The sequence below is a fragment of the Micromys minutus genome, assembly GCF_963924665.1.
Source record: "Micromys minutus genome assembly, chromosome: 18".
In the NCBI taxonomy this organism is placed as follows: domain Eukaryota; kingdom Metazoa; phylum Chordata; class Mammalia; order Rodentia; family Muridae; genus Micromys; species Micromys minutus.
In genome coordinates this window covers 51831401-51903489 of record NC_137953.1, presented here as the reverse complement: position 1 = coordinate 51903489, position 72089 = coordinate 51831401, and positions in this window count along the sequence as shown.

Below are 72089 nucleotides of genomic sequence, written 5' to 3'. Positions count from 1 at the left end.
TTCCTCAGTTTCAGTTATTTCTCCACTTTTCTTTCTGGTTTTTCTAATTTATATACTCTCTTTTTGTCCTCTAGTTAGTCTAGCTTAGGGTTTATCAATCTTGTTAATTTTTTCAAAGAACCAGCTCTTTGTTTGGTTGATTCTTTCAATGGTTCTTTTTGTTTATATTTGGTGTATTTCTGCCCTAATTTTGATTGTTTCTTGCTGTCTACTCCTCTTGGGTGTATATGCTTCCTTTTGTTCTAGATCTTTCAACTGTCCTGTCATGTTGCTGATGTATGCTTTCTCCAGTTTCTTTTTGGAAGCACTCAGAGCTATGAGTTTTCCTCTTAGTACTGCTTTCATTGCATCCCATCGGTTTGGGTATGTTGTGTTTTTGTTTTCATTGAATTGTAGAATATCCTTAATTTCTTTCTTTATTTCTTCTGTGAACCTGCTATTGTTTAATAGAGTGTTTTTTAGTTTCCACAAGTATATGGGCTTTTTGTTGTCTTTGTTGTTATTAAAGACCAGCCTTAGACCATGGTGATCTGAAAGGATGCATAGGCGTATTTCAATCTTTTTTTTTAAAGTTGTATGTTTTAATTATTTAATTATTGTTTTATGTATTTTTAATGCAATCATTATTTATATTGGATATTTTTCTTACTTACATTTCTTTTTTTAATTGAACAACTTTATTTCATTTTATTTTTTTAAAAACTTTATTTTAAAAAACAAAGATAAAAGAAAAAAATTTTAAACATTTTTGCATAAATGTATACAAATATGATTGTGTCTGTGCTTGTCTTTTTTTTTTTTTTTTCTTTTTTCAAGGTTTGATACTCTGCATTAAGGTCTTATTATTTACAATGAGCAAAAAGTTCATGTAAAACAGGGTGTAATCTGGAATTAGTCAACGTGTTCTTGGTGTGTAACGACTGAGCATGACTTTTTTTTTTTGTTTTTTTTTTCTTTTCTTTTTTTCTTCAACTTCACACAGTCTCTGAGTTGTTTCTGGGGCAGTCCGAGCCTCTGGGGTTAGCATCCCACTATCAGTGACTGCATATTATGTCTATTCTTTTGTGATTCAATCTTCTTATACCTATTGAGGCTCGTTTTGTGACCGATTATGTGGTCAATTTTGGAGAAGGTGCTGTGAAGTACTGAGAAGAAAGTGTATTCTTTTGTTTTAGGATGAAATGTTCTGTAGATATCTATTATTTCCAGTTGTTTCGTAACCTTTGATAGTTTTACAGTGTCCTTGTTTAGTTTTCGTTTCCATGATCTGTTCATTGGTGAGAGTGGGATGTTGAGGTCTCCCACAGTTATTGTGTGGGGCACAATATATTTTTTGAGCTTTAGTAGGGTTTCTTTTATGAATATGGGTGTTTTTGCATTTGGAGCATATATATTAAGGATTTAGAATTTCTCCTAACAAATTTCCCCTGTAATGAGTAAAAAGTGTCCTTCCTTATCTTTTTTTGATAACTCTTGGTTGAAAATCTTCTTTATTCTGTATTAGAATGGCCACTCCAGCTTGCTTCTAAGGGTCATTTGCTTGGAAGGTTTTTTCTCAACCTTTTACTCTGAGATAGTGTCTGTCTTTGTCTCTGAGGTGAGTTTTCTGTATGCAGCAAAATGCTGGGTTTTGTTTATATTTCCAGTCGGATAACCTATATTTTTTTATTGGGAAATTGAGTCCATTTATGTTAACAGATATCAAGGAATAGTGGTTGCTGTTTCCTGCTACTTTTGCTTTTGGAGGTTGAATTGTGCCTGTATGTCTTTCTTCTTTTGGTTTTCTTGCTTAGGAGTTTTCTTGTTTTTACTAGGATGTAGTTCCCCTCGTTGTATTGGGTTTTCCAACTATAATTCCTTGTAGTGCTGTGTTTGTTGTCAGATATTGTGTAAATTTGGTTTTGTCTTTTCTTGCTCAAAATCCAGGGAACATAACACAGCTTCTACTTTATGTCAGGAACAATTTCCCTCTCCTCAGTGGTGATAATGCTGTAGCCCCATTCAGTCAGGGTCTCCATGACGTAGTCCGTCAGATCCTGGCCAGCCAGGTCCAGACACAAGACCACATGGGGGAGGGCGTAGCCTTCGTAGATGGGCACTGTGTGTGTGACCCTGTCACCAGAATTCTTGATAATAACAGTGGTGTGCCCAGATGTGTACAAAGATAGCACCACCCTAATGGTCATGTACATGGCTAGGGTATTGAAGGTTTCAAACACTATTTGTGTCATCTTCTCTCTGTAAGGTTTGGGATTCAGAGGGCTTCGGTCAGAAGCACCGAGTGCTCATCAGGGGTCACATGCTGCTCTTTGAAGAAGGTCCACACCTTCTACAGCTCATCTCCATGTCATTCTAGTTGGTGACAATGCAGTGCTCGATAGGATACTGCAGGGTCAGGATACCCCTCTTTTTCTGGGTCTCATTCTGACCCATGAACAGCAAGTCTTCCTGTTGTCGGGGGCACCCAATGATGAAAGGAAACATGGTCCTGGGGGTTCCATCACCAGCAAAGCCAGCTTTGTTTTGACTATCATGTCTCAAAGGGACTTCCTCTTACAGATAAGCCATTGTCAATGATAAGTTCAGGGATTTCTTCTTCTATTTCGATCAGGGAAGGATGGGGTGACCAAGCAGCAGAAAGAAGAGCAGTGTAAACCGGCAGTGGAATGTCAAATTTAAAAAAATTAATTAATGTTACCTACATCCTGGTCTTCTCTTGAGCAATTCCTCCCCCATCCCCTACCCCTTAGCCTCTGAGGGCAGCCCCCCATAGCTCCCCAGTCTGGTGTATTAAGTCTCTGCAGGATTACATACATCCGGTCCCACTGAGGCTTTAAATCAGCCTGAGTATTATTTATTTCTTCAGTTTTCTTGGTAAGCTCCTTAACGTTGAAATTTTCTATCTAGCATTTTTGGTGGGATTTAAGTTTTGTTTTATCATTGAATATTTTTCTCTACTTATTGTGATTAAAAATTTGAAGGGCATAATAATCTGAGCTGGCATCTGTGGTTTCTTAGAATTTATAGAACATGTGTTCAGGCCCTTGTGGTTTTCAAAGTATCCACTGAGTACTCACTTGTTAATCTCATGGGTCCACCTTTATACGCAACTTATTTCATTTCAGCTTTTAGTAATGTTTCTTTCTTCTATACATTTAATATTTTGACTATCATGTCTCAAGGGGACTTCCTCTTACAGATAAGTCTATTTGGTATTCTACATGTTTATTGTACCTTGAAAGGTATCTCCTTCTTTAGGTTAAGGAAATTTTCTATTATTTTGTTGATGATATTTTCTGGGCCTTTGAGTCAGGTTTCTTCTCATTCCTTGATTTCTATTATTCGTAGATTTGGACTTTTCATAGTGTCCCAGATTCTTGGCTGTTTTGTGTCTACAGTTTTTTGTCTTTAACATGTTCTTTGATGGAATATCTATTTCTTTTACCTTTTTCTTCAATGTCTTAGGTTCTCTCTTCCATCTCTTGGTTAAACTTCCTTTGAGGTTTGTTTGAGTTCCTAAGCTTTTTATGTCCATATTTTTCTGGTTTTCTTTATTGTTTGTGTTTCTAGTCTCATGCCTTATATTGTTTTATTCAGTTTCTTACATCTGTTGTGTTTTTATAAGTTTCTTTAAGGCATTTGTTTCCTCTTTAACGACCTCTGTCAATAAAGACTACTATGAACTTGAGCTGATATGTCTTCTCTGCCCCATGCTCCAAGAAATAAGACTAAAACTCAAAACATATTTAGATATGCCTTGGCCATATAGATAGGTTTTTCTCTGACTAGAATCAGAACTTAAGACAACCCATTTATTTTAATTTACATTCTGCTACTAAAATAAAGTTGCTATGATCTCATGAGAAATATTGTGCTAACTATTAATGATTTAGTTTGTGTGTACTGTTCAGGCATCTGGGTTTTAGATTATTATAATTCTAGGCTCTGATATCTGATTGTGTTTTTTTTTTTTGGATGGATGTTCTGTTCCTTGGTTTCTATTGACTTCCATGATTCTTTCATAAGAAGATATGGTGGCTCTTGTTGTCTGGTAGGGAATTCTGCTGATATCCTGTCAGATAAGGCCACTGGGGATTCCAGGTAAAAAGTGTTTCTATTAGAATCTGACATTTACAAATGGGGATGGGTTAGAATTAAGTTTGATGAGGTTCATCAAAAGGAGAAAAACAGGGTATCTCACCAGAATCTGCTTCCTACCCTGAGAATGGGGACAGAGAGTGAGTATAGGTTACAAGAAGTAGTCTGATACAGACCTGTGAAGGAGACTTTAGGGTTGAATGTGGAGGAGAGGAGGGAGAGTGAAGATCTGAGGCTCACCTACATGCTTCTCTGCTACCCCATTGCTTCTTTAGTCTGCTTGAGTGGTATGTTCCCTGTGAATGCCCAATGAAATTTTGATTAAGACAATGAGATGAGTGAAGAAAGTTTGGAATGAAATATCTGCTTGATCGACTGAAGTGGTGGTGGGGAAGCCAGTGGGCACTACCGGGATGAGTGTGAAACAGAGGGATTAGGTTTGAAGGAGCAGAATGGGAGGTAGAGGCCTTTGGTTCGCCTATCTCATTGTCTGTTTGGCATGGCCTGCAGTTTACATGGAAATACAGGCAGAACTGGGGACTGGAACAAAGGAATGAGGTAGGGGAGGGAAGTGTGGAGGTCTATGTGATCCACTAGAGACTGGCGCAGGGGTAGAAGAGAGGCCCCCATAGGTGATCTTCTACAGATCAGGGGGTGAGATTAGGAATTAGATTGTGAGGAAAGGAAGGAGGGGTAAAGATTCTCAGTAAGCGTACCTGCTTTTATGATTAGAATACATTTTTAAAATAAAAATATATGTATTATTCATATAGTATACGTTAAAATTGTCACTGATTAACATTCATTCATCATATAAATATTTACCAAATTATCAGGTTTAGAAGTAGGATACTGTCTAAATTTCTTTTTTTTCTTGTTGTTGTTCTATATAATACAAATGGAACAAGCATTTCCTTAAACTTGAATAGTTTTTTTTGTAGGAATCTTGAGACATTAGGAGTAAGAGAACATCCTCAGTATGGTTTTCTTTATTAAAACCATGTTTCATAAAAATATTTATGATATAATCTAGAGGCTGCTACCAGCTCTAATCTCATCTCTATCGTTGTCATCCTTTGCTTTAAAAATTCCTTCATATTGGATTGTGTCCACACATATTCTCTATAGTCATATTTTACCTGGGATGGCTTGTATCATCAGACTTGTATGTTTGTGATGAAGAAAACAAACTATTTTTAAATCTAAATAATAGCTTAAAAGGTTGCCTCATGCAAAACTATGGGGAAAATATAGATGGCAGAATCAATTTTTAAAAACTTTCGGAGAAAGGCTTATTAACATTTTCTTATGAAGACAGAATAATGGAAACAGTGTAAGGTTAAAGTAAACATTGTGCTAAGAAATGTGTCATATAATTTGTCTTTACAAAATTGTGTGTTGTATCATATCAATTTTTTATTTTGAAGACAGGATTTATATGATTACCTCAAGCTGGACTTGATTATATTATCTTTCTTCCTATGCCGCCCCAGGACTGAGATTATAGGCTTGTGCTACTAACATCAAAAACATTTTCTTTATATTTCAATGTAAAATCCATAGCAACTCATCATTTACCAACTGATCCTGAATATATTATTCAATGATCCCTTTAAGAAATTTTATATCCTCATATACTTCATGTTTAATGAAAATTGCTGTAGCAAAGAGAAAAACACATACTTTCAATAACCATTAAACAACCAGAGGATACGGACTTCAAAAAAAATGAAACAATCTGGAGTCAAACAGCAATTTAAATATATATATTTTAATTTTATAGCATGAAAAGTTAAAGACACTTTTTATTAGGATAGATGTTAATATACTACTATTTATATTACTATAAAAAGTAATATTTGGGGATATAGTTTTATATGCATGTATATACTGTTTCTTATATTTAATAAGTACAGAATATTCCTCTATTACACAGGCAGTAAAAAGCTAGGCATACTGAGAAAATTTGAGATTACTTCAAGGAATAGTCTCATCAGAAAGAAAAACGATGCAAATAGAAGGCCTAGTTATCAACACATAACTCGTGCTCTAAGGTCAAGATCAAGAAATGGGACTTAATGAGATTGCAAAGTTTCTGTAAGACTAAGGACACTGTTAAGAATACAAAACAGCAGCAAACAGATTGGATAAAGATCTTTACCAAGTCCACATCTGATAGAAGTCTAATATCTAATGTATACAAAGAACTCAAGAAGTTAGATACTGAGAATCAAACAATCCTATTAAAAAATGGGGTACAGAGCTAAACAAAAAAAATTCTCAGTTGAGATATATTGAGTGGCTGAAAAGCATCTAAGCAACTGCTCGACATCTCTAGTCATCAGTCAGAATGGCTAAGATCAAAAATTCAGTTGACATCAGGTGCTGGCGAGAATTCAGAGAAAGGGGAACACTCCTCCACTGTCAGTGGGATTGTAAAGTGGTACAACCACTCTGGAAATCAGTCTGGTGGTTCTTCCGAAAATTGAATATAGTTCTACCTTAAAACCCAGTTATTCAACTTCTGAGTATGTACCCCAGAAATGCTCCAACATACAATAAGGCACATGCACCACAATGCTCATAGCAGCCCTATTTACAATAGCCAGAAGCTGGAAAGAACCCAGATGTCCTTCCGTAGATGAATGGATACAAAAATTGTGGTATATTTACACAATGGAGTACTACTCAGATATCAGAAACAATGACTTTATAAAATTCCTAGGAAAATGGATGCATCTAGAGAAATTCATTTTGAGTAAGGTAACCCAGTCAGAAAAGAACAGACATAATATGCAGTCACTGATAACTGGATACTAACTCCAGAAAGCTCTGAGTTAGGAAAACGTAAAATTATAGCACCCTCTCAGAGTGTGGTACACCTGGACCTTAAATCATTAATAATCCAAGAGTTAAAAATATAGCCTTCTGTCAATTTTTGGTATTCAAAGATCATTATGCTTAATCTATACTCACCAAAAAATCTGTCCAACTTGTACTTTATGCTTATGGTAACTAGTGGGATTTCAATGCATGCTATCAAACCTCTAAAAGAATTAAGTATTGACAAAAATATTCATATGGTGTTATGCCAAAATGCCTTTAAATATCTGTATATGTCCCCTATTTTTTTTAAAAAAAATAAAGTTGTAAAAGAGAGAAATAAATTAAAAAAATTTCTATCAAATCTGCTGTATATAAATATTGGAGATGCTCAGATTAAATCGTTTTTTCTTTGTTCTAAAGCTCAGTTTACCCTATCTTTTCAAACACTATTTTAAGTCTTAAGAAAGTAAATCATGAAGCTTCCCTTTTTAGTATTACCAGGAAAGTAGGAGGTGTGGTCCATCCTCATATCCTTTAAGCCTGCTCATACTAAGAACATTCTCCTATCAAGGGTTGAAATCCTAAAATCACATAAATATGTGGACATCCCGTGACTGTGTTTACTCCTGGGTGGGAGGAAGATAACTAGAGCTCAGAGGAGGGTCTAGACCCAACTTCTAACATTTCCAGTATCCAGCTAGGACAAAACCAAAGCCATTCAACTTCAGATTAATTAAAAATATGCTAATTATATTTAGATCACACTATTGATTTGTCTATTTTTGTAAATGACAAATGATAGTTTAGTTAGTATATAATCTACAAATTGTGTACAATTTCTGTGTTGATTAATTTACAGTTACTGTGTGCATTAGTATGAATTGATATAAACAAGAAAAATTAAGATTACAGAATATATGTCCTGCTGCATGAGATGGAGCCCATGTCTGACACTGCTTCAGCAGCTCAAAGACTAGCGAGACCATGGACCAAATACTATTGCTTTACTAAAGGAATATAGCAATAGAAGCTCTGAATGATGTTTTGAAATACCAAAAGATCAGTTTCTTGTTTATCATCAAAGAGTTTGCTTCTGCAGGAGAAGGAATGAATACAGAGTTCCACAACTCTACAATGTGCAAAGAGTGATGTCTTTATCAAATCCTTCATCTAAGATCTCCAGAAAGTCTGCAAAAGAGGAGATAAAATAACTGTAAGAGCCAGAGGGGATAAAAAGACACAAAGGAAACAGTTTTCCCAATTCATCAGGACTGACCTATATATGAAGTCACATACTGTAGTGTCACTCACGGGCCTGTGCAGGTCCATGATAGACAGGGTCCCAGTGCTGAGAGGAAGAAATGGACAACACCTATCCATAACCACGAAGGTATCTCAGATTAATAAACAAACACTTGCAAAAGAAAAGGTATTTTTGCCAATGAAGTCTCACTGGTGTACCAACCACATTTAAGGTCAGGCCCCATGCACAGCAGTAGATGTCAACACAAAGGAAAATATGGTATGTGTGTTTTTGTTTTATTTTGTGTGTGTGTGTGTCTTTCCATGTGTCTATGTATTTCCCATGATTTTTCTTTTTTTTTGTTTATTTATTTATTTTCTAAAGAGAGAGAAAGAAGGCACGAGGCTGGATGGATAGGTACATGGAAAGAATCTGGGTGAAGATGAGTGAGGAGATTAGAATATACTATATGAAAAAAGTAATTTTATAAAAGCATAGAAATTTAAGCTGAAAAAGGATGGCATGCCCATCCAAAATAAAATCTCAGCGGATGTTGCTCTTAGGAAATTAACTTGGCTTTTCTGGCATTTAATCATAGCGTCTTTTATGGCTCTCTAAGCACTTTTATAAGGAGAAATTGGTTCCTTGAAGCTTAATTTTAAAGGTTTATCACAGTTAACTTAGCTCTTCCTATGAGTGGTGAGGTCTTTGTTTATCAACACAGTCTGTCTTAGTCAGGGTTTCTATTGTTGGGATGAAACACGTTGACCAAGCATCAAGTTGGGGAGGAAAGTGTTTACATGGTTTACACTTCCATATCATTGTTCATCAACAGAAGAAGTCAAGACAGAACCTCAAAGAGGCCAGGGACCTGGAGGCAGGAGCTAGTACAGTGGTCATGCATGGGTGCTGCTTACTGGCATGTTCCCTATGGCTTGCTCAACCTGCTTCCTTATAAAACCCAAGACTAACAGTCCAAGTCTGACCTTACCCACAAAGGATTGGGCCTTCTCAAGGCAATCACTAATAAAATGCCCTACAAGCCTGTTTACAATGAAGTCTTGTTGAGTCACTTTCTCAGGTGAGGCTCCCTCCTCTTCAGTGACCATAGTTTGTGTCACTTAATTTTATATTATTTACATGTTGTTGAGTGTATTCATGTTATAATTACTCATTGTTTACTCAGAAATAGATATACTATGATATCATTTACTCATTGGTCACCTGAGTTCAAGTGGGTGTTTTTATCTGGCAGTCCCTGGTGTGTCTTAAGTGCTAATATTATGAACAAGGCTGCTCATTCTTTACTGTCTCACCATCAAGAATGCTGTGCATTTTTGGGGACCCATGGCAGTGATCTTTGACTTACTTCAAGTCTTTGATGTTACTGGCCACGCTCTCGTGAAGTTGTTGTCTTTTTTATCACAGAACATTGTTTTTATTCCTTTCCAGTCTGTAAACCGAGTAAACTCCTTGTGTCTCCTTTTATTTCTATCTCAGTCAAATGTTCCCTGTCAGCTCTGCCTAAGTCTCTTTTTGTTCCCGAGTCTTTCCTTTCATTCTTTTTCTTTGAAGAGCCCATCCTTTCTTGCTGTTAAGAGCTTTCGCTTTCATGCTCCTGTTCTCTCATCCTGAGCTCCAAGGCTGACCTCTTCTTCCTGCCCTGGGCCAAGATGTCTAGCTCAAGACTAAAAACCACAAACCATACTTCCCAGTCACATCCCTTCTGAGATATTTTTCTTTAACTTTGATAGCTAAACCATCTCACAATGTCTACTGTTCCCCCAAGCAGTAGGTTTCTGATGTCCTGAGGGATTAATCCAAACTTTTCTAAATATGTAAAGATCAAGTGGCTTCAGCTACCCTTTGGGTGTGCTCATTTAGTAGGACCTTAGAATGTGCCTTTCCACCAGCACCATCCTCATCAGTTTAGATCCAGGGTACCAACCTGCCTTTTGATTGTTCTTCAGCCTTTTACGCCTACCAGTATATTTTATCAACTTGAACTACCTTGTGAACTCCAGGAAAGTTAGTTGTGTGATTCCACATTGGAACTGTCACTTTTGCTTATGATAATGTAGGAAGATTAGCTTTTCGAGATTTAGAATTTGGTGGCTTGAGCTGGTGGTAAAGATGAGGAATCCCAACACTTTGGATGGAGGCAAGAGATTGGGGATTCTAGCTCTAGTCTGGGCTACAGGCAATCTTGTCTCAAACAAACAAACAAAGAAAAAGCAGAAAGCAAAACAAAACAAAAAGGATTAAGAACTTCCATCAGTGAGGTAAGAACACAGAACTCAAAAGCTATACATTTACTTTTCATGACCAGCAGATGGAGCCAGTGGGGAAGGAGTTTGCCAGTTTCCAAATATTGGAATCTCTTCCAGTCATTTTCAGATATTTCCTACTACCCTATTAACTAGGAATGGTGGTTTCTGCTTTACAGATTGGAAAAATTAGAGGAATAAATAGTTTTATTAGGATGTGAGTTAAAAAGTGACAGAGCTGAGATTAAATCAGGAAGAAATCTGTCAGGTTCTGTATCCCATATGCTCTCTTACTCGAAGAAAAGAAAAAAACTGATTTCAGCTATTCTTTCCAGATAGAAAGAAAGTATTGGGATTAAAAAAATATTTCAGGCGAACTGATAATTAAGCAAATTAGGCGGGAAATTGAGTGACTGGGTAAGAATTTTAGCAGAACTGTGTGACCATATCAGCATAACACAAAGTGGCAAAAGTGAGGTAATCTTTATACTCGTGTTTCAATTTACAGAGAATGAAGAATGGTGCGAATTAGGGCAAAAATCAAACCTACCCAAAGCAAGAAGTGTCACAAGACATGCTTTGTGACCTCTAAGAAGAAAGCTTTACGTTTTCTTGTACGGGTTCCCACTTGTGCAGTAGATTTCTTCTGTCATTGCTTTCTAATGACATTTGGAGGCTCCCCACAGAAATGTTTACTAGTGTCCTTCATAATCCAGGAAGTACAGGTCGGCTCCTTCTGTGGAGCCACCTGGTGTCTGGGATGCGGCGTAGGGAGAGGATCTGACGAGTCTTTAGTGGAGATTTCAGGCACTTAGGTCTGGATTTTGGAACATTTTTGACGTTATATGGTGATGTAGAGGGAAAGAGTCAATCTTTTTCAGAGTCATACAATGCTATCAGTAATAAGTACAATAAAGAACAGACTGACTTGAGGCTATGTGGACATTGTTCATACTGAATGAATTTGAAAGTCTTAATAAAATCAATATATATATTAAAATGTTAAGACCCACCCTTTTGTGTATGTGTTTCTGTGTGTGTGCACATGTGTGTATGTGTGTATGTGTATGTGTGCTTCTGTGTGTGTGTGTGTAAAACAGATGCTCTATTTCCTGTTACCTTCTTCACATCTCTTTTACAAATACCATCCTCATCAACTACAGTAACAGGGCAGCAATAATGCTTCCTAACTGTTCTCCAGTCTCTTTCTCTCTCTCTTTTTAAATGTACAGATTTGTTTGTTTGGGACTCTTTCCTTTCATGGAAGTTAGCTCTATAATTCCATGTTGGGTCTGTTGGTTTTCTTTATGATAACATAGGATGTGATAATGCTTGCTTCTCACAGTGAACTTCTAAGCTAGATATGGAGATATATGCCTGCAATCTCTTAATCCTAGCAACGGGGATTAATCTTGTTATCCAGGGTTATTTTATTTTATTTTAGGGATTTTAAGACCAGGTTTCTCTGTGCAGCTCTCTTTATCCCCGAACTCTTTTTGTAGATCACACTGGCCCTGAACTCAGAGCTCCCCCTGCCTTTGTCTTCCGAGTGCAGTGCTGGGATTAAAGACATGCACCACCACTGCTCAGATCTTTGCTATTCAGCTTTATCTATAAATATTTTCAGCATTGTAATCCATTTAAACTCTCTGTTTATGTGTTTACTCTTTGTAAACTTACACTTATGTATTTATTTATATATCATTTAACTTACATATACCTAATCTATTTATTATGGTACATGTATTTACATAAAGTAAGATTATAACCTTAGCGTGAGTTTTTTTTTTTTTTTTTTTTCCCATGCCCACTCATTCTATTGTGGATATTTTTATGTTAGTATTTTCAGCTTGACCTCATGATAGGAAAATTTGAAGAAGCAAATTTAGAAATAGTGATAAGGTGAATATAGATTAGTCGTTTGCAAGGGTTGAGAAAATGAGGAAGGAAAAGAAAATGAGTTTCTGAAATGGCAATTAGTAGAGAAAGCAGTTGAATTGCTTGTTTATCCCTCTGCTCACATTTTATATGGTGAGATAGTTCTTTTTATTTACAACTTAAAGTGCTTGAAGAACAGCTTTTGTTCTTTTCCTTCTAAGGTTTTTCTTTTTTCAGACATAGCTTTTTTATGGCTAAAAAGAAATCTTTATGCAAATGTGTCTAAAATAAAAATCAAAGGCTGGACAGCGAAAGCTAGCAGTTTCTTTTGGTGTGCTGCCCCTTGGTAGAAAGGGCCAATTGTTCTGTGCAGGTATTACCTTAAAATGGAATTTTTATATTTATTATTTTGCTCACAGTTGAAAGAAAAATGTGCTGTGAATGTTGTCTAATAAAAGCAAACAATGCTGCAGGGAAATCTTTGACACACAGTGTTTTCTAAGACAAACAGGTAAAAGAATTTTCTGAGAGGGAGGATTCACATTCCCGGGATTGTCCTTGATGGCATTAAGTTTAGACTCTTTAGAAGGTCTAAAAGCAAAAATACTTTAAAAACAGTTTTTAAAGGAGGTTTCTGTCTTGAAGAGCTGAAGCAGTAAATTCATGTATCTTCTCCCTTTGTGCTCTAGGAAATAAGTGTGAAGAAAAGATGAACAAGCTGTTAAAATAACAGTGTGGTATTATTGGTCTTTCTAAATATAGCTTCCTTGATTTAAGTCCAGAACCAACTTCCACTTACCTACCCTCCATAATTCACCCCTCTCCAAGGCACGTTCTTAATACTTAACACATCTCTCAAATAAGGAAATGGGTGACGAAGGAAATCCTTTACTCTCATTCTTTACCTTCACGCCTCTTCAATCTTTGGGCTCTCCCAGTCATCTCTTCTCTTGCTACCCAGTTTAGCTGCCAGCTCTTTGTTTTCCAAAAAGCCACATTCCAGTCTGAAGCAGTCAAAGCAGGACAATCCTTCCGCGGATGAGAGCTATGACAGGGCCTCCTTCACAGCAGTTTACATTTGAATATAATGTCAGAGAAGCTCTTTTTTGGGGGGAGGAGGAGCAGGTAAAGAAGGACAATGATTTACATAGAGCAAGTAGAAAATGGCCTATTGAAAGGACAATACCAAATATTCTGCCAGCATTTAACTCTCTGCTGGCATAACAATAGTTGAAAATACAGAGACACAAATACAAACCTTTTGGTATAATGACATTGGGAAAGGTAATCCCAACATTCTCTCCCCACTGCCTTCCTTATTCTGGCAGACAGCTGTTGCTCATCCAAAAGCCACACCCACTAGATGACTAGCCAGTTTACCATCTCCACTTTCTCTGCTTCTCACCCAATTCACAGGGTGAGTGCTCCAACAGACTATTGCCCCCTGAGCTTCCCTTCCCTCCAGCCTTCAACACAAGTAAGCATCCCCCACCCTCCCCCATACCCCCCTCTCCCCTGCTCCCAGACAAATCAGCCAAACAGTCCCCTAAAACAGGCAACACACAGCCAATTTACTCTCTGAACATCCAGAGAGTAAACAAACACTAAGAAAAAAAACCACTTACTCAAACAAGACAAAGGCAGAAATCAACCCAGTGCTAATCCTAAAAATTGCGAAAGAAAAACCAGTTCCATAGTTTTGAGCCAAATTTAAAGTGAGCGTTAATGAAAGACTGGCCAGGTTGATAGACCATAGCCAGATCTGCTCCCGGAGTCTCCTGAAAGAACAATCAATCCTGTTTTGCAGAGGCTTTTAAAAAAACTATTAATGATTTTATTTGTTTACATTTCAAATAATATCCTCCTTCCAGGTTACTCCTCCACCCCCCATCCCATCCGCCATCTTCCCCCTCCCTTTCGCCTCTATGAAGGTGCTTCTCCACCCACTTACCCAGGCCTGCCTCACCCATCTAGAATCCCCCTACACTGGGGTATCAAGCCTCCCTCCCCTCCCATTAATGTCAAATGAGGCCATCCTCTGATGCATATGTATCTGGATCCCTGACTCCCTCCATGTATACTCTTTGGTTGTTGGTTTAGTCGCTGGCAGCTCAGGGTTGTTCGGTTAGTTGATATTGTTCTTTGTATGGGATTGCAATCCCTTCCAGCCCCTTCAGTCCTTCCCCTAACTCTTCCATTGGGGTCTCTGGGCTCAGTCTGGTGGGTGAGTATTTGCATTTGTATTGGTCAGGTGGTGATAGAAACTCTCAGGGAACAGCCATACCAGGCTCTGGTCAACAAGTGCTTCTTGGCATCAACGACAGAGTGGGAGTTTGGTATCTGTAAATGGGATGAATCCCAGGTAAGGGCAGTCTCTGGATAGCCTTTCCTTTAGTCTCTGTTCCATTTTTTTTTTTTTTTTTTTTTTTGTTCCTGTCTTTCCTTTGGACAGGAACATTTGTCAGTTAGAAAGCTTGAGATGTGTGGGTGGCCCCAAAAAGAAGTAAGCAAGTAAGCACAGATGGAGATAAATAATCAAACTGAGCGCTAAAAGAAAGAAAAAAGAAACAAAGAGAGCAATACAAAGCACTGTTTTGTTTGTTTGTTTGTTTGTTTTTTGAGAAAATCAGTGAGAGACAAACTTTATCTAAACTAATGAAAATAAATTAGTCTAACAAAACATTCTGCTATATGACCCAACTGGATAATTACACGTTTAAGTGTTAAATTTCCTTTGATTTTCCTTTAAGATAAACTTAACCTGTCTTTTTTTTCTTGCGCTAGATCTACACTATAAGATTTATATTGCCTGTAAACTGTAGAATTAAAGCATTTCTCACGCTAATTCTACACTATCAGCTATCAGTCATAAGTTTCCATTGGTTGTCTTTTTTTCCCTTACAACTTTATTTAAAAAACCGAGATACATGTGCAGATTATTAAAAGCATTTTGGCATACAACTATATGAATATAATTTTGTCAGTACTTGATTTTTTTAAAGGTTTGATAGTATACATTGAAATCTTACTAGTTACAATGAGCATAAAGTACATGTAAAACAAAACAAAACATAACATGAAATAGTAGAAGTTTTCTTGGTATGTAAAGATTAAACAATGATTTTTAAATACATTATTGTCTTTTAACTATAGACTTATTTATTATTCTTGCTTAAACTATATGATCAACTATCATATTTACAAGGATAAGGTTTTGAATTTCCTTTGTCTTTCAGATATAAACTTAAAATGGTTTCTTGTTATGCAAAATTGATATATATTCAGCTTCTTAGACAAAAAGGAAAAACTCTTTTTGAACTTTCTGCTCCACGAAAGTTTTGCATTCCCTAAGTTCATCTTAAAGACTGTTCATGTTGTTAACAAATCTATCTCTTTTGTAAACTTATAAGCTATGGGAGGCTCACTCAGATCTCCCTCTGATGAACCAAATAGATTCCACCCATATACATATACCTGTCAATCAATAGCATAAGTTTCCACTTGCTAACTTATTCCAGAGGGTGGGATTTCTCTCCTGTGCCCTGGGATTGGAACTCCCCTCACCCCCAACCACCAAGACCCAGGGTTTCAAATGTACACCTAAGAAAAAAACTTTCTTCCAAACTGTAATATATGTGTGTGCATGTTTCAGCATCTTGCCAAGTCCAGGAATCTACTACACCAAGGACAGCTCCAGAGAAGCAACCTACAGATGCTCCAATCTTCTCTCACAGACACAGAGGCTTCTACTAGACATGCCCCTTCCTATCTATCCACCGATACTTCTACAAACTCGCGTCAGAAAGGAAACAGCCAACTCTCCTAAGACTGGACCAGTATCTCCATACTCATTTTCTGAGTTTTTCTAGAAACAGGTCACCCCAAAGTCAGCAGGAAGTAGTTAAAGATCACAACTAATTTTTTCCCTGTAAAATTAAACCAAAATGATGGAATGATGGCATTTCATCTAGGTTCTGCCCCACAGTTACCTGGCAACAGTCAGGTATACTTGACTTACTATTAAAGGGGTAAAGGGGGCTGATTGCTTCCTCTTCATTCTGTTTCTCTCTTTTCTTCTTCTCTGCTTCCTTATCTTCTTCTTCCTCTTCCCATTTTTCTCCCTGCTCTCCCTCCCTCCCTCTCTCTCTCCCTCCCTCCTTCCCTCCCTCTTTCTCTCTCTCTACCTTTTTCTCTCCCTCCCTCTTTCCCTCCCTCTCTCTCTCTGCTTCTCCCCTCTCCCTCTTTCTCTCCATCCCTCCTTCTCTCTCTCCCTACCTCTTTCTCTCTCTCTCTGTCTCTCTCTCCCTCCCTCCTTCCCTCCCTCCTCCCAACTCTCTCTCTCTCAGTCATTGTGCTCATAGTTAGCCTCTACTCCTCTACTCTCTTCCTCTATTCTCTCCCCCTCTACACACATTTTCTCTTTCTCTTTCCCTCTCTTTCTCTCTCGCTGTCTTTCTGCCTTTCTTTGTCTCTACTATCTCCTCAAGTCCCCTCTCTAATCCCTAAACTCTATTTTATACTATGCTGCCATATGGTAAGTACCTCAGGGGGAAGACATTCCTTAGCATAGGCCTGCAGAGAAACTTCTACCATGCCTCCACCAAAACTATTCCTGGCTTCTTTCCTTTTTATGGAACACAACAATATCCACACCGATAAAACCAGGAATGAAATGGGGGATATAACAGCAGACACTGAAGACATCCGAAGAATCAGTACTATCTACTTCAATAACCTACACTTCTTGAAATTGGAAAATCTTAAAAAAAAATGGACAATTTTCTCAATAAGTACCACTTACCAAAGTTAAATCAAGGTCAGATAAACAACTTAAATAGTGTTAATACTCTAAATGAAATAGGCAATCAATATGAATCTCCCAAACAGAAAAAGCTCAAGGCCAGACAGTTTTAGTGGAAAATTCTACCTGACTTTCAAAAAATAGTTAATACTAATCCACCTTACATTACTCCACAAAATAGAAACAAAAAAGAAAATTGCCAAATTTACTTTACAAGGTCACAGTCACCCTAATATTCCAATCAGATAAATAGTCAACAAAGAGAGAGAATCACTCTCCAAATTTTTTCATGAACATAGATGTAAAAATAATAAAATACTTGCAATTCAAATTCAAGAACACATGAAAAAGATGACCTACTCTAATAAAGTAGGCTTCATGTCAAAGATGCAGAGATCGTTCAACACAGGAAATTCAGTAAATATAATCTACAATATAAATAAACTTGAAAAGAAAAATATCTATATACAATCATCTTATTAGATGCCAAAAATGTCTTTGACAAAGATAACACCCATTCACAATAAAACCCTGAAGAAATTAAAGATATAAGTAACAAACAAAGCTAAACAAAAAAAAAAAAAAAAAAAGAAAAGAAAACAAAGACAATATGCAGTAAGTCTGTAGACAGAATCAAATTGAATGGGTAAAAGCTCAAAGCAATCCCACTAAAAGCAGGGACAAGGCATGGCTTCCATATCTATTGAATATAGTACTTGACATTTTTAGCTATTGAAATCAAACAATAGTAGGCTATCAAGGGGATACAAACTGGGAAGGAAGAAGCCAAACTATCATTATTTGCTGAAGATATGACAGTATATATAAGTGACCCCAAGAATTCTATTGGAGAACTCCTCCAGCTGATTAATACCTTTAATAAAGTAGCTAGACAAAAGATTAACTAATGAAATTAGTAACTCTCCTATATACAAATGAAAAACAGGATGAGGAAGAAATCAGGGAAAACACCCTTCAAAATAACCACAAATAATATAAAATATCTTGAGATAACTCTAACCAAAAAATAAAAGACCTGTATAATGAAATCTTCAAGTTTTTAAATAAAGAAATTAAAGAAGATATCATAATATAAAAAGATGTCTCATATTCATGGCTTGAAAGGATTAGTGTAGTAAAAATAGCCATCCTACCAGAAGTAATCTACAAATTCAAGGCAATCCCTATTAAAATTCCAACACAATTGCTACAGATGTTGAAAGGACAATACTCAATGGAAAAAACAAAACTATCATGATGGCTTAAACAAACCTGAACAATAAAAGAAATGCTGGAGGTATCACTGTCCCTGATTTCAAGTTGTACAACAGTGCCATAGTAAAACTCCATGATATTGATATAAAAACAGACACATTAATCAATGGAATCAAGTTGAAGACCCAGACATAGATTTACACGCCTATGGTCACCTGATTTTTGATGAAAATGTTAGAAGTACACACTGGAAGAAACCTTCAACAAATGGTGCTACTCAAATTGTAAGTCTGAATGTAGAAGAATTCCAATAGATCTACACAAAACTTATTCAAGTGCACCAAAGATCTTAACTAAAGCTAGACCCACTGAACCTGATATAAGTGGGAAATAATCTTGAAAGGCAGCACATCCATAGCAAAAGCACAAAGATCATCAGTTAATGAGGGAAGTATCATGAAACCAAATAGCTTCTGTAAGACAGAGAGCATCATCAGCAGTGCGAAGAAGCAGCATACAAATTGGAAAAAGATTTTTACTAACTTTACATCTGATAGAAGTCCAATATCAAAAACATATAAAGAACTCAAGAATTTAGATATCACAAAACCAAATAATCCAATTCAAAACATGGGTACAGATTTAAATAGAGAAGTCTCAATAGAGGAATATCAAATGGCTTATAAACACTTGAAATGTTCAGTATTATTAGACATCAGTGAAATGTAAATTAAAACTACTGAGATTCTATCTTGGAACTGTTAGAATTACTAAGATCAATACTACAAATAATAGCTTATGCAGACAAGAATATGGAACAAGGAAAAAACTCCTCCATTGCTGGTAGGAGTGAAAACTTATACAGTCACTGTAGAAATCAATATGGTGTTTTCTCAGAAGATTTGTAGTAAGTTTACCTCAAGATCCATTTACTCCACTTAGTAGCATATACCACAGGACACTTTATCCTACCACAAAGATATCTACTTAGTTATGTTTATTTTGGTTTCATTCACAGTAGCCAGAAACTGGAAGCAACCTAGGTATACTTCAATTGAAGAACTTGTAAAAAATCTGGTACATTTACAAAATAAAGAACTACTCATTTGTTAAAAATAATGACATCCTGACATTTGCAGGCAAATGGATACACCTGGAAAAATAAATTCTCAATGAGATAACTCAGATCCAGAATGATAAATATGTATTCATTTATAAGATGTTATTAGTTGCTAAGTTAATTTTAATCAAGCAGCAATCCACAGACTCAGAGAGGTTAGATTATGAGAAGGGGTCTAGTGGGAATATATGAACTTCTCTGGCAAGGGAATGTAGAATAAAATTTGAAGGAGAACTGGAAGTATATGGAAATGGGAACAAGAAGGACTAAAAACTGCTTCTAGTTTCTGGCTACCATGAATAAAGCCAAAATGGACAGAGTTGAGCAGATGGCTTTGTGATAGCAGATAGGACAGAATGCCCTTTGGGTATATGCCACTATGTGGTATAGATGGATCTTTACTACAAATCTTCGAGGTCTGGAGGAAAGCATAATGAAGAGAAAGAGTGCAAATGGAGAGGATAGGAGGGAATGATGGAGGGAGAGACGAAGAGCAGATCAGACAGAGAGATACAGCTGGAATTGGGGAACATTGGTAGTGAACTGGAAAATTTCTGGTATCTATGAGAATGATCCATGTGAAGATTTCTAGCAATGGAGTCTAATCTGGACATCTATAATAGCAAAGAAAGCCTTCCATTGGTGGGATTAGTTTGTATTCTGTTGAGTTGTTGCCTGGGTAGATTTTTGGGAACCCCTAAGGAACCAGAAAAGATGTTGGGGCAGAAAGACATTCTCTGAAAACTGCTTTCTAAAAACTGACAATGGGGCCCCATTGCTAAGAACAATATCCACACTGCACACTCAAAGTCGAAAATTTAAACTGGTGCCTGAATGAAACCTTTACCTCTATGTTCTAATGAGAGGTAAGTTGGAATGAGAAGGTACACTGAATTTTACTGAAATAAAAACATAGAAACCATCCCATTCACAAAACTTTTTTTTAAACAACTTTATTTTACAAAACAAAGATAAATGTACAGATTTTAAACATTTTTTGCTTAAAATTATACATTTTTGTCAGTACTCTTTTTTCAGATTTTAACATAATTTTTACATAAAACTATATGAATATATTTTTTAGTCAGCACTTGATATTTTTCAAGGTTTGATAGTATGTCTTGAAAACTTAATAGTTACAATGAGCATAAAGTACATGTAAAACAAAGTGTAACATGGAAATATTTGAAGTTTTCTTGTTTTGTAAATATTTTTGTTTTGTTTTGTTTTGTTTTCTTTATTTCTTGGACTTCCTACAGTCTGTGAGTTGTTTCTGGGGGAGTTCAAGCCTCTGGGGTTAGCATCCCACTATCAGTGACTGCATATTATGTCTGTTCTTTTGTGACTGGGTTATCTCACTCAGGATGATATTCTCTAGATGCAGCCATTTTATTAAGAATTTGGTTAAGTCATTGTTTCTGGTGGCTGAGTAGTATTCCATTGTGTATATGTACCACAATTTTTGTATCCATTCATCTTCTGAAGGACATCTGGGTTCCTTCCAGCTTCTGGCTATTATAAATAGAGCCGCTATGAACATTGTGGTGCATGTATCTTTGTTGTGTATTAAAGTGTCTCTGGGGTATATGCCCAGAAGTGGAATAGCTGGGTCTTCAGGTAGTACTATATCCAATTTTCTGAGGTATCGCCAGACAGATTTCCAGAGTGGTTGTATTAGCTTGCAACCCCACCAACAGTGGAGAAGTGTTCCTCTTTCTCCACAGCCTCTCCAGCATCTGCTGTCATCTGAGTTTTGGATCTTGGCCAATCTGACTGGTGTGAGGTGGAATCTCAGGGTTGTTTTGATTTGCCTTTCCCTGATGGCTAAGGATGTCGAGCCCTTCCTCAGATGTTTCTCGGCCATTCGGTGTCCCTCAACTGAAAACGTTTTGTTTAGCTCTGTAGCCCATTTTTTAATAGGGTTATTTGATTCTCTGGTGTCTAGCTTTTTGAGTTCCTTGTACACCTTGGATATTAGGCCTCTATCTGATGTAGTGTTGGTAAAGATCTTTTTCCATTCTGTTGGTTGCCCTTTTGTTTTCTTGACAATGTCCTTAGCCTTACAGAAACTTTGCAGTCTCATTAAGATCCATTTGTTAATCTTTGACCTTAGAGCTTGAGCCATTGGTGTTTTCTTCAGGAAATTTTCTCCTGTGCCTATGTGTTCTAAGGTTTTCCCTACTTTCTCAGCTAATACTTTCAGTGTATCTGGTTTAAAGTGGAGATCGTTGATCCACTTGCACTTGAGCTTTGTACAAAGAGATAAGAAAGGGTCTATTTTCATTCTTTTGCATGCTGAGTGCCAGTTGGACCAGCACCATTTGTTGAATAGGCTGTCCTTTTTCCATTGAATGTTTACTGCTCCTTTGTCAAAAATCAGGTGACCATATACATGAGGGCTCATTTCTGGATCTTCTATTCTATTCCATTGATCCACATGCCTATTTCTGTACTAGTACCATGCAGTTTTCAGCACAATTGCCTTGTAATATAGCTTGAGGTCAGAAATAGTGATTCCCACAGATGTTTTTTGTTGTTGAGGATGGATTTCACTATTGTAGGTCTTTTGTTATTCCATATGAAATTGCACATTGATCTTTCCAATTCCATGAAGAATTGGGTTGGAATTTTGATGGGGATTGCATTGAATCTGTAGATTGCTTTTGGTAGGATGGCCAATTTTAAGATGTTGATTTTTCCAATCCATGAGCATGGGAGATCTTTCCATTTTCTGAGATCCTCCTCAATTTCTTTCTTTAGAGGTTTGAAGTTCCTGTCATACAGGTCCTCTTGCTTAGTTAGAGTCACACCAAGGTATTTCATAGTTTTTGTGACAATTGTGAAGGGTACCTTTTCCCTAATTCCTTTCTCTACATGTTAGTCCTTTGAGTATAGAAAGGCTACTGATTGGTTTGAGTTAATTTTGTATTCAGCCTTTTTGCTGAACTTGTTTATCAGCTGTAGGAGATCGCTGGTGGAATTTTTGGGGTCACTCAAGTACACTATCATGTCATCAGCAAAGAGTGATGTTTTTATCACTTCCTTTCTGATTTGTATCCCCTTGATCTCCTTTTTCTGTCTAATTGCTCCAGCCAGGACTTCCAGTACTATGTTGAATAGGTAGGGAGAGAGTGGGCAGCCTTGTCGAGTCCCTGATTTTAGTGGGATTGCTTCAAGGTTCCCGCCATTAAGTTTGATGTTGGCTGTTGGTTTGCTGAATATTGCTTTTATTATGTTTAAGTATGGACCTTGGATTCCTGTTCTTTCCAGGACTTTTAACATGAAGGGGTGTTGGATTTTGTCAAATGCTTTCTTAGCCTCTAGTGAGATGACCATGTGATTTTGATCTTTGAGTTTGTTTATATGGTGGATTACGTTGATGGATTTCCTTATGGTAAACCATCCCTGCATCCCAGGGATGAAGCCTACTTGGTCTGATGAATGATCGTTTTGATGTGTTCTTGGATTCGGTTTGCAAGGATTTTGTTGAGTATTTTTGCATCAATGTTCATAAGTGAGATTGGTCTGAAGTTCTCTTTCCTTGTAGGGTCTTTGTGTGGTTTAGGTACAAGGGTTATTGTAGCCTCAAAAAATGAGTTGGGTAATATTCCATCTGATTCTATCTTTTGGAATAGTTTGGAGAGTATTGGTGTTATATCTCCAATAAATGTCTGATAAAATTCTGCACTGAACCCGTCTGGACCTCGGCTTTTTTTGGTTGGGAGGCTTTTGATGACTTCTTCTATTTCTTTAGGTGTTATAGGGTTATTTAGGTGATACACTTGGTCCTGGTTTAACTTTGGGATCTTGTACCTGTCTAGGAATTCGTCCATTTCCTCCAGATTTTCCAATTTTGTGGAGTATAAGTTTTTGTAGTAGGGTCTGATGACTTCTTGAATTTCCTCAATTGCAGTTGTTATGTCGCCACTTTCCTTTCTGATTTTGTTAATTTGGATACTCTCTCTTTGCCCTCTAGTTAGTCTGGCTAGGGGTTTATCAATCTTGTTAAATTTCTCAATGAACCAGCTCTTTGTTATGTTGATTTTTTTCATTGGTTCTTTTTGGTTCTATTTGGTGTATTTCTGCCCTAATTTTGATTATTTCTTTCCGTCTACTCTTTTTGGGTATATCTGCTTCCTTTTGTTCTAGGGCTTTTAGCTGTGCTGTCATGTTGCTGATGTAGGCTCTCTCCAGGTACTTTTTGGAAGCACTTAGGGCAATGAGTTTTCCTCTCAATACTGCTTTCATTGCATCCCATAGGTTTGGGTATGTTGTGTTTTCATTTTTGATGAATTCTAGAAAATCCTTAATTTCTTTCTTTATTTATTTCTTTACCCTGCTATTGTTTAACAGTGCCTTTTTTAGTTTCCATGTGTATGTGGGCTTTTTGTTGTCTTTGTTGTTGTTAAAGACCAGCCGTAGACCATGGTGATCAAAGAGAATGCATGGCAGTATTTCAATCTTCTTATATCGATGGAGGCTCGTTCTGTGTCCAATTATGTGGTCAATTTTCGAGAAGGTGCCATGGGTTGGTGAGAAGAAGGTGGAATCTTTTACTTTAGGATAATATGTTCTGTATATATCTATTAATTCTAGTTGGTTAAAAGTCTCTGCTAGTTTTGCAGTGTCCTTGTTCAGTTTCTCTTTCCATGATCTGTTCATTGGTGAGAGTGGGGTTTTAAAGTCTCCCCCTATTAGTGTGTGGGGTGAGATGTATTTTTTGAGCTTTGGTAGGGTTTTTTTTGAATATGGGTGCTTTTTTATTTGGAGCATATATGTTAAGGATTGAGAGTTTCTACTGACCGATTTCTGTGGTAATGTGTAAAAAGTGTCCTTCCTTATCTTTTTTTGATAACTTTTGGTTGGAAATTTACTTTATTCGATTTTAGAATAGCCAGTCCAGCGTGCTTCTTGGAGGTGTTTGCTTTGAAGTTTTTTTCCCACCCTTTTACTCTGAGATAGTGTCTGTGTCTGTCTCTGAGATGAGTTTCCTGTATGCAGCAAAAGGCTGAATTTTGTTTATGTATCCAGTCTGATAGTCTATGTCTCTTTATTGGGGAGTTGAGACCATTTATGTTAATAGATATCAAGGAATAGATGTTTCTGTTTCCTGCCATTATTGCTTTATTGGGTTGAGTTGTGTCTATGTTTTTTTTTTTTTTTTCTTTTAGTTTCTTGTTTTTACTAGCCTGTATTTTCCCTCATTTATTGGGTTTTCCACCTATAATTTGTTGTAGTGCTGGGTTTGTGGTCAGATATTGTGTAAATTTTGATTTGTCTTGAAATATCTTCGTCTCTCCATCGATGGTGATTGATAATTTTGCTGGGTATAGCAGCTTGGGCTGGCACTTGTGCTCTCTTAAGGAGTGCATGATGTCTGTCCAGGTTCTTCTAGCTTTCATAGTCTCTGTTGAGAAATTGGTTGTGAGTCTGATTTGCCTGCCTTTATATGTTACCCGACCTTTTTCCCTTACTGCTTTTAGTATTCTTTCTTTGCTTTGGGCACTTGATGTTTTTACTATTATGTATCGGGAGGTATTTCTTTTCTGGTCCAACCTATTTGGAGTTCTGAAGGCTTCTTTTATGCTCGTGGTCATCTCATTCTTGAGGGTAGGGAAGTTTTCTTCTACAATTTTGTTGAAGATATTTACTGTGCCTCTTATTTGATACTCTTCTCCCTCTTCTATTTCTATTATCCTTAGGTTCGGTCTTTTCATTGTGTCTTGGATTTCCTGGACATTTTGGGTTAGGAGCTTTTTGTTTTTTGCATCATCTCTGGCTGTGTTTTCTATGTTTGCAATGTTGTCTTCTGCCCCCGAGATTCTCTCTCCGATATCCTGTAATCTATTGGAAATGCTTGCTTCTGTGACTCCTGATTTCTTTTTTTGGTGTTCTGCCTCTAGGGTTATCTCTTTTAGCGTTTTCTTTATTGTGTCAATTTCTGTTTTAATTTTCCTCTTTCATTCCTTTATCTCTTTAGTTATGTTTTCCTCTAGTTCATTGAGTTCTTTGAGTGTTTTTTCTTGTTTCTTCTTTAAAAGCTTCTGAATCTTTTTGCTTTTCCTTTCTTTCTTGTTTAAGTATCTCTATCAGCATCTTGAGGTATGATTTCAGGTCTGTGTCTTCTTTTTCTGGAGTGTTTGTAATTCTGATGTTTTCTGTTATGGGAGAGCTGGGTCCTGGTGTTGCTAGATTGTCTTGGTTTTCTTGGGATATACTTTTTTGCTTTCCTCCTATCATTTTGTTGTCAGTGATATGTTCTTGCCTTTCACTTGTATCTGGTCTGTGTCCCTGGTTCTCTACTGGTCCAGGTTTCAGATGGGCCGAGCCCTGTTCTATGCCTCAGTGTTTTAGGGTGGGAACATAAGTTCCAACGTTTTGTTCCTGGTCACTAGATCAGACAGGGCAGGGCAAGGCAGGGGGTGCACTTTCCGTGTGCACTCTGCAGAGATCTCTCTGCTCCCCTGCAGCCTAGGTCTCCCACTCACCAGTTGTTCAGCCTTTACGAGCTGCCATTCCGGGTAGCAGATGGGCCGGGCTCCGCTCTGTGTCCTGAAGTCGCCTTCGGGTGGAAACAGAAGTTCTAATTTTCTGTTCCAGGTAGCTGGATCAGGCACAGCAGGGTAGGGCAAGGCAGGGGGTGCACTTTTCGTGTGCACTCCGTAGAGATTTCTCTGCTCCTTGGCAGCCCAGGTCTCCCACCCATTAGTATCTCAGCCTCTACGAGCTGCCGTTCTGGGTGGCAGATGGGCCAGGCTCTGCTCTGTGTCCTGAAGTCACCGCCGGGTGGAAACAGAAGTTCGAAATTACTGTTCCCAGTTGCTGGATCAGACAAGGCAGGGCAGGGCAAGGCAGGGGGTGCACTTTCCGTGTGCACTCTGCAGAGATCTCTCTGCTCCCCTGCAGCCCAGGTCTCCCACGACCAGTTGCTTAGCCTCTACGAGCCCTTCACAAAACTTTTGACCTATGATATTTCATTCAGGAAAGCTCTTCTGGGGCAATAGTGGCACAGAACTTGTGGGAATTGCCATAAATGTTTGGTTTAACTTAGGGTTTATACCACAAGAGGAAGCCAATGCCACACCTTATGTAAATGACTAGGCTTAGGAGAAGGGTTAGGCAAGACATCTGGGGAGGAACCAAACATGTAGACAGGCCTGGCAAGACTGCTCTGTGAGTAACCTGGGCATAGAGAGGGCTAGGCTGTATGCGCAGGAGGCGCAGCTCTGCAGTTGGTTCAGGGGAGCAGGAACCCTGGTATAGGGACATGATATCCTCCCAGAAAAAATTTGTACGAGGACCAATGTTAAGGCCATTTGCCACCTGGAACAGCAGAGATCCAGGGACACAGGCTTGGCAGATGGGAGAGATGGGTACCAATAACTGACAACAAGACCACATATAATCAAAGACAACAAGATGGCAAGCAGAAAGCAAAAGAACTTAAGCAATAGATACCAAGACAACCTGGCAACATCAGAATCCAACTCTCTCATTACAGCAGCAGTGGAATGCCAAACATTCCAGAAAAAGAAGACTCAGACATGAAATTATACCTCAAGATGATGATGGAGATCTTTGAGAAAAGCATAAATAACTCACTTAAACAAAAACAGGAGGACAACCATAAACAATTAGAAGCTTTTAAAGAGGAAACATGAAAAACACTCAAAGAAATCAAAGAACTAGAGGAAAACAGCACCGAAGAGATGAAGTAATTGAAAATGGAAATAGAAACAATAAAGAAAACACTAAAAGAGACAACCCTGGAGGTGAAAAACAAAACAAAACAAAACAAACAAACAAAAAAAGAAATCAGGAGCCACAGATGCAAGAATCTTCAACAGACTACAAGAGATGGAAGAGAGAATCTCAGGAGCCAAAGGCGACATTGAAAACATAGAAAAAACAGTCAGAGAAGAAGGAAAAGCCAAAAAAATCCAAGAGATCCAGGACACAATGAGAAGACCAAACCTAAGGAAAATAGGAATAGAAGAAGGCGAAGAATATCAAATAAGAGGCACAGTAAATTTCTTCTACAAAATAATAGAAAAAAAACTTTCCTACTCTTAAGAATGAGATGACCATAAGCATAAAAGAAGCCTACAGAACTCCAAATAGAGAGGACCAGAAAATAAATTCTTCCCAACACATAATAGTTAAAACGCCAACTGTTCAAAACAAAGAAAGAATACTAAAGGCAGCAGAGAAAAAGGTCATGTAACATATAAAGGTAGACTAATCAGAATTACACCTGACTTTTCAGCAGAGACTATGAAAGCTAGAAGATCCTGGACAGACATCATGTAGATCCTTAGAGAATACAAGTGTCAGTCCAGGCTGCTATAACCAGCAAAACTCTCAATCACCATAGATGGAGAGACCAAGATATTCCAGGACAAAACTAAATTTACACAATATCTGACCACAAAACCAGCACTAAAAGAATTATTGGTGGAATACCCAATACAAGGAGGGAAACTACATCCCAGTAAAAACAAAAAAATACCCGAGCAAGAAAACTAAAAGAAGAAATACACAGAGACACAATTCTACCTCTAAAAGCAAAAATAGCAAGAAAGAGTAACCACTATTACTTAATATCTGTTAATATAAATGGACTCAATTTCCCAATAAAAAGACATAGGCTATCAGACTAAATACATAAACAGAATTCAGCACTTTGCTACATACAGGAAACTCTTATCAGAGACAAAGATAGACACTATCTTAGAGTAAAATGTTGGGGAAAAACCTTCGAAGTAAACACTGCCCCAAGAAACAAGTTGGAGTGGCCATTCTAATATCAAATATGTGGATTTTTAGCCAAAAGTTATCAGAAAAGATAAGGACACTTTTTACTCATTACAGGGAAAATTTATCAGGAGGAACTATCAATCCTTAACATAAATGGTTTAAATATAAGAGCATCCATATACATGAAAGAAACCCTACTAAAGCTGAAAAAAATGCACACCACACAATAATTATGGGAGACCTCAATGCCCCACTTTCATCAGTGGACAGATGATGGAAGCAGAAACTGAACAAAGATGCAATGAAACTAGCAGAGTTTATGGACCAATTGGAATTAATAGATATCTACAGAACATTTAACCCTAAAACAAAAGAATACACCTTCTCAGGACCTCACAGCACCTTCTCCAAAATTGACCATATAATCAGTCACAAAACAAGCCTCAATAGATATAAAAAGATTGAAATACTCCCATGCATCCTATCAGACCACCATGGAGTAAGGCTGTTCTTTAATAACAACAAAGACAACAAAAAGCCTATATACACATGGAAACTGAACAATGCTCTATTAAACGATAGCATGGTCAAAGAAGAAATATAGAAAGAAATTAAGGATTTTCTAGAACTTAATGAAAATGAAAACACAACATATCCAAACCTATGGAGTGCAATGAAAGCAGTACCAAGAGGAACTGGAGAGAGCATACACTAGCGAGTTGACAGCACAGTTGAAAGCTCTAGAACAAAGAGAAGCAGAAACAAACAACAAGAGTAGATGGCAAGAAATAATCGAACTCAGAGTAGAAATTGACCAAATAGAAAGAAAAAAAAAAAACCATTCAAAAAAATCAACAAAACCAAGAGCTGGTTCTTTGAGAAAATTAACAAGATTGATAAACCCTTAGCCAGACTAATGAGAAGGCAAAGAGAGAGTATCCAAATTAACAAAATGAGAAAGGAAAGTAGAGACATAACAACTGAAACAGTAAATTCAAGAAATCATCAGATCCTACTACAAAAGCCTGTACTCAACAAAGCTGCAAAATCGGGAGGAAATGGATGAAATTCCAGACAGATACAGGATACTAAAGTTAAACCAGGACAAGGTAAAGCATCTAAATAATCCCACAACACCTAAAGAAATAGATGCAATCATCAAAAGCCTCCCAACTGAAAAAAGCCCAGGTCCAGATGGGTTCAGAATTCTATAAGACATTTATTGATGACCTAATACCAATACTCTCCAAACTATTCCACAAAATAGAGTCAAATGGAACACTACCTAATCCTATTTTTTTTTTTTTTTTGGGGTGGCCACAATAACCTTCATTCCTAGACCATTTGTTGAAGAGGATATCCTTTTACATTGAATGTTGTCAAAATTCAAGTGACCATATATGTGAGGGCTCATTTCTGGATCTTCTACTCTATTCCACTGATCCACGTGCCTAGCTCTGTACCAGTACCATGCAGTTTTTAGCACATTTGCCTTGTAATATAGCTTGAGGTGAGGGATGGTGATTCCTGCAGATGTTTTCTTGTTGTTGAGGATGGATTTCAATATTCTAGGTCTTTTGTTATGCCAGATGAAATTGCACATTGCTCTTTCCAGCTCTATGAAGAGTTGGATTGGAATTTTGATGGGGATTGCATTGCATCTGTAGAAGCTTTTGTTAAGATTGTCATTTTTACAATGTTGATCCTTCCAATCCATGAGCATGGGAGGTCTTTCCATTTTCTGAGATCTTCCTTGATTTCCTTCTTCAGAGATTTGAAGTTCTTGTCATACCCGTTCCTCACTTGCTTAGTTAGAGTCACACCAAGGTATTTCATATTGTTTGTGACTAATGTGAAGGGTATCTTTTCCGTAATGTCTTTCTTCACGTTTGTCCTTTAAGTAGAAGAAGGCAACTGATTTGTTTGAGGTAGTTTTATATCCAGACACTTTGCTGAACTTGTTTATTAGCTATAGAAGTTCTCTGGTGAAATTTTTGGGTCACTTATATACACTATTGTCATTTGCAAACAGTGATGTTTTTACTTCTTCCTTTCGAATTTACATCCCTTCAATTTCCTTCTGATGACTAATTGCTCCGACCAGGACTTCCAGGCCTGAACTTCCAGTACGATGTTGATAATTAGGGGGAGATTGGACAGCCTTGTCTAGTCCCTAATTTTACTTGGATTGCTTCAAGTTTCTCACCATTAAGTTTGATGTTGACTATTGGTTTGCTGTATATTGCTTTTATTATGTTTAGGTATGGGCCTTGGATTCCTGTTCTTTCCTAGGCCTTTAACATGAAGTGCGGTTGAATTTTGTCAAATACTTTCTCAGCATCTAGTGAGATGACCATGTGGTTTTTTTATTTGAGTTTGTTTATATGGTAGATTACGTTGATGGATTTCTGTATATTAAACCATCCCTGCATCCCAGGGATGAAGCCTACTTGATCATGGTGAATGATCGTTTTGATGTGTTCTTGGATTCAGTTTGCAAGGAGTATTTTTCCACCAATATTCATAAGTGATATTGGTCTGATGTTGTCTTTCCTTTTAGGGTCTTTGTGTAGTTTAGGAACCAGGGTTGTTGTGGCCTCGAAAAATGAATTAGGTGGTGTTCCATCTGACTCTATTTTGTGGAATAGTTTGGAAAGTATTGGTATTAGGTCTTTAATAAATGTCTGACAGAATTCTGCACTGAAACCATCTGGACTTGGGCTTTTTTGGTTGGAAGGCTTTTGATGACTGATTCTATTTCTTTAGGGGTTATGGGATTATTTAGATGGTTTACCTGGTCCTGATTTAATTTTAGTATCTGTATCTGTCTAAAAATTCATCCATTTCCTCCAGATTTTCAGGCTTTGTTGAGTACAGAATTTTGTAGTAGGATCTGGTGATTTCTGGAATTTCCTCAGTTTCAGTTGTTATTTCTCTACTTTCCTATCTGATTTTTTTTTAATTTGGATACTCTCTCTTTGCTCTGTAGTTAATCTGGCTAAGGGTTTAATCAATCTTGTTAATTTTGTCAAAAAACTAGCTCTCGGTTTTGTCGATTCTTTGAATGGTTCTTTTTGTTTCTATTTGGTCAATTTCTGCTCTGAGTTTGATTATTTCTTGCTGTCTACTCCTCTTGGTTGTATCAGCTTCATTCTGTTCAACTGTGCTGTCGAGTCACTAGTGTATCCTGTCTCCAGTTTCTTTTTGGAAGCACTCAGAGCTGTGAGTTTTCCTCTCAGTACTGCTTTCATTGCATCCCATAGGTTAGGATATGTTGTATATTCATTTTAATTAAATTCTAGAAAATCTCTAATATTTTTCTTTATTTCTTCTTTGACCATGCTATTGTTTAATAGAGCATTGTTTAGTTTCCATGTGTATATGGGCTTTTTGTTGTCTCTGTTGTTATTAAAGACCAGTCTTAGACCGTGGTGATCTGATCGGATGGATGGAAGTATTTCAATCTTCTTATATCTATTGATGCTTGTTTTGTGACTGATTATATGGTCAATTTTGGAGAAGGTGCTGTAAGGTGCTGAGAAGAAGTTGTATTCTTTTGTTTTAGGATGAAATGTTCTGTAGATGTCTATTAATTCCCATTGTTTCATCACCTCTGCTACTTTCACTATGTCCTTGCTCAGTTTCTGTTTCCATGATCTGTCCATTGATGAGAGTGGGGTATTGAGGTCTCCGACTATTAATGTGTGGTGTGCAATGTATTTTTTGAGCTTTAGTAGCATTTTGTTTTTGAATATGGGTGCTCTTGTATTTGGAGCATATACTTTAAGGATTGAGAGTTCCTCCTGACGAATTTTCCCTGTAATGAGTAAAAAGTGTCCTTCCTTATCTTTTTTGATAACTTTTGGTTGAAAATCTGTTTTATTTGTTATTAGAATGGCCAGTCCAGCTTGCTTTTTGGGGCCGTTTGCTTGGAACATTTTTTCCCAACCTTTTACTCTGAAATAGTGTCTGTCTTTGTCTCTGATATGAGTTTCCTGCATGCAGCAAATTGCTGGATTCTGTTTATGTATCAAGACTGACAGTCTATATCTTTTTATTGGGTAATTGCATCCATTTATGTTAAGACATATTAAATAACAGTGGTTGCTGTTTTTTGCTATTTTTGCTTTTAGAAGTAGAATTGTGCCTGTGTGTCTTCTTTTGGTTTTCTTCCTTAGGTATTATTATTATTATTTTTGTTTTTACTAGGATGTACTTTCCCTCCTTGTATTGGGTGTTCCACCTAAAATTCATTGTAGTGCTGTGTTTGTGGTCAGATATTATCTAAATTTAGTTTTGTCCTGGAATATCTTGGTCTCTCCATCTATAGTGATTGAGAGTTTTGCTGGGTATAGCAGGTTGGGCTGACACTTGTGTTCTCTTGAGGTCTGCATGATGTCTGTCCAGGATCTTCAAGATTTCATAGTCTCTATTGTGAAGTTGGGTGTGATTTTGATTGGTCTGCCTTTATATGTTACATGACCTTTTTCCCTTACTGCTTTTAGTATTTTTTCTTTGCACTTGGTGTTTTGACTATTATGTGTCAGGAGGAATTTGTTTTCTGGTGCAATCTATTTGGAGTTCTGTAGGTTTCTTTTATGCCCATGGTCATCTCATTCTTAAGGGTAGGGAAGTTTTCTTCTACAATTTTGTTGAAGATGTTTACTGTGCCTCTTAGTTGAGATTCTTTGCCCTCTTCTATTCCTATTATCTTTAGGTTTGGTCTTCTCATTGTGTCCTGGGTCTCCTGTGTATTTTGCGTTATGTGCTTTTTGGTTTTTGCATCTTCTCTTACTGTTGTCTATGTTTTCCATGTTGTCTTCGGCCCCTGAGATTCTTTCTTCCATCTCTTGTAGTCTGTTGGCGATGTTTGCATCTCTGACTACTGATTTCTTTTTTAGGTTTTCTACCTCCAGGGTTGTCTCTTTTATTGTTTTCTTTATTGTTTCCATTTCCATTTTAAATTTCTTCAACTCTTTGGTCCTGTTTTCCTTTAGTTCTTTGATTTCTTTTAGTGTGTTTCTTGTTTCCTCTTTAATAGCTTCTATTTTTTTATGGTTTTCCTCCTGTTCTTGGATAAGGATCTCTATCATCATCTTGAGGTATGATTTAGGGTCTGAGGCTTCTGTTTCTGGAGTGTTTGCCATTCTGTTGTTTGCTGTAATGAAAGAGTTGGGTTCTGGTGTTGCCAGATTTTCTTGGTTTCTTTTGGTTAAGTTATTTTGTTTTTCTCTTGCCATCCTGTTGATTATACATGGACTTGTTGTCAGTGATTTCTTCCTGTCTCTCCTGTGTACCTGGATCTCTGATGCTCCTGGTGGCAGATGATCTGAGCATTTGTTCTGCACGCATGGGTCCTCTGGGTGGAAACCGAGTCCCTATGGCAGAGTTCATGCTCCACTGACCAATGGGGGTAGGGGCACACATTCTGTGCACTTGGCCCACACTTCTCTGTGCCCCTGCTACTTGCAGCACAGTCTTACTAGGCTTGCATCCCTGAATCTCTGCTGTTCCTGGTGGCAGATGGCCTGAGGGTCTGTTCTGCATGTACCTTAACTATTCTTAATATAGCTAGAAAGCACCCTAACAGTAAACTCAGGGCCATGAATATGCTATCTGACCCTTATTTCATATACTTGATTATCTCAGAATAGTTTATAATCACAGTTATAGGACTGGGTTTAAAAATTGTATTTTTAAAAAAATTTTTGATGATAATTTTTATTGGATATTCTCTGTACTTACACTTCAAATGTTATTTCTTTTCCCCCCATCTTCTTACTGTCTACTTGCTTCCATGAGGGTACTCCCTCTTTAAATTCTCCTCTCCTACCTCATTTCCCTGTAATTCTGTTACACTGGGAGAATGTGCCTTCACTTGACCAAGGACTTCTCTCATTGATACTACACAATGCTATCCTCTGCTACATATGCAACTGGAGCCATGGGTTTTTTATGTGTGTTTATTGGTTCATGTTTTAGTCCCCAGGAGTTCCGGAGGGTTTTTTTGGTTGATAATGTTGTTTTCTCATGGGGTTGCAAACCCTTTCTGCTCCTCTAGTCATTTCTCCAGCTGCCTCATTGCAATCCCCATGCTCAGTCTGATGGTTACCTGCTAGCATCCTCAACTTTATCTGTATGACTCTGAAGAGGTATCCATAATAATCCCTACCAGTAAGCAGTTCTTGGCATCAGCAATAGTGTTTGTGTTTGGCAGCTGCATATAGGGCAGATATCCATGTAAGGTAGTCTCTGGAGTTTTCCTCAATCCATTCTCCTCTATTTGTCCCTGTATTTCCTCTCCTGCCTGTTTTGTTCTTTATTCTAAAGAGGACTAAGGCATCCACATTTTGGCCTTCTTCCTTCTTTTTGAGCTTCATAAGGTCTGTGAATTGTTTTTTTTTTTTTTTTTTTTTTTTATTGGTATTCAGAGCTTTTGGGAACTGTATCCACTTATCAGTGAGTTTGTACCATATGTACTCTTTTGAAACTGAGTTACCTCATTCAGGGTGATAACTTCCAGCCCCATCCATTCGCCTAGGATGTCAGAAAGTCATTGTTTCTAATATCTGAGTAGTACTCCGTTGTGTAAATGTACCACAATTTTTGGATCTATTCCTCTGTTGAAGAATATGTGGGTTCGTTCCAGATTTTGACTATTATTAATAATAAGCCTCATATTTTTAAATGTGTTGTATAGGCACAATGCCTATATGAGAGTACCAATATTAATCTTAATTTTATATCAATGAGAAATTTATACCATTGAAAACATTAAATTTTTATCCAATAAACTCTGTACCAATGTAAGAGATTATAACTTCAATTTAGTAACAAATATAAGAATTTTTACCAAATGAGATTATGGCTGTACAGTTTTAGCTATTTCATCCATATTAAATTATGACTATTTCTAAATTCCTCAGAAAAACAACCTTAGAACAACTAACTTTATTGCATCAAGTCCAGGACATTGGTTCAACAACTCTTCATAATTTTGTCAGGCTGAATATGGTCATTGATATATCTTGAAGGAAGGTTAAGGAAAATGAGAGAGTTGATTAGGCCTTCAGAAGGTCACACCAATGATTATTGTAGCCTCTGATGTCTGTCCTGACTGGATCTAGATGAATGTCCCCGAGACCAGAACTTCAAGCAGGTCAGTTCAGCATGTCTCACAATGAGACCCGCCAAATCTGTATATTCTGTAATACATAAATCTCAAAACAGAATTTTAGTATCATCAAGATATCTGTGTGAATTGTTTTAGTCTGTATAGTGTGTATAGACAGATTAGAATGAAATTTTGGTTTTTTTGTTTTATTTTGTTTATTCTTTTGAATCTAGTTCTTCAGGACGTCTCCCTCTATCAAATCTGATTCATAAAGCTCTGGAAGACATCCAGAGCCTATTCACACTGTTTAAAAACACAAAGACAAAACTTTTCTTCCCAAAATCATGTCTAATAGCCAGTACCCATATAAATCTTTCTTTTGAGTTTTCTCTCAGAGAAATAATATACCCACAAAACTCAAAATCACACCCATTTTGAAAATTAAAACAATTCAGAAAAAAAGTAAACAAACACACTGTATGATCTTATTTTTATGCCTTTCTACTCTGTCATGCCAGGAAATCAACCCAAAATTTCTGTGAAGCCCAGGTTAGAGAAGTTGAGCCTCCTGCAGACCATAATACATCATCTATCTGTTAACCTCTCTACCTGGAGCATCAAACTTATCCTAATTTAGGTCCTTAGGTCCAAATCATGGATGAAATTTCCCACATGATTCAGAAAATCTCTGTATATAAATCTATCCTAAAAGCAAACAAACCAGTCTTTGAATTAAACTACACTCTCAGCTCCCTGACTCAGAGTATCCAGTATTCATTACAACAGGGGAACACAGAACTCTCTGTGCTTTTTGGTTTCAAGGTTCTACTGCTTGAGTCTACATAACTCATAACTCATCTCTGCCACAACCACCTCCTGCTCACTTAGAAAAGGAAACTCTAACTCTCAGGCTGTTAATCTGTAATTTCCTGCACCACTTTTTTCTCACTTAGAAAATAAAACTCTCAGGCTGATTTGGCTCTTTGTCCCAGAGTAGCCTTTACCTTTTACAGCAGATGAGGAGAGACTCCACCTGTGTTATTCTATTTCAAGATTCCAGAGCATAAGTCCATGTGACTTGGCTTGGAGCCAATCCTCTCCCTCTCCCCCCATCAGGTTTCCATATTTCTGTTCATTTCATTTTGGTTTTTTTCTTTTTTTAACTGAATATTCTAACTCCGTGGCTGACGATCATAAATTTCCAGTGGATTTTTGTCTAAGACATTGGTTTGCCACCTGTAGCATAAATATTGAAGAATTACAAGTGGTTCCAGGTACCATGCCATGCTACCTCCTGCTATTCTGTGACTCAAACAGTGGCTGCCCTCTTGCCACTCTCTGTTTCAAACTCTGCTCAAATTCTCAGAATCTGCCCCCCTCTGTTTATTGTCACAATTTCTAACAACCCGACAAAAATCAAAACTTTAGAAGCTTATAATTTATCAATCAGATTTACATCTATAAATTCTCACTTCACAAAACATTCACACAATAAACTCAGAGCCAGTTAATACAGATATAAACTGCCCATCTAGATAAAACAAAGTGTTCTATAATAATCTAGTCATTATAACATATTTATAGCTGCCTATGGCTATTTAAAGTCACATGGGAATAGGTCATCCTTCTCCATTTTGCTTTCTTCTTTCTTTATCTCTCTCACCTCTCCAAAAAAAAAAAAAAAAAAAAAAAAAAAAAAAAAAAAAAAAAAAAAAAGCCCTCGGTGCTCATTTTTCTTTTTCACTGCCCAATTGTAGGCCTTGTCTTATTTTGCAATTGCCTTCACCAGCATATAGACATAAATCCACAGTTCTTTATTTCTCAGGTTTATTTTTCATAATGTAACATCTATTTTATATTAACATCTATGATGGTAAAACCAAACTGCCAACTTGAAGAGGTTTAAAATCATTTAGGAGATGGACCTTTGCAGATGTTTGTTTGGAGTATTCTCCATTAAGTAAAGTGAATTGAAGTCAAAAGACATTTTCCTCTTCCTATGTGAGTGGCACCATGTCCTGGGTAGTGTTTCTGGAATGTATTACAAGGAAAAAAAAGAAAGCTAAACACAAGTATACTCCCTTTGCTTCCTAGGTCTACATGTAGTGTCACCAACTGTCTCATGCTTCTCCTGCTATGACACTCTCAATATAATGGCCAGTAGCCCTAAATTGTGAGCCAAAATTAAACCTTATTCTTCCTGTAAAGAAACTAAGATGATATACATCTCTTGTGTTGAGCTCTGTTTGAGAGCAAATACTGAACAAAGATTAAAAGAACAGGGGATTTCAGAGTTTATGGACCTGGATTCCACCATAAACTTCATTGCTTAAGTCATTTTCCAACCTTGAGCAAATTATTAAAGATTAGTTTTATTCCCACCCCTTATTTTAAAAATAATTCCAGCAATATGGATCAACAGCATTGTTTTGGATTAGCTAACTGACAGTGTGTTTGGCTCATAACAGATATATATTATTTAAGTTCTAGTCTCCTCTGTCTTTTTGAGTGGAAAAATAAAGAAAACCGAAAAAAAAACAACATATATATTCATAAAGCCAAGCCAAATAAACCAACTTAAATATAAATATTCAGCTATATCTATTCATTTTTAAATGATTCATAGAAATATTTTTGGTCACTGTTGTATTTTCTTTCAAAACAAAAACGTATCAGACCAAGACTAATTGATTAGCTCTCAAAATTACTTGAATTTCTTCTTACTCCATAACTTGCCACATATTCAAAATTTTTTTAAATGAAAAGAAATGCTGAAATTTGCCTTAGCTACCAAACTGAAAGCAGAAGTATGACCACATTTTATAGCTTTATGTCCATACTCCTTTTTTTCTTTCATGTATACAGACCCATTTGTTTTCTCAACTATTCACTTATTAAATCCTTACAATGTGATTGTTTACAATGTGCTAGTCACTAGCTGACATTGGAGAAGAACTGTTTCTCCCCTCAGGTTGCTTACAAAACCATGAAGTTGGGTATAAAAATAGAAAACGGTTGTGTGTCTCTCTTTGTTTGTGTGTGTGTATACACCTGCACAGCTGTATGTTTCAAATGCCTATCCTGTTTGAATAGGGTTGTGTAGAAATAAAAAACAAACCATTGCAAGGTCTAGTGTAGAGTTTGTCTCTGGAGTCAGACAGGTCAGACAGCTATGAACTGTTAATCTTGCTGTGTCAATCTTGACAAAGTTAGAAAATCTCAATATACTCTCGGATGAACTAGATAGGAGATTCATGTGTTTGAGTATGTGTCTATAATCTTACACTTCTATTTTGAAAATAAAGTTTTATTAGCTCCTTGTAAAGTTGATGGTAGCCTCACATTTAAATATTCCTTTATCTCCTCATTGTTTTCATTTTGTATACCTGCTTTCTAGAAAGTGAATAGAATATTAATTGTATTGGATGATTTAGAGGCACAGAGTGCTAAAGCATTATACTGCAAGCTTCATATTACTATCATAAAATATGACAGATTATTATCAAAAGAACAAATGGTTTCATTTGAAAGATTTAATCATGTTCAGGCAGCCCATTGTTGTGGGTCTCTAATGATGTCTGCAGATAATAATGTTAGGAAGAGTGTGGCAGAACAGACTCATGTACATGATCACCAAAAGAAGAAAAGCAAAAAAAAGGAAGGAAAAGATATCAGAGTTCCACAGTCCTCTGTGGATGATTTCCTAATAAACTCATTATAGGTCCTACCTCCTAAATGTTTCACTATATCTTAGTAAGCAAAGCTTCAGAAGAAATATTTTAGCATACAATGTTGCAGGACACTAATTGAAACTAAAAAAGTCCCATTAATTATAAGAATTTAACTCTTAGAATATAAGAAAGTATGCTGATATTTTTTAGGAAAACACATCAGTGTATGTAAGAAGGCATGCTCAAATAACACCAAGAATGAGACCACAGGTCATGCAATAGCAGAAGTAAGGTATCCTACACCAATAATCAATGGGATGAGAGTTATTTTCACCTGTCAGTGAAGCAGAAGTGAGGTTTGTCCCAGGAATAGTATGAGGGCTTGTCTTCATTTTCCCTGGCAGAGCTGGGACCCCATCTGGCTTAGGCCTGTGTAGCCCCTCTGCATGCTGAATTCATCCATACATCAGTCCTACTTTGTTTAAAAGACACTCTTTCCTTGGTGTCTTCCATTCTTTCTGACTCTTACAGCTTTTTCACCTCTTTTCCTGAAGAGTACTCTGAGTTCTGAATAGAGGAATTTGAAGAAAATGCCTTTAAACTAAACAGATCAAGTGCCTTTAAAATTCACACCCAGGACAGCTAAATGGCAAATCTTGTTTAACTGCAGTTTACATTATCTATGAGAGTGGACTTCACTATCATTTCCTCAATTTTATATATATATTGAGGCAGGATCTCTAGCAGGCTAGGAATTCCCTTTGTAGACAAAGCTGGCCTTGGGCTTATAGTGATTTTTGCATCCTCTTGCTGGGATTATACATGTGTACCAGCTTGTGTAGCTGCTTAATAACTGTTGAGTTGAAAATCAATGTGGTTATATATTTCCTTCAAATATTGAAAAGATTCAAAGGTATTATGTGCATAAGAATGCCCTAGACTCTTGAATATGTGACATGGTTCTCTAGTTAGCTACCGGAGGGGCTAGAGTGAAACCTGAATAGTGGACACTCTATGTTTGGACCCTTTGTGGACATTCTAGAGAAAAGGCTGAACTGTATCTCTAGTTTGGGAGGATGGAGGTAATAATGGTGGCAGGGAAGATGACAGCATCTGTATAGAAAGCATGTGAGATGCTATTGGGATGTTCTGGCAGGGAAGTAGAGGCACACAGCCATCGCTTATCAGATTAGTTACTGTGGAGTACACACTTGTGAAGCTGTGGGGGAAAGCATCACTGACTTCTGCCATGCACTCTAATAAGCTTTTAGTAGTCATTCCAGCTGCTCGGATACACTATGGCTGTACCTGGGAACCTGCTGGATTTATCAGATGTCCCCCACTTAGAATAGAGGAGCACAGCCTGAAGTCTGTTCCGAGACGAAAATGCAGCAGGAGAAGACACACAAGCCTAAGTTGGCTAAGCATCAAAACAGAATAAAATGACAATTTCTGAACTCCAAAGGCTGATGACTTTTGAGAAGCTAACAACTAAATTATAAAAGACAAAATATTTTGAAGAAACACGCAGGACTAAGAGCAGAGTTTATCTTTTTTTCATGTTCCTTATTAAAAAATTGTTTTCCAAGAGAACAGAGAGAAAAGAAATATAAGAAAATCTTAAACCACTTGATATTATGTTTATGGTGTTTCTGGTGGGGGTGGGTGGGAGAATTCAATGCAGACATAGAGTTATGTAGATAAAAAAGGGTAAAAACTTATTTGTATGAGTCAAGGGCCTCAAATGTTTCACAGTTTGTGTGAAAACAAAACAAATTGCAGAAGGATCCCAGGAAACCTAATATCAGATGAGGATAAAGTGAGCGCTCCATGCTTGGTGTTGTGTGTTGTTTGTTTTTCCACTTAAAGAAGATGCCATGCATGTTCTCTGTCTAATTAGCAAGAATCAAACAAAGAACCTTCAGGCAGTGTGAGTTCTGTTTACAGACAGAAGGCTCAGCGCATCTCAGAACTCTAATGCTGTGGTTAAATCACAGTAAGTACATCCAATCAATAATCCCTTGCTTACAGGAGAAAAACAAGCATTCTAAGAATAACCCAGTCTTTTGTCTCTAGGCTAGTATTGGGTGTTCACAATAGGAGTCACTGCTATTCAGAATCTGGATTCAAGCCTTAACAAAACCTTGGAGGAATGCTTCTGCAGTTGTCTCAGGAGCCATTCATTTTGACCCAAAACACATGTGGCCAAGGAAGATATGAGCTCGTTTTGCCACACATGAATAGTTTTATTTTAACTTATGTACTCATTTAGTGAACACGTTACAATGTTGGTGGTTATATATGACATACTTTTGAATATGTCATAAAAATGCATGGAAAGGAAAAGATAAAGTAAATGTAGTAAATGATAATTACTGGATATATGAAAAAGATGGATGGGCATTCATGATACCATTCTCATGAATTTGAAATAATTACTAGATTGAAAATTTTTATAAGTAGCTATTTAAAGTATAGAAGTTTTATGGAATTGTACAAACTTACACTAAAACTTAGCATGAGTGAGCTTGCTTTTCTGATAGTACTAAGAGAATTCACTTTCCATCAGAGGTTGAATCACAAGTGTTATGTACTAAATACTAATACAGCCTGAAATTGTGGAATATAACAATTCTTACCACGATTGTATCTCAAGTGGTGATGACGATCTACCACTTAGAATGTGCATGGACTCCTAGAGACAGGCAGTAGTCACCCATTATAAAGTAAAGAAACACTCATTCTAGACTAGGTAAAATGGAACTTGCAATTTCCATAGTCTCAGACTCAAAATTTAAAAAGAAGACATTATCACAACCTGTGCTAAGATAACAAAAATATTTTAAAATAGTTGTCAAAAAAGAGGAACTAAATAATTAATAGCTCTACACAAATGATATAATAGACATTGAATAGAAGAGTCACAAAAATGCCACCAGTGGGATAATGTTCACTCTGAGATGATATGCCCTCAGTACATTAAGGTGCACTTCGGGTTGTCTCAACTTTTTGTCTCTCAATCAAACAAGATACCACTCATAGCTATTCCAGAGACACAGTCACTTTTGCTCGCTCAGAGGCCAGGAAATGGGTAGTCCTTCAAGGGATTTGGGACCTTCTAGAGCAAGACACTATGTAAGGTATCACTAAATTTTCTCATGGGAGAATGCCGAATCAGGCCGGTATAGCTTGGAGAAACAGTCATATCACTAGCAAAGAATTGTGTGCATCTTGAAAAATACCTAGTTTTCTACTGGACAATGAACCCCAGGATATATGTGTTAAACAGAATAGATAATGACTGGCATCTTTGATTTGTTCCTCTTCTCAAAGATAGTATTTAGATTATATGTGATTCCTATACAGCTTTTGTAATTTTTAATTAATTAAAGTAGTTTCTCCTACTCTTCATTTCCAAAAAACATTAAAAAAATCACTAATTAATCTGGATTTTTGCCATTTTTGTTATTTATTTAGATATATTTCTTTTTACATCAATAAACATGAAGAATCCCTGCAATTTATTTTTAAGCTATGATTATGTATAAATGTGGTGAGTCTGGCATGCCTATAAACTGTTACAGAAGCTCTAGATTATTTAGTTTGGTTACAGTTTGGTGAGTGTTTTCCAGTCTGTGCTCAAACACGCATTCTGTTTTTGTCAGTTGCTAACCTACCAGCTCCCCAAATGACACATCTTGGCTCTGCTTCTAGGTCAAGGGCAGAGACTCCAAGATCTACATTGAAAGTACAGTTGTTTTGATGCTCTGAATTATTATATTTCTAATCTGCTAAAAATTACTGCTCTGTGTTTCTGCCTGAGGCATCTTCCTATAAAACCAGGTGCAAACTGACATTTAATATCCCCCAAAATTTAGTAGGACAATGATACCGCTTTTTCTGCTGTGTAAATATTTTCTTTCTTTTTTCAGTTTTTTAGAAGAAATAACATTAAAATATTTGTTTCTTGAGTGTGTGTCAGTATTTAATGTTGATGTCAATTGAGTATGGAATTATTCAGTATAAAGTTGGCAAAGAAGTGATTTCCTTTCTTACCAATTATACCATAGGATTATGGTCATAGCTCAACGGTGCCTATGTGTTCTAAGGTTTTCCCCCACTTTCTCTTCTAATAGTTTCAGCATACCTGCTTTTATGTTGACATCTTTGATTCACTTGTACTTGAGCTTTGTACAAGAATATAAAAAAGGATCTATTTTCATTCTTTTGCATACTGACTACTAGTTGAGCCTACACCATTTGTTGAAGAGGTTGTCCTTTTTCCATTGAATATTTTCAGCTCCTTTGTCAAAAATCAAGAGTGCATATATGTGACAATTCATTTGTGGATCTTCTATTCTAGTCCATTGATCTACCTACCTATCTCTGTACCAGTACCATGTGGTTTTAAACACAATTGCTTTGTAATATAGTGTGAGGTCAGGGATGGTGATTCCCACAGAAGTTTTCTTGTTATTGAGGATAGATTTCACTATTTTAGGATTTTGTTATTCCAGATGAATTTGCAAATTGCTCTTTCCATCTCTATGAAAAATTGAGTTGGAATTTGATGGTGATTGCCTTGAATCTGTAGATTGCTTTTGGTAAGATGGCTATTTTTTACCATGTTGATCCTTCCAATCCATGTGCATGGGAGATCTTTCTATCTTCTGAGATCTTCTTCAATTTCCTTCTTCAGAGATTTGAAGTTCTTGTCATACAGGTCCTTCACTTCAGTTAGTTAGGATCACACCAAGGTATTTCATATCATTTGCCACTGTTGAGAAGGGTATCTTTTCCCTAATTTCTTTCTCAGCATGTTTGTACTTTGAGTAGAGGAAGGCTACTGATTTATTTGACTTATTTTTATATCCAGCTACTTTGCTGAAGTTGTTTATCAGCTGTAAAATTCTCTGATAGAATTTTTGGGGCCACTTAAATATATTATCATGTCATCTGCAAATAGTGATATTTTTCTTTTTTCCTTTTTTATTTGTATCCCTTTGATTTTTCTTTTTCTTTTTCTTTTTTTTTTTTCTTTTATTGCTGCCTAATTGTTCTGGCCAGGACTTCCAGTACTATGTTGAATAGGTAGGGAGAGAGTGGTAAGCCTTGTCTAGTCCCTGATTTTTGTGATATTGTTTCAAATTTCTCAACATTTAGTTTGATGCTTGCTATTGGTTTGTTGTATTTTTTTATTATGATTAGTTATGGGGTTTGGATTCCTGCTCTTTGCAAGACTTTTAACATGAAGAGCAGTTGAATTTTCTCAAATGTTTTCTCAGCATGTAGAGAGATAATCATGTGATATTTTTCTTTGAGTTTGTTTATATGGTAGATTATGTTGATGGATTTCTGTATATTCAACCATCCCTGCATCTCAGTGATGAAGCCTACTTGATCACGGTGATTGATTGATTTCATGCTTTCTCAGATTTGGTTTGCAAGGATTTTATTGAGTATTTTATATCAATGTTCATAAGTGAGATAGGTGTGAAGTTCTTTTTTGTTGTAGGGTGTTTTGTGGTTTAGGGATTAGAGTTGTTGTGGCTTTGAAAAATGAGTTGGGTACGGTTGCATCTGACTCTATTTTGTGGGATAGTTTGAGGAGTATTGGTATTTGGTTGTCAATAAATGTCTGACAGAATTCTGCACTGAACCTAACTGGTCCTGGGCTTTTTTTGGGGGGGGTGCTTTTCATGCCTGCTTCTATTTCTTTGGGTGTTATGGGATTGTTGAAATTATTTATCTGCTTCTTATTTAACTTTGCTATGTTGTATCTTTCTAGAAATTCATCCATTTCCTCCAGATTTCCCAGTTTTGTTGAGTATAGGCTTTTGTAGTAAGATCTGATGATTTCTTCAATATCCTCGGTTTTTGTTGTTATATCTCCCCCTTCATTTCTAATTTTGTTAATTTTGATACTCGCTCTGTGCACTCTAGTTAGTCTCGCTAAGGGTTTATCGATCTTGTTAGTTTTCTCCAAGAACCAGCTCCCTGTTTTGTTGATTCTTTGTATGGTTCTTTTTGTTTCTTCTTGGTTGATTTCTGCTCTGAATTTGATTATTTCTTGCCGTCTACTCCTCTTGGGGATTTCTGCTTCTTTTTGTTATAGAGATTTCAGCTGTGATGTCCAGTTGCTAGTGTATGCTCTCTCCTGTTTCTTTTTGGAGGTACTCAGAGCTACAAGTTTTCCTCTTTCATTGCATCCCATAGGTTTGGGTATGTTGTGCTTTCATTTTTATTAAATTCTAGGAAATCTTTAATTTTTTTCTTTGTTTCTTCTTTGAGCATGCTATTGTTGAGTTGAGTATTGTTCAGCTTCTATGTGTATATGGGCTTTTTGTTGTCTTTGTTGTTATTAAAGACCAGCCTTAGTCCATGGTGATCTGAGAGGTGCATGGGAGTATTTCAATCTTCTTATATCTATTGAGGCTTGTTTTGTGATCTATTATATGGTCAATTATGGAAAAGGTGCTGTGAGGTGCCTAGAAGTTGTATTCTTTGTTTTAGGATGAAATTTTCTATAGATGTCTTTAATTCTTATTGGTTCATAACCTCTGCTTATTTCACTTGTCTCTGTTCAGGTTCTGCTTCTATGATCTGTCTATTGATGAGAGTAGGTTGGTGAAGTCTCCCACTATTATTGTTTGTGGTATAATATATGTTTTGAGCTTTAGTAGAGTTTCTTTTATAAATATGGTTGCTCTTGTATACAGAGCACATATGTTTAAGTTTAAGAATTTATCCTGATAAGTTTTCCCTGTAATGAGTAAAAAGTGTCCTTCCTTATCTTTTTTGATAACTTTTGGTTGAAAATCTATTTATTCAATATTAGAATGGCTACTCTAGCTTGCTTCTTGGGGCTGTTTGAAAAAAAGGTTTTTTTCCCAGCATTTTACTCTGAGATAATATCTGTCTGTGTCTCTGTGATGAGTTTCCTGTATGCAGCAAAATGCTGGATTCTGTTTATGCATCTGGTCTGATAGTCTATATCTGTTTATTGGGGAACTGAGTCCATTTATGTTAACAGGTATTAAGGAATAGTGATTGTTTTTATCTGCTGTTTTTTTTTTTTTTTTTTTTTTTTTTTTTTGGTTAGAGGTAGAATTATGTCTGTGTGTCTTTCTATTTTTGTTTTCTTGCTTAGTCATTTTCTAGGGTGTACTTTTTCTCCTTGTGTTGGGTTTTCCATCTATTATTTTTTGTATTACTGGATTTTTGTTCAGATGTTGTGTAAATTTAGTTTTGTCCTGGAATATCTTAATCTCTCCACCTATGGTAATTGAGAGTTTTGCTGGATATAGTGACCTTGGCTAACATTTGTGTTTTCTTAGAGTCTGTATGATGTCTGTCCAGGGTCTTCTAGCTTTCATAGTCTCTGTTGAGAAGTCAGGTGCAATTCTGATCGAAAATACCTGTCTTTTTTTCCTTATATCTTTTAGTGTTCTTTCTTTGTTTTGAACACTTGGTGTTTTGACTATTATGTGTTGGGAAGAAATTATTTTCTGGTCCAATCTATTTGGAGTTCTGTAGGCTTCTTTTATGCTCAAGGGAATCTCATTTTTAATGGTAGGAAAGTTTTCTTCTATTATTTTGTTGAAGATATTTACTGTGCCTCTTAGTTGACATTCTTAGCCCTCTTCTACTCCTATTATATTTAGGTTTATTCTTCTCATTGTGTCCTAGATATTCTGGACAATTTGGGTTAGGAACTTTTTGTCTTTTGTATCTTCTCTGAATGTTTTGTATATGTTTTCAACGTTGTTTTCAGCCCCCAAGATTCTTTCTTCCATCTCTTGTAGCCTATCGGAGATGCTTGCATCTGTGACTCCTGATTTCATTTTTATGTTTTCTATCTCCAGGGCTATCTCTTTTTGTGTTTTCTTTATTGTTTCTATTTGTGTTTCAATTCCATCATTTGTTTGGTTGTGTTTTCCTATAGTTCTTTGAGTGATATTTGTGTTTCCTGTTTAAGAGCTTCTATTTGTTTATGTTTCTTCTTCTGTAATTGTTTAAGGGAATTATTCATGTGATTCTCCAAGATCTCCATCATCATATGAAGTATGATGTCAAGTCTGAGTCTTGTTTTTCTGGAGTATTTGGCAACCCACTACTTCCTGTTTTGTGGGAGCTGGGTTCTGATGTTGCCATGTTGTCTTGTTTTCCATTGCTTAAGTTCTTTCGTTTTCCTCCTGCCATCTTGTTGATTATATGTTGTTTTGTTGTAAGTGACTGGCGCCTGTCTCTTCTATGGATCCGAGGGCGCGTGGACTAAGGAAGAAAATTGCTTATGAGTATTTGGATTTTTGTTGGCAAGCAGTGAGTTCTGGTGGCAGTGACTCAGTTTTGTTCTTGATGCCTCAGTTACGGGAACTCTTGTGAGGCTGTTCTGAGAGCTCAGCCCTCTGCCCACAGGTCTTGAGTACTACTGGTTGGGGACCTGGCTCTTTCTCTAGGCCAAAAATGACCCTTTTTCAGTGAGAACAGAACTCTCTTCTCATTGAGAAATTCAGGTCTGTCCTCTCTGGGCCTATGTGCCGGGCTCACCTCTGTTCCAAGTGTAAAAGCATCTGTGGAGCTGATCTTTGAGCATCACCTTTCCCAGGCAGATCACGATTTTCTATAACAGAGACCCAGCCAATATTGTGGGCCCAAAAGGAACCTTTCCACAAACAGTGCCAAGTACTCTCTGTGCTCTGGGTACTCATGGCAGAACCTCACCAGGCCTGTGCCCCAGGTTCTCTGCTGGTCTGGGTGGGAAAGCGCCTGGGTGTGTGGTTTACAAGCACAGCCTTTCAGGGCAGATCCTGATTCCCTCTGACAGAGACCTGGCCCTTACTTGGGCTGGAAATGAACCTTTGCCACAAGCACTGCCAAGCACTCTCTGAGCTCTTGGTACTCATGGAACAACCTCACCAGGCTTGTGCCCGTGTTCTCTGTGGTCCAGGTGGAAAAACAGGTTTATTTTTTTGTGGTTGCTTAGAGTTGGTATTCATGACATGCCTACTTTTTGAAGTTTTTCTATTTAACCTTATTTTTCATATTTATTAACACAAAGTTGCTAATACCATCTCTCTATATTTTCAGAATTTGTAGAGCTGACATTGTGTTGACTAGTTTTATACAAACTTGACACAAGATAGATTTATCAGAGAAGAGTCTCAAATGGAAAAAATGCCTCTTTGCTCTAGCAGGATATTTCTCCAGTGATTGATGGGCCCAGGTCTTTGTGGGTGGGGTCACCTCTGAGCAGATGTTACTGTTTTTTTTTTTTTTTTTTTAAAGCAGACTGTGAAGCCATCCATGACCTCTGCATTAGCTACTTCCTCCAGACTTCTACTATGTTTGAGTTCCTCTCCTGACTTTCTTCAACAATGACAGTAATATAGAAGTATAAACCAAATAAACCCTGTCATATCCAAGTTGTTTTGGATCATAGTGTCGCATCATAACAAATAAAATTGGTAAAAAGGAGAGTGATATTCTCTTTCTCATTACCTCATCAGTTATTGTTATCTTACATTTACATAGAGACAAATGTTAGGAAACAATATATATGTATGTGTGTGTGTATGTATTTGTGTGTGTGTGTGTGTGTGTGTGTGTGTGTGTGTGTGTGTTCATTTCTTGCTATCAAGTACCTTACTGGATGTAAGTATAATTGAAGTTTTTCTATAGTTGGGGTTCAGAGATACATTTTATACTTTTATGTCCTGGGTATTTCTTTTGAGAAAGTTGAGTTGAAGGAAAAAACAACAGGACAGAGATTGTAGGAAAAACTGAATTTCAGAGCTTATTGTCTGTTCTCTTGTTGCAGAAGATACTGGTTGGTTCAGGAACCAGCAGGTAGTAATTGACAGATACTTGAGTAGAAACTTCAGCAGGAAAGTTTGCAATAAGGAATTTTTAACACATTAAGAGTTGGATAGATTCAAAGTGAGACAATGTTATAAGGTATAATGGAAACAGAAGTGCAGAGAGAAAAAAGTTGTTAAAGAGGAAAATAATTTTAGAGTAATAGAGATATTCTATAGATATTCGTTAAATCCATTTGGCTCATACCTTTTGTTAGTTTCACTGTGTCTCTGTTTAGTTTCTGCTTCCATGTTCTGTCCATTGCTGAGAGTGGCTGTTAAAGTTTACCCCTATTATTATGTGTTGTACAATGTTTGCATTGAGCTTTAGTAAAGTTTCTTTTATACATGTGGGTTACCTTGCATTTGGAGCACAGATGTTCAGAATTCAGAGTTCATCTTGGTAGATATTCTTTTTGATGTATATGATGTATCCTTCCTTATCTTGTTGGATAACTTTGGTTCTAGTCAGTTAGTTTATGCCTTTTTATTAGGAAATTGAGTCTATTGGCATTAAGAGAAATTAAGGAATAGTGATTGTTGTTTTCTGTTATTTTTGTTGTTATAGGTGGAAATATGTTTGTGTGGCTATCTTCTTTGGGGTTTCTTGAAAATTATTATTTTTTCTTTTTCAAGACTCTAGTTTCCCTTCTTGTGTTGGAGTTTTCCACCTATTATTTTCAGGGTAGAGTATTCTGGGCTGGCATTTGTGTTTCCTTAGGGTCTGTATGACATTTGTCCAGGATTTTATAGCTTTCATAGTCTCTGTTGAGACATCTTATGACATTCTGATCTGTCTGCCTTTATATGTTACTTGGCTTTTTCCCTTACTGCTTCCGATATTTTTTCTTTGTTTTGTGCATTTGACATCTTGACTATTATGTGACAGAAGGAATCTTTTCTGGTCCAATATATTTGGAGTTATGTAGGCTTCTTTTATGTGCATGCTCATCTGTTTCTTTAGGTTAGGGAAGTTTCCTTCTATAATTTTGTTAAAGCTATTTACTGGCCCTTTGAGTTTGGAATCTTTGCCCTCTTTTATAACTATTATCTATAGGTTTGATTTTCTCATTGTGTCCTGAATTTTCTGGATGTTTTAAGTTAGGAGCTTTTTTGCAATTTTCATTTTCTCTGATATCTGTGTCAATATTTTCTATGGTATCTTCTGCACCTGAGATTCTCTCTTCTCTCTTGAATTCTGTTGGTGATGCTTGCATCTCTGACTTCCGATCTCTTTCCTCAGTTTTCTATCTCCAGGATTATCTCCTCTTGTGCTTTCTTTGTTGTTTATATTTTCATTTTTAGATTCTGGATTGTTTTGTTCAATTCCTTCACCTATTTGGTTGTCTTTTCATATAAATCTTTAAGGGATTTTTGTGTTTCCTCTTTAAGAACTTTTACCTATTTACCTGTTTTCTCCTGTATATTTTATGTTTTCCTTAAAGTCCTCTATCATCCTCATGAGATGTGACTTTTAAATTCAAATCTTGCTTTTATGGTATGTTGGGCTATTCAGGAGTAGTTGTGGTGAGAAAACTGGGTTCCGGTGATGCCAATAGCCTTGGTTTCTGTTGCTTAGGTTCTTTTGCTTGCCTCTTACCATTTGCTGAGGTCTGATGTTAGTTGGTCTTGCAGTCTCTGAATGGAGATTGTTCTTCCTCTGGGCCTGTGAATCTGTGACCTTAGGAGTGAGAGCACTCCTAGTGGACCAGCTCTATTTGGGCAGGGATCTGGTAAGGAGGGCTGTGGGACAGCCTCAACTCTGGGCTCTGGTGGAGATAGGAAGGGGCCTTTCCCAAGCTGCTCTGCAGTTCCTCTGTCCTGTATGCTCCCCTTGGGTCTGTCTTTTGATGGTTATTGAAGGAAAAGTGGGGTCTCACTGTCGGCTTATGAGTGAGAGCAGTCCTGGGAAGTTAGCTCTCTCTGGTCAACACTCAGGTATGCAGAGCTGCAGGACAACCTCAGGTACAGGGCACAGATGGACACAGAAAGGATCCTGTCTCAGGATGCCCTGAAGCTCCTGCGCTCTGTGCTCTCATGAGGGTTTCACTTTAAACAGTTATTGGATTGATAGAGGGGTCTTACCTGTGGGCCTAGCATTGAGAGCACTCCTGAGAGGCCAATGTACCTCTTAGATGGTGTTTATTTAACCCTTTATCTTTTAAAATTTATGTTTCAAAGTAGTGCATGCTGTCTGTCTCAGAACATAACCTAAAGAGGCCAAGTATACATGTTTACAGGCCAGTTTTGAAGGAAGCCCTCTAGAATGTCATAATCTTCCCTCCTGTTTGGTTTGTCAGAAGAACTAGTGCCTTAAATTAAAATACAACTGGTACTATCTTCTGGTTACCAGAAAGTCATCCTGGCTAGGCAATGAGATTTCTTAGCTCTCCTTTAAAGTCAGTTTTTGGTCAGTGATATGATTGATCTAGAAGTACTGCCAAGCACAGCATAGTCTGGGATGAGTCTTTAAATTATTTATTTTACCTCAGAGCAAAGGAATGAAATATACCTTTAAAGCATTTAATTTCTGTCTCCACAGGATGAAGATGGTTCCCAACTATAGTCTAGCTAGTCCTCCACTTCCCTCTGAACATAGCACACAGGGCAGAATAATGAATGATTCATGCAGGTGGTCCACTGTACTACCTTTGTCTTTTCATTCTCACAATCAGTGTGTGCTTTTATTTGACTTTTGAATTTTCTAGAGAATAGGCTTTGTGATATCTCAGGCTCTGGAGAATGCTGTAGAAATCATATACTTTGGAAGTTTTTGTCTCAGACAACTTATAGAGACTCATAGGAAATAAATATTTTTTGAGCCTGGGTCACAAGTTTGGGGAGGTTACACTGGGAGTTCTCGAAGCTCAGAGAGCAGGGTGCTTTCTGGAGAAGGGTCATTTCTGGCTCAGAGTGTGGGCCAGGTCTCTGGCATCAAGACTCGGGATCTGCCCGAGAATGGGTGAGCTTGGAGATTAGATGCACAGCCACTTTTCCACCTGGAACAAGGGTGAGCCTGATTCATAGGCCCGCCAAGTGTCCAGGAAGGGAACGCAAAGAGTTCTTGGAGCACAAGAAGCGTGGTACTCTCGAGACAGAAAGTTGATTTTGGCCTAGAGAAAGAGCGGGGTCTCTGCCAGTAGGACACAGTAACTGTGGGCAGAAGGCTGAGCTCCCAGAATACCCTTTCAAGAGCTCTCTCACCTGAGCCCACAAAGATGGAACTAAGTCTCTGCCATCTCACTGCTTGCACAAAAAGACCATAATACCCAGAAGCAATCTCCCTCGTGTGACCATGGGCCTTCAGAACCACAGGAGAGAGAAGCACCAGTCAGAAACAAAAAGATCATCAAAAATCAGTGACAACAAGATGGCAAGTTGAAAGGACAAGAACCCAAGCACTAGAAGTCCAGACAACTTGGCAACATCTGGACCCTGTTCTCCTACTACAGAAAGTAGTGGATTTCCCAGCACTCGAGGAAAACAAGATTTAGACTTAAAATCATACTTCATGAAGATGATGGAGATCTTTGAGAAGCACATGAATAACTCCATTAAATAATCACAGGAGAACCAGGAAAAATCACTCAAAGAACTAAAAAAAAACACAACCAAACAAGTTAAGTAATTGAAAATGGAAATAGATACAATAAAGAAATCACAAAAAGAGACAACCCTTGGGATAGAAAAGCTAAGAAAGAAATAAAAAGTCATAGATGCAAGCATCACCAATAGACTACAAGAGATGGAAGAGAGAATTTCAGGGGCAGAAGACAACATAGAATCCTTAGAATAAACAGTCAGAGAAGATGCAAAAAACAAAAAGCTCCTAACCCCAAATGTCCAGGATATTCAGCACACAATGAGAAGACCAAACCTAAGGATAATAGGTATAGAAAAGGGCAAAGAACATTAATTAAAAGGCACACTATATATATTCAACAAAATCATAGATGAAAACTTCCTTACTCTTAAGAACGAGATGACCATGAACATACTACTGAACTCCAAATAGATTGGACCACAAAAGAAATTCTTTCTGACATATAATATTCAAAACACCAAATTTTCAAAATAAATAAAGAAGACTAAAAGCAGTAAGGGAAAAATGACATGTAACAAATAAAGAAAGAAATAAAAAACTTCTTAGAATTTAACAAAAATATAGGAACAACATTCCCAGACTTGTGAGACACAGTGAAAGCAATGCTAAGAGGAAAACTCATAGCACTGAGCTCCTCCAAAAAGTTACTGGAGAGAGCACACACTACCAACTTGACAGCACAACTGAAAGCTCTAGGACAAAAACAGAAGGTACACCAAAAGGGAGTAGACAACAGAAAATTATCAAATTCAGAGCAGAAATCAACCAAATAGATACAAAAAGAACCATACAAAGAATCAACAAAACCAGGAGCTGGTTCTTTGAGAAAATCAATAAGATCAGCAAACCCCTAGTCAGACTAACTAGAGGGCATGAAGAGAGTATCCAGATTAACAAAATTAGAAATGAAAGGAAAGACATAACAACAGAAACTGGGGAAATTCAAGAAATCATCAGAATGTACTACAAAAGCCCATACCCCAAAAAATTGGAAAATATTGAAAAAATTAATACATTTCAAGAAAGGTACCAGATACCAAAGTTAAAGCAGGACCAGATAAACCATCTAAACAATCCCATAACACCTACAGAAAAAGAAGCAGTCATCAAAAGCCTCCCAACCAAAATAAAAATAAAAATTAAAAAAAAAAAAAAAAAAAAAAAGCCCAGGACCAGATGGGAGATGGGTTCAGTGAAGAATTCTATCAGACCTTCATAAAAGACCTAATGGAAAGAAAGATAACTTAAGACCAATGTTTCTCATAAACATTGATTAAAAAATACTCAATTAAAAAAAAACTGAATCCAAGAAAACACTTGCAAAGAGCAGAAATCCAAGGCCCATACCTAAACATAGTAAAAGTAGTATACCGCAAACCAGTAGCCAGCATAAAAGTAAATGGTGACAAACTTGAAGCAATACCACTAAAGTCTGGGACTAGACAAGTTTGTCAACTCTCTTCCTACCTATTTAATATAGTTCTTGAAATACTAGCCAGAGCAATAAGAAGGGGAAAAAAAGAGGTTAAAGGGATACAAATTAGAAAGGAAGAGGGCGGCTCATAGAGGCTGAGCAACTGGTGGGTGGGAGACCTGCGCTGCCGGGGAGCAAAGAGATCTCTGCGGAGTGCACACGGAAAGTGCACCCCTGCCTTACTGTTCCCTGCCTTGCCTGATCCAGCAACTGGGAACAGAAAATTAGAACTTCTGTTTTCACCCAGAGGCGACTTAAGGACACAGAGAGGAGCCCGGCCCATCTGCTACCCGGAAAGGCAGCTTGTAAAGGCTGAACAACCGGTGAGTGGGAAACATAGGCTGTAGGGGAGCAGAGAGATCTCTGCGGAGTGCACACGGAAAGTGCACCCCCTGACTTTCCCTGCCCTGCCTTGCCCGATCCAGTGACTGGGAACAGAAAATTAGAACTTCTGGTTCCACCCGGAGGCGACTTCAGGACGCAGAGCAGAGCCTGGCCCATCTGCCACCTGGAACAGCGACTCACAAGGGTGAGCAACTGGTGAGTGGGAGACCTAGGCTGCAGGGGAGCAGAGAGATCTCTGCAGAGTGCACACGGTAAGTGCACCCCCTGCCTTGCCCTGCCCTGCCGAGCCTGATCCAGTGACCAGAAACAGAACATTGGAACTTTTGTTCACACCCGACGACTCTGAGGCATAGAACAGGGCTCGACCCATCTGACACCTGGACCAGTAGAGAACCAGGGACACAGACCAGATACAATTGAAAGGCAAGAACATATCACTGACAACAAAATGGCAAGAGGAAAGAGAAAGAGTATATCCCAAGGAAACCAAGACCATCTACCAACACCAGAACCCAGCTCTCCCATAACAGCAAACATCAGAATTCCAAACACTTCAGAAAAAGAAGACACAGACCTGAAATCATACCTCAAGACGCTGATAGAGATACTTAAACAAGAAAGGGGGGAAAAGCAAAAAGATTCAGAAGCTTTTAACGAAGAAACAAGAAAAAACACTCAAAGAACTCAAAGAACTAGAGGAAAACATAACCAAAGAGATAAAGGAATGGAAGAGGTAAATTAAAACAGAAATTGACACAATAAAGAAAACGCTAAAAGAGATAACCCTAGAGGCAGAACACCACAAAAAGAAATCAGGAGTCACAGAAGCAAGCATTTCCAATAGATTACAAGAGATCGAAGAGAGAATCTCAGGGGCAGAAAACAACATTGCTAACATAGACAAAACAGCCAGAGAAGATGCAAAAAACAAAAAGCTCCTAACCCAAAATGTCCAGGAAATCCAAGAAACAATGAGAAGACCGAACCTAAGGATAATAGGAATAGAAGAGGGAAAAGAGTATCAACTGAGAGGCACAGTAAATATCTTCAACAAAATCATAGAAGAAAACTTCCCTACCCTCAAGAATGAGATGACCACGAGCAAAAAAGAAGCCTTCAGAACTATAAATAGGTTGGACCAGAAAAGAAATACCTCCCGATACATAATAGTAAAAACATCAAGTGCCGAAAGCAAAGAAAGAATACTAAAAGCAGTAAGGGAAAAAGGTCAGGTAACATATAAAGGCAGGCAAATCAGACTCACAACCAATTTCTCAACAGAGACTATGAAAGTTAGAAGAGCCTGGACAGACATCATGCACTCCTTAAGAGAGCACAAGTGCAAGCCCAAGCTGCTATACCCAGCAAAACTATCAATCACCATCGATGGAGAGACAAAGATATTTCAAGACAAATCAAAATTCACACAATATCTGACCACAAACCCAGCACTACAACGAATTATAGGTGGAAAACCCAATACAATGAGGGAAAATACAGCCTAGTAAAAACAAGAAAACTCCTAAACAAGAAAACTAAAAGAAGTAAAAAACAGACACAACTCAACCCAAAAAAACAATAATGGCAGGAAACAGAAACAACTATTCCTTGATATCTATTAACATAAATGGTCTCAACTCCCCAATAAAGAGACACAGACAATCAGACTGGATACATAAACAAAATCCAGCCTTTTGCTGCATACAGGAAACTCATCTCAGAGTCAGAGACAGACACTACCTCAGAGTAAAAGGGTGGGAAAAAAACTTCCAAGCAAAAAGCTCCTAGAAGCAAGCTAGAGTGGCTATTCTAATATCGAATAAAGTAAATTTCCATCCAAAAGTTATCAAAAAAGGAAAGAAAGGATACTTTTTTACTCATTACCGGAGAAAACTGTCAGGAAACTCTCAATCCTTAACATATATACTCCAAATAAAAAAGCACCCACATTCATAAAAGAAATCTTACTAAAGCTCAAAAAATATATTTCACCCCACACAATAATAGTGGGAAACTTTAATACCCCAATCACACTAATGGTCAGATCTTGGAAACAGAAACTGAACAAGGACACTGCAAAACTAGCAGAGACTTTGAACCAACTAGAATTAATAGATATATACAGAACATATTATCCTAAAGTAAAAGAATAAACCTTTTTCTCACCACCCCATGGCACCTTCTTGAAAATTGACCACATAATTGGACACAGAATGAGCTTCCATCGATATAAGAAGATTGAAATACTCCCATGCATCCTCTCAGATCACCATGGTTTACAACTGGTCTTTAACAACAACAAAGACAACAAAAAGCCCACATACACATGGAAACTAAACAACGCTCTGTTAAAGGATAGCAGGGTCAAAGAAGAAATAAAGAAAGAAATTAAGGATTTTTTAGAATTCAACGAAAACGAAAACACAACATACCCAAACCTATGGGATGCAATGAAAGAGGTATTGAGAGGAATACTCATAGCCCTAAGTACTTCCAAAAAGAAACTGGAGAGAGCTTACATCAGCAATCTGACAGCATAGCTAAAAGCCCTAGAACAAAAGGAAGCAGATATACCCAAAAAGAGTAGACGGCAAGAAATAATCAAAATTAGGGCAGAAATAGACCAAAAAGAAACAAAAAGAACCATTGAAAGAATCAACAAAACAAAGAGTTGGTTCTTTGAGAAAATCAACAAGATTGATAAACCCCTAGCCAGACTAACTAGAGGGCAAAGAGAGGGTATCCAAATTAACAAAATCAGAAGGGAAAGTGGCGACATAAAAACTGAAACTGAGGAAATTCAAGAAATCATCAGATCCTTCTACAAAAACTTATACTCCACAAAATTGGAAAATCTGGAAGAAATGGACGAATTCCTAGACAGATACAAGGTCCCAAAGTTTAACCAGGACCAAGTAAACCATCTAAATAACCCTATAACACCTAAAGAAATAGAAGAAATCATCAAAAGCTTCCCAACCAAACAAAGCCCAGGTCCAGACAGGTTCAGTGCAGAATTTTATCAGACATTTATTGGGGATATAACACCAATATTCTCCAAACTATTCCAAAAGAGAGAATCAGATTGAATATTACACTACTCATTTTTTGAGGCTACAATAACCCTCGTACTTAAACCACACAAAGTCCCTACAAGGAAAGAGAACTTCAGAACAATCTCACTTATGAACATTGATGCAAAAATACTCAACAAAATCCTTGCAAACTGATTCCAAGAACACATCAAAACGATCATTCATCATGACCAAGTAGGCTTCATCCCTGAGATGCAGGAATGGTTTAACATAAGGAAATCCATCAAAGTAATCCACCATATAAACAAACTCAAAGAACAAAATCACGTGGTCATCTCACTAGATGCTGAGAAAGCATTCGACAAAATCCAACAGCCACTCATGTGAAAATTCCTGGAAAGAACAGGAATCCAAGGTCCATACTTAAACATAATAAAAGCAATATACAGCAAACCAACAGCCAACATCAATCTTAATGGCGGGAAACTTGAAGCAATCCCACTAAAATCAGGGACTAGACAAGGCTGCCCACTCTCCCCTTACCTATTCAACATAGTACTGGAAGTACTTGCTGGAGCAATTAGACAGCAAAAGGAGATCAAGGGGATACAAATCGGAAAGGAAGAGGTAAAAACATCACTGTTTGCAGATGACATGATAGTGTATTTTACTGACCCCAAAAATTCCACCAGAGAACTCCTACAGCTGATAAACAAGTTCAGCAAAGTGGCTGGATACAAAATTAACTCAAACAAATCAGTAGCCTTCCTATACTCAAAGGACAAACATGTGGAGAAAGAAATTAGGGAAAAGGTACCCTTCACAATCATCACAAAAACTATGAAATACCTTGGTGTGACGCTAACTAAGCAAGTGAACGACCTGTATGACAAGAACTTCAAACCTCTAAAGAAAGAAATTGAGGAGGATCTCAGAAAATGGAAAGATCTCCCATGCTCATGGATTGGAAAAATCAACATTTTAAAAATGGCCATCCTACCAAAAGCAATCTACAGATTCAATGCAATCCCCATCAAAATTCTAACCAAGTTCTTCATTGAGTTGGAAAATCAATGTGCAATTTCATATGGAATAACATAAGACCTAGAATAGCGAAATTTATCCTTAACAACAAGAAAACATCTGTGGGAATCACTATACGTGACCTCAAGCTCTATTACAAGGCAATTGTGCTGAAAACTGCATGGTACTGGTACAGTAATAGGCACGTGGATCAATGGAATAGAACAGAAGGTCCAGAAATGAGTCTTCATGTATATGGTCACCTGAATTTGAGAAAGGAGCTGTAAACATTCAATGGAAAAAGGACAGCCTATTCAACAAATGGTGCTGGTCCAACTGGCACTCAGCATGCAGAAGAATGAAAATAGACCCTTTCTTATCTCCTTGTACAAAGCTCAAGTGTATTTAGATTAAAGATCTCCACATTAAACCAGATACACTAAAAGTATTAGATGAGACAGCAGGGAAAATTTTAGAATACATAGGCACAGGAGAAAATTTCCTGAACAGAACACCAATGGCTCAAGCTCTAAGGTCAAAGATTAACAAATGGGACTTAATGAGATTGCAAAGTTTCTGTAAGGCTAAGGACATTGTCAAGAAAACAAAATGGCAGCCAACAGAATGGGAAAAGATCTTTACCAACTCCACATCTAATAGAGGCCTAATATCCAAAGTATACAAAGAACTCAAGAAGCTAGACACCAGAGAATCAAACAACCCTATTAAAAAATGGGGTACAAAGCTAAGCAAAATGTTCTCAATTGAGGAATATCGAATGCCTGAGAAACATCTGATGAAGTGCTCAACATCCTTAGCCATCAGGGAAATGCAAATCAAAACAACCCAGAGATTCAAGCTCACACCAGTCAGATTGGCCAAGTTCCAAAACTCAGATGACAGCAGATGCTGCCGAGTTTGTGGAGAAAGAGGAGCACTTCTCCACTGTTGGTGGGGTTGTAAACTGATATAACCACTTGGAAATCACTCTGGTGATATCTCAGAAAATTGGACATAGTACTACCTGAAGACGCAGCTATTCCACTTCTGGGCATATCCCCTAGAGACACTTTAATATACAACAAAGATACATGCACCACAATGTTCATAGCGGCTCTATTTATAATAGCCAGAAGCTGGAAAGAACCCAGATGTCCTTCAGTAGATGAATGAATACAAAAATTGTGATACATTTATACTATGGAATACTACTCAGACACCAGAAATAATGACTTAACCAAATTCTTTTTTTAACAACTTTATTTTACAAAACAAAGATAAATGTACAGATTTTAAGCATTTTTCGCATAAAATTATAGAATACATTTTTGTCAGTACTTTTTTTTTTAAAGGTTTGATAGTGTGAGAAAGATCTCACCAGTAACAATGAGCATAAAGTACATGTAAAACAAGGTGCAACCTGGAAATAGTCAAAGTTTTCTCGGTGTGTAAAGATTGTTTTTTTTTATGCGGCATCTAGAGAATATCATCCTCAGTGAGATAACCCAGTCACAAAAGAACAGACATAATATGTAGTCACTGATATTGGGATGCTAACACCAGAGGCTCGGACTGCCCCAGAAACAACTCACAGACTGTGTGAAGTTCAAGAAAAAAAGAAAAGAAAAGAAAAGAAAACAAAACAAAAAAGTCATGCTCAATCCTTACACACCAAGGACACTTTGACAAATTCCGGGTTACACCCTGTTTTACATGTACTTTTTGCTCATTGTAAAAAAAAAAAAAAAAAAAAAAAAAGAAAAAGAAAGAAAAAAAAAGCCAAGCACTGACACAATTGTATCTGTATAAATTTATGCAAAAATGTTTAAATTCTTTTATCTTTGTTTTTTAAAATAAAGTTTAAAAAAATATAAAATAACATTAAAAAAAAAGAAAAATAACCTCAGATAACAACAGATGCTGGTGAGGATTCTGAGAAATAAAAACACTCCTCCACTGTTGGTGGGGTTGTAAGCTGGTCCAACCACTCTGGAAATCAGTCTGATGGTTCCTCAAAAAATTAGACTTAGTACTACCTGAAGACCCAGTTTTTTCATTTCTGGGCATATACTTCAAAGATGTTCTCACATGTAATAAGGACACATGCTCCAGCATCTTAATAGCAGCCTTAGTTATAATCCCCAGAAGGTGGAAAGAATCCTGATGTGGTTCAGTAGAGGAACGAATACAGAAATGTGGTACATTTACACAATGGAGTACTACTCAACTATTAGAAGCAATGACTTTATGAAATTCCTAGGAAAATGGATATATCTAGAGCATATCATCCTGAGTGATATAACTCAGTCACAGAAGAACAGACATGATATGCAGTCATTGATAATTGGATATCATCCCCACAAAGCTCTGAATACCCAACAAATAAATCTCAGACCATATGAAGTTCAAAAAAAGGAAGGCCAGAATGTCGAAGCATTGGTTTTTCTTAGAAAAAAATATAAGTGTATAGCACCCAGTCAGAGTGTGGTACACCTGGACCTTAAATCATTAATAATTCAAAAGCTAAGAATGTAGCTTTTTGGAAATTTGTGGTATTTAAAAATCCTTATGTTTAATCTTTACACACCAAGAAAACTTTGAGTATTTCCATGTTATGTCTTGTTTTATATGTACTATACGCTAATTGTAACTTAAGTTTTCAATGCATACTATCAAACCATTAAACAAACAAAATCAACCACTGAAAAAAGTATATTCATATAGTTCATATAAAAATTCCTTTAAAATCTGTATATTTATCTCTGCTTTATAAATTAAAGTTGTTTAATGAAAAATCAAATATAAATATTTCAAAAATTTTTGAAAAGAACAAAATATTTAGCTATATATGAAAAGAAATTTATTTAGCAAACATCTTATTTATCACATATTTTATTCATTTTCATTTCAAATGTTATCCCTTTTCCCCCCTCTCCAATCCCTCTTCCCCTCCTTCTGTGAAGATGCTCTTGCTTCCACTTACCTACTCCCACCTCAATTCGCTTGCATTTTCTTACACTGAGGAAATGAACCTTCACAGGACAAAGGGTTGCTCTTTTTATTGATGGCAGACAATGCCATCCTCTGCTATATATGCAAATGGAGCCATGGGTCCCTTCGTGTGTATTGTTTGATTGGTGGTTTAGTTTCTGAGAGCTCTGGGGGTGTTCATTTTCTTGATATTGTTGTTCTTCCTAGTGGATTGCAAACCCCTTCATCTCCTTCAGTCCTTTCTTTAAATGCTCCAAGGGGTTCCCTGTGCTCAGCCCAATGATTGGCTGCAAGCATCCTTATCTGTATCTCTAAGGTTCTGACAGAGTCTCTTAGAAGACATCCATATCAAACTCATGTCAGCAACATATCTTGGTATCAGCAATAGCAGCTGGGTTTGCTGGCTGCATATTGAATGGATTGCACAGGTGGGGCAGTCTTTGAATGGCTGTTTCTTCAATCCCTGCTCCACTCATTGTTCCTGTATTTTCTCGATGAGTATTTTGTTCTCCGTTGTAATATGGACTGTGCTATCCATATTTTGGTTTTCCTTCTTCTTGAGCTTTATATGGTCTGTGAATTGTTTTTTGGGTATTCTGAGGTTTTGTGCTAATATCTACTCATCAGTGAGTGCATACCAAGTGTATTCTTTTGTGTCTGGGTTTCCTCACTCAGGATGATATTTTCTAGTTCCATCCATTTGCCTCAGGATTTCATGTAGTCATTGCTTTTAATAGGTGAGTAGTACTCCATTGTGTAAATGTACACACTTTCAGTATCCATTCCTCTGTTGAAGAACATGTGGGTTCTTTCTAACTTCTGGCTATTATAAGTAAGTCTGCTATGAACCGGTTAGAGCATGTGTCCTTGCTATATGTTAGTATGTCTTTTGGGTATTTTCCCAAGAGTAGTATAGCTGAGTCTTCAGGTAATATGATGTCCAATTTTCTGAACCATTCTGACTGGTGTGAGATGGAATCTTAGGGTTGTTTGGATTTAACAAACATCTTTTAAGGGACAACTAAACTTTTCTCAAGGATTATGAAGATTGGTAGAAAAACCAATGAAAAGAAGAAAAGCAACATATTGTCATAAGATGCATTAAGAAATATTCATGTATCTTATGGAGTATGTAGATTTTTAAAAAGTACTGTGAATTTTAGAAGTCTAAAAATACTTTTTGTGCCTATGTACCAATGTCTTAGTCAGGGTTTGTATTTCTGCACAAAACATCATGACCAAGAAGCAAGTTGGGAAGGAAAGAGTTTATTCAGCTTATACTTTTACATTTCTGATTATCACTAATGGAAGACAGGACAGGAATTCACATAGAGCAGGAACTTAGAGGCAGTATTTGATGGAAGGTCATGGAGGGGTGCAACTTACTGGATTGCTTTCTTTGGCTTGCTCAAGTTGCTTTCTTATAGAATTCAGGACTACAAGCACAGAAATTATAACACCAGTAATACTTTAGGGCTTCCTCCCTTGATCACTAATTTTAAAATTCCTGGATCTTGTGGAGGCATTTCCTCAAGGAAGACTCCTTTTTCTGTGATAACTCCAGATTGTGTCTAGTTAACACACAATACCAGCCAGTACAACCAATTCCATATACTCACTGGAAAATAATTTTCCTTGCTGAAACCATTGATACTTGGGGATGTGTAAATGATTATTAAAGCAGAGATATTATCAGTAGGGAAAAAAAGAGTACATGTTAGCTCTGGAATTGTTAATTTTATGACAGAGTGTTAGGTTTTATAACTCAATCTATAAGAATGAGCTTGCCACTGCCAGATATTTCTGCCTTACCCTGACTCCATAATGCAGTGCTGCTTCCCAGCGAGGAGGTCCTTAGTGCCCACACTATCCCCTTAAGTGTTGCTTGAGCTTTTTTGCTAATTTTAAGGGGTGTTGAGGGTTTGCATCTTATCACAGGTATCTAGTATTTGCAGAATCATCTTCTATTTCCAGTTTTAAAGTTAGAAACTAACATCTTGAAAAGAGCAATGTAGCTGCACTATATGCAGGCCTTTCAGAGCCCTCTATGATATCTGCTTCAAACACAGTAGGAACTTCCCATGCTACCCTCAAAATTTAGGCCATGTCAAAGGCTGTTTTATATTTTTCACAGGTAGGCTATTGCTTTGAGAAAAAAGTGACTAAAAAACCAGTACTGTTTATTGACCAAAGTGATTTAAATATGTTCTTTGAGTTAGGTTTCCTGTGGTTTATAACAAGTAAAATCTTTTTTTTCCTCACCTCTGTTGGTTCCTGTCTACTGAAGGTTTCAACTATAGCTGGTAAAGAGAGACACAAACCTGAACATTATTCTATAGATTCTTCAATATACCTGCATTAAGCAGAAGAAGAGAAAATCAGAATAGCAGTGTCTGCAACGGTGGGTTTGGAAGGATGCTGGATGTGTGTCTTGATCAAAAAATCTTTAAAGACCAGAGAGTTCTGAATATAATTTAAAAAATTAGATAAAGTTTCTGATGTTAAAACCTCAGTTTGGAACTGCATAGTCTTTCTTCTTTCTCTACAAACTTCTTAAGAATTGATGAAAAGGAAAAAAAAAAAAAAAAACATGGGCCAGTAGAATGCAGTGTGCCATTGAGGTAGATGTTAACCTTTAGGATCATGGTGGTGACTAGCAGAGAAAAGCTGGAGTATAGGACAGAAAAGCAGTCAGTGTCATTGAAGGTCTATCCCTGCTGATTTAGTCATAGGGTTCTATATGCAGAGTCATAAAGGAGAGTTTCCTCCCTTAGCAACCCCCAACTTGTGACAAAAAATATCTGAAATGTACTCTGCTAGCACTTCAAAAATATATCTTAGATTATTACCTTCCACATTTATCACACAATTCAATACCCCTCAACAGAAAGGAAAGAAAACACAGGCTTCATTATTTCAAAAAAATTCTATTCATTTATTTTTATGTCTTTGTTATTTATTTACTTATTCTTTATTTATTTTATATGGTCCAGAATTTATCTTCTTCCCAGTCCACCCTCTGAGTGTTCCACATTCCATACCTCCCCCACCCATCTCCACAAGGATGTCTTCACCCACCCTTTACTCCCATGCCACCAGATTTTCCCATGCTTTGGGGTCCCAAGTCACTTGAGCATTAGGTGCATTTTTTTGACTGAGTTCAGACCTGGCAGTCCTCTGTTGTATATGTGTCTGGGTCCTCATATCAGCTGCTGTAATGCTGCCTTGTTGGTGGCTCAGTGTCTCTGAGATCCTGACGATCTAAGTTAGATGAGACTGCTGGTCTTCCTATAGGCTCTCCCTTCTCCTCAGCTTTTCTCTAATTCAACAACAGGGGTCAGCAGCTTCTGTCCATTGATTGGGTGTAAATATCTGCATCTGGCTCAGCTGCTTGTTCGTCTTTTGAAGAGCAGTCATGATAGGCCCCTGTTTGTAAGCACAGTATAGTATAAAATATTGTGGGGCCTTAAGGCATCCCCCTCATGTGAAACCCAAATTTGGTCCTGTAACTTGACCTTCTTTTCCTCAGGTTCTTCTCCATTTTTGTTCCTGCAGTTCTTTTACAAAGGAATATTCTCACCAACATGTGGTATCACTTGAGGTTTGATCTTAGCCATTTGATAGTGTGAGGTAAGATCTCAGAATCATTTTGATCTACATTTCTATGATCAATAAGGACTTTGAACATTTCTTTTTTTATTGAGTATTTTTTAAATTTATATTTTAAATATTATCCTCTTTCCCATTTTTCCCTCTGAAAACACTCTTTACTATCCCCCCTCCACCTGCTTCTATAAGGGTGCACCGCCATGAACCCACCCACTTCCTCCTACATCCCCAATGGAAACAGAGGAAACACTACCCAGTTCATTCTATGGAGCCACAGATATGCTTATACCTAAACTACACAAAGACCCAACAAAGAAAAAGAACTTCAGACCAGTTTTCCTTATGAATATCAATGTAAAACTGCTCAATCAAATTCTTAAAAACTTAATTCAAGAACACATAAAAATGATCATCCATGATGATCACGTAATCCCATGGATTAAGGAATGGTTCCATAGACATCAATGTAATCCACTATATAAACAAACTCAAAGAGGGGAAAATATGATTATCTCATTAGATACTAAAAAAGCATTTGACAAAATTCAATACCCCTTCACGATAAAAATCTTAGAAAGATCAGAAATCCAAGGCCCATACCTAAACTTAGTAAAAGCAATATCCAGCAAACCAGTAGCCAACATCAATATAATTGGAGAGAAACTTGAAACAATACCACTAAAATCAGGGACTAGACAAGGTTGCCAACAGCTTCATCAAATTGGCTGGGTTTAACATTATCTCAAACAAATCAGTATCCTTTCTCTACTCAAAGGATACACAGGTTGAGAAAGAAATTAGAAAATGGACAACCTTCACAATAGTAACAAATAATATAAAAAATCTTGGTGTGACTTCAAACAAGTAACTAAATAATCTGTATGACAAGAACTTCAACAAAGGGTGCTGCTTCACCTGAAGTTCTACATGTAAAAGAATGCAAATAGATCCATTCTTATCTTCTTGTCTAAGTGAATCAAGGTCCACCACATAAAACTAGATACACTGAAACTAATGAAACAAATTTTCCTGAACAGAAGACCATCAGTTTATGCTCTAAGACCAAGAATTGAGAAGTGTAACCTCATAAAATTGCAAAGCTTCTGTGAGGCAAAGGGCGCTGACAAAAAAGCAATCAACAGATTGGAAAAAGATATTTACCAATCTTACATACTAATATTGAATATATACAAAGAGCTTAAGAAGTGAGACTCCAGAGAATGAAATAACCCTATTAAAAATGACATACAGAGCTAAATGAAGAATTCTCGAGTAAGGAATACTGAATAGCTAAGAAGCACCTAAAAAAATCTTTAGTCATTAGAGAAATGCAAATCAAAACAACCTTTAAATCTATCTTACACCACTCCTAATGGCTAATATCAAAAAGTCTGGTGACATCAGATACTGGTGAAGATGTGGAGAAAGAGAAACACCCCTTCATCATGTGTGGGATTTCAAGCTGTTATAACCACTCTGGAAAGCAGTCTGGCAGTTCCTGAGAAAATTGAACATGGTACTACCTGAGGACCCAACTATTCCACTCCTGGGCATATACACAATAGTAGCTCCAACATATAACAAGGAGACATGCTCCACTATGTTCATAGCAGCCTTATTTGTAATAGCCAGAAGCTGGAAAGAGCCCAGATGTCTTTCAATAGTGGAATGGATACAAAAAATATGATCCATTTCACAATGGAGTACTACTCAGCTATTAAAAACAGTGATTTTTATGAGATACTTAGGCAAACAGATGGAATTAGAAAATATCCTGAGTGAGCTACCCCAGTCCCAAAAACCCCACACATGTGCACTCACTGATAAGTGAATATTAGCCCAAAAGTTCGGAATACCCAAGATACAATTCACAGACCACGTGAAGCTCAAAAGGAAGGAAGACCAAAGTATACATTCTTTACTCCTACTGAGAAGGGACAACAAAGTACTCACAGGAGAACATATGGAGACAAAGTGTGGAGCAGAGACTGATCCAGAGAGTGATCCACTTGAGGATCCTTTTCACATGCTGTCACCAAACACAGACAATACTGTGGATGCCAAGAACTGCATACTGTTAGGAGATTTATATGGATGTCTCCTGAGAGGCTCTGCCAGAGCCTTACAAATACAGATACTCACAGCCAGCCATTGGACTACTGGGGTCTCTATTGCAAGAGTTAGAGAAAGAACTGAAGAAGCTGAAGGGGTTAGCAACACCATAGGAAGAACAACAATATCAATCAACCAGACCTCCTAGAGTCTTCATTGCTACACCACCAACCAAATAGTATTCATGGAGAGACCCATGGCTCTAGCTGCATATGTAGTAGAGGATGGTCTTGTCAGGCATCAATGGGAGGAGAGGCCCTTGGTCCTGCCAAGGCTCGATATATATTTGTCTTTGGGCAACATTCATTGTAATGTTCCTACTACCAGGCCCTCTTTCAATACTGGGGAGATTGTTAAATCTTCCTGATAGTTTCTTCTGATTTCTCTATCCAGGTTCCCTATCCACTGTGTTCCCGCGTCTCTCTAATTAAACAAAGGTAAATTTCATTTATTTTATTTTTAAAAACACATGTATGTAGGTGTACATGTGTTTTATCCATGAAAATATGTGCATGCATCTTTGCATATATATGTGTGTGTAGAGGTCTGATAAGTTCAGCTGTCAATCCTCAGGTGTCATTGGTACAATTTTTGTTTCCAACAACAGGATTTTTTACTTCCCTGACAAGTAGGTGTCTGCCTTGCTGGCTCACCTGTGAGTATATGGAATTGTTTGTGTGTCTCCTTAGTCTGGATTGCAAGTGCAAACCACATAGCTTAGCTTTTTTAATGTGTGTTCTGGGATCAAATAGTTTTGTTTGTTTGTTTGTTTTTTGCTTATCTGATGAGCCCCACATATCTATTCTTTGGCACCTAACTTTATTTATACCTTCTAAATCCCTTGTGCACTGTTTCCCAGACTGTTTAGGTTCAAGATTTTTACCAAGATATATTTCTAACTTCATATTATTGATAGAGGTTTGCCTGTAGAATGTCCTCATCTTTGTATATAGAAAGCATTACAAAGAAATGGACAGCACTTCACTATTTCACTGCTCACCTGGCACCAGTCGGCCCTTAATGAATGTCTATGACTGAACATCTAAATAAGAATATTAGTAACATCCACTCACATATCTGGGGTGCTTTTAAGGTTAACATTTCATAAAAGTTCTGAATAAAAATTTAATTAGAAGCACATATATGAACTAATGAGATTAGTGGTTAGATTTCCCCTCTATATAGTTTGCTTGGTTCTATTTGTTCAAAACTAGAAGATGAGTCTACCCCCCCCAACAAATATCCCATAGTTTCAAACATAGTAGAGGTTTTACTTTTCAATAAGCACTGAGCCATTTGAATTACTCTAAATAAATTCTCTTTTATATTATTCAAATATGCTGTTTTGTAATCTTTTCTGCAGAATGAGAATAATGATAATAATTAAAAACCCTATATTTGTACAGTACTACTTTGTAGCTGTCCCTGCTTGTTAGCAGAGGTTTTGTCTCCTATGGAAATGCCATATAGGTAGGCATATCAGATTTGATCTGTTTCACCTCCATCAGTGATGAATAGGCTTACTTGTTCAGGTTCCCAGTCCTTAATAGAACTGTACCTTTTCATTTTGCATTTAGTTCTAGTGAGTATTTTTAATTGTTTTTTGAACACATTATACATTCAAACATAAAAATAAAAATTAAATATAAATGTATCAAGGATACGATTTTTAAAAATAACTTATCTAATTTATGTATATACGTACACTGTAGTTATCTTCAGATACACTAGAAGAGGGCATCGGATCCCATTACAGATGGTTGTGAGCTGCCATGCAGTTGCTGGGATTTGAACTCCGGACCTCTGAAAGAGCAGACAGTGCTCTTAACCCCTGAGCCATCCCTCCAGCCCAAGGGTACTATTTTTAAACATTAAGGTTTCTCTTCAAATTTTTTTATCTGTAAAATAAACCATAAAAAATTCATCAAAACATTGGTAGGATTGAAATCTCAGTTTTCTTCCTATGCCCAAAATTTAATGTAATTTGCCTTATGAATAGGGATTCTTTGCCTGGACTCTCTAATAGGATGCCTTGGGTTGGAATAATGTGCTAGTTTTAGCTAGAAAAGAGTTACTGATCTCATTGATGAGATCAGGAAAAGAGATAAATTTTGAGTTCTTGAATGCTATTAAATTACAGAAAGAATTCAAGTTCAAAGTAAAAAAAAAAAAAAGAAGAATACTTACGGAGTTTCGTACTGATTGAAGCTGTATTAGTGTTGGTATAAGCTGGTCAACATTGTATTTGCAGCTGATGTCAAGAGACAAAAGTATGAATTATTGAATTATATATGACCTACAGTTTTCTGGCCAGAGATTTTTATTTCTTGTGACAATATTATGAAGAGTAGGATAGATCCAGGGACCAGAGGAGAGAAGAGAGGATGTCACATTGAATACTATAGTTCTAGTGATAAAGTTACTAAACTAAATGGTTCTACATCAAGCTGGAAGAGGTTGTCTATAATAAAACACTTGTATCAGCAGATTGCTGATTTGGACAAATTGGGAGAAGTAGATAAGTTCAGACTATTTGGAAGCAAAATCTAAGTAGAGAGCTGAAGGAAGGCACAGTGCTTCCGTTATATAAAAATTTATTTTTCAGAATTTCTTCTAATCTTCAGAGAACTAGCACTGGTCCCTTAAGAACCAGAGAATTCCTGCTAAGTTGTGTCTGTCATTTTCTCTAACAGAACATCTCCTCAGAGATGTATTATATCTTGATGAAGCAGAATACGTATGTGCTAATGTTCACGTCATTTCTAGACCACATTACAGAACCATCATTCAAATGTAGAACACAAATGAAACCCTACTAGCTACTTCCCTAGAGGAAGAAAGCTCTAGAAAAAAAAAAAAAACCCAGTGCATATTACATTGTTCTTTATGAGAGATTTATGAGATAAAAATCATTTGATCCTTCAAAGATTTGAGAAATAGTTATTGTTGTTGTAAGTACAGAAAAAAATGCCACAATAAAATTTTTTCTAACCATATTTTTATTACCATGTAAAGGGTAATCGGGCCAATACTAATAAGTGGACCATGAACTGGGCTTTAGTCTCTATTGTAAAGGTTAAGACAAGGCTATGAATACAGTGAATTATTAGTAGCGACGTATTCAGTGGCAGATATTGTTTCCATTTATTTGAGGGATATTTCATTCCTGTTCTTATTCTCTTACAAGATTTTCACATCTCCTCTACTACTGAGACAATGGCATTTACCTCTCTGTTGTAAATGTCTTCTGAGGAGTGACTGGACCTCAGAGGACTAGTGAGCCAGGTTTCTAGATACACTACTGGGTGTGCAGTGAGCATTTTTACTTCCTTCTCATGATGATGCAGCCTGTGCGTCTGTGAGCTATGAAAGTGTCTGCTCTTAGTGTTCTCACTTCTATGTGGTAGAACTTCGACTTTTTCACCCATGTTTCCAAAACAATGACTCTTTGACTTATTATTTGTGAATAAATGCTTAGGCCAAAAGTTAGGGCTTATTCCATGATCAGCTCATAACTTAAATTAACGTTTATTCTATTCGATGAGTGACACATGGCTGGTTACCACTCCTCAGTTTCATGTGTCTGTCTTCTGAGGATTTGGTGACTCTTTCCCTGCACCTGACTCTATCCCAGAGTTTCTTTCTCCCCACTAGAGATCCCACCCCCTATTTCTTGCCTCAGCTTGTAGGCCATCAACTATTTAATTGACAGATCATGCTTCCATACAGTATACAACAGATTCTCTCTACAGTAGAGGCTTCTGGCACCTTTTTCATACTTTTCCGTGTTTATTTGCTTGTTTGCTTCTTTCTGGCGGGAGATAAGCATCTATCATGGCAGAAGCAGGTATCTTCTATGGGCACTTCGATCTTTATTCGGTTCCTCAAATGTTGGCTTATTTTGGTTAGCATTTTGATATACCCAAATTATTGGCACTGTGGCACAACATAGTCAATTACAAAGAACAAGCTTGAGAACCACATAACTGAGTTACAGAAACCTCCCCCTCACTTTTCAAAAATAATCTCAATATGTCTTAAGGCAATACGTAGTTTTCTGTTAGGCTGCATTCATAGCTCTTCTGGGAAGCATATACCCAGTAGGGGAGACACAAAGAATAGCAAATATTTCACAAATCTCCAACTAGTGCAATGTAGGCTTTAGCCCTGATTCTGCTCACACTTTCTGCAAGAATTTGAAGAATTTATGTTTGGGCTGTTTTCTTTATTTTGTTGTTTGTTGTTTTTGAAGGTTTAAACATTTTATTTTATGTGTAAGAGTGTTTTCCTGTATATGTACATGCACCGTATGTGTACCTGGTGCCCATAGACACCAGAAGAGGACATCAGATCCTTGATACTGACAGATTATGTTTACATAGAGTACATAAAAAATTCTTGGGGTTATGAATAGTTGTGACCTATTATGTGGGTGTTGGAAACTCAACCCAGGTCTTCCGAAAAGGAACAGGTAAGGTACTCTCAACCACTAAGCTATCTTTTCATCCAGGCCCTTTTTTCTTAGCTTTCACTTCCCCCTTTCTTCTTCTGCTCTGTGTATTTTATAAATGTTGGGTACATATTCAACAATGTGTGTGTGAGTGGAGATCAGGGGACAAGTTTAGTGTTCAGTCTTCACCTTCTATCTTATAGAGCCAAGATATCTTGTTTGCCTCTCTATGTGTTAGGCTAGCTCAACCCCAAGTTTCTGGCCATTCCTCTCTTAGCTTCCCATCTGACCATAGAAGATGGGATTACCAAAATGCATTTTTGTGTCTACTTTGATGTGGGCTCCTGAGTACTGACATGAGGTCAGAACTTTTGTAACAAGTATTTCCTTATTGAAGCAGCTCCCCAACCACAGACCATGAAAACTGTCTCCAACTGATAACTGCTCAGCAAAGAAAGTCAGTTTTACTGATGTAGGCTTAATGAGTACACTAGCCACATGCTATGGAAAGGCTGCATGTCCAACAGTAGATGGCCAACACTCAAAGAATATACTGGTAATTTGGTAGTTTTGTTTATTGGTTTTGTTATTGCTTTTTT